The 72,089-nt window shown below is 43.9% G+C and overlaps 2 protein-coding genes across 4 annotated transcripts in view; both read right to left on the reverse strand.

The window, feature by feature from the left end:
• Window positions 1–1,369, reverse strand: part of cct5 (chaperonin containing TCP1, subunit 5 (epsilon)) — a 5,570-nt gene extending 4,201 nt beyond the window's left edge. The window contains exons 1-3 of the mRNA XM_072711100.1: window positions 1,001–1,369; window positions 267–327; window positions 19–183 (exon numbers count right to left, since the gene is read on the reverse strand). Coding sequence (XP_072567201.1) covers window positions 19–183; window positions 267–327; window positions 1,001–1,105 — 331 coding nt within the window. The 5' untranslated portion in view covers window positions 1,106–1,369. The remainder of the gene's footprint in view (window positions 1–18; window positions 184–266; window positions 328–1,000) is intronic.
• Window positions 1,370–6,203: 4,834 nt separating this feature from the next.
• LOC111845184 (protein NLRC3-like) lies at window positions 6,204–53,786 on the reverse strand. 3 transcript variants are annotated; one of them, XM_072711101.1, is made up of 16 exons: window positions 53,377–53,786; window positions 52,870–52,971; window positions 52,223–52,336; window positions 49,520–49,633; window positions 48,450–48,513; window positions 48,040–48,268; window positions 47,378–47,413; window positions 45,694–47,275; window positions 41,605–41,778; window positions 40,345–40,518; window positions 13,097–13,270; window positions 10,657–10,830; window positions 9,398–9,571; window positions 8,960–9,133; window positions 8,538–8,584; window positions 6,204–6,964 (listed from the first exon to the last, which is right to left on the reverse strand). In XM_072711101.1, exons 2-16 carry the CDS (start codon window positions 52,929–52,931, stop codon window positions 6,447–6,449), a joined length of 3,810 nt encoding a protein of 1,269 aa, XP_072567202.1. In that variant the 5' UTR covers window positions 52,932–52,971; window positions 53,377–53,786; the 3' UTR covers window positions 6,204–6,446. The 3 variants fall into 3 exon arrangements, with proteins under 3 accessions (XP_072567202.1, XP_072567203.1, XP_072567204.1); XM_072711102.1 differs by lacking the exons at window positions 40,345–40,518; window positions 41,605–41,778; window positions 45,694–47,275; ... (5 more) ...; window positions 52,870–52,971; window positions 53,377–53,786 and adding exons at window positions 15,268–16,987; window positions 18,605–18,833; window positions 19,013–19,076; ... (1 more) ...; window positions 22,606–22,707; window positions 25,012–25,170; XM_072711103.1 differs by lacking the exons at window positions 6,204–6,964; window positions 8,538–8,584; window positions 8,960–9,133; ... (1 more) ...; window positions 10,657–10,830; window positions 13,097–13,270 and adding exons at window positions 35,884–37,370; window positions 39,310–39,356; window positions 39,718–39,891 and having other exon boundaries at window positions 45,694–47,413; window positions 53,377–53,782.
• Window positions 53,787–72,089: the final 18,303 nt, after the last annotated feature.

Here is a 72,089-nt window from a genome sequence, read left to right on the forward strand (position 1 = left end):
GTCCCCCCAGTCTCTTACCCACTACACCGGTGGTTCCATCTCCAATTTCATCATCCTGTGACTTGGACAGCTCCACCATCAGCTTGGCGATCTGGTGATCCACGTCCATCATGCTGAGGATGGTGGCCCCGTCATTGGTGATCGTCACCTCGCCATCCTTGTCTACCATCATCTTGTCGAGACCTTGGGAAGCACAACGTGGGGTTATCAGTCACCTGCAAAGGCCAGGAAACGGAGGGCACGTGCAGAGGCCAGGAGACACTTACCGTTGGGACCCAAAGAAGTTTTCAGCGTATTTGCCACCGCCTTCGCCGCCATGATGTGAGACTAAAAAGTGCAAATATAGGAAAATAATTAACAAAACGCAGACAACATACAGCTTTTTACATAAGACAGATCGCAAACCTCGGTGGCTTCTGGGTTATGACACGAGGATTAATTTTATTCATTTGAATAATTATCGTTGAACTTCATGCTTATTGAAACGCCAACCCAACATACGGAACAGTTCTAAATATGTGCATTCACTGTGATACCGGTCACAGATAAATGCATCCAACATGAAACGGCTACAGACTAAACTCGCTTGTTAAAGTAACAGCAAGTCATGCTCGGCTCGCCGGTCAGACACACGGACCGCCATGCGCTTGTGGATGGATGGCAAACCGCTAAACGGCCGCGCCCCGCTGCATAATTACACCGCTATGTGAATATATGCAGCTGAAGTCCAGGAAAAACACTGTTGATGCATCATCGTTAATGCCCATCTACTCCTGCAGCATGCCTGACTTTCCTTTGTGTATCTTAACAGGACCCCCTTAAACATTATAGCGCAAAATTGCCGAATAGCCTTCGTTTATAGGAAAAACGCACAAAAAGGATTAACGGGCCCATTTTAATAGATTACTATGCACTATAGTCAGCTGAAGTATCTTCAGCAAATGATGCTAAAGAGACATAAGCAAGCATTGCTAAGCGAGCCGGCTAACCGGCGCGGTACCTTCAGAGCGTCCAGGCCCGTCAGGCGGGATTTTTTATCCTGGTCCTTGATAATGATGAATGGACGCCCATATTCATCGAAGGCGAGGGTTCCCAAAGTAGACATTTCAGGCGTCAGATACTGGTATCCGTGACACTGCTAAGGTATTGAGATATAGCAGCCTCACAAAGACACGGCACCATGTAGCATGGGGCCACGCGCCGTGACTTCTGGAACAGTCTTTGGCAGGGGAGGCGAGACCACGTACCAAACGCATAAATACAAAATACACCAGAAGCTGCTTCTCCTCTGTATTTCTTTACATATCAAAGCAGTATTTTTAGCTAGCAGTAGGTAACAACAAATACGGTGTGTAAGACTAAGCTTAAAAACTATATAAACCCAAATGTATCTTTTAGGTATATATGTAATAATGGTCTCTTCCATTCTCGCGTTGGTATCGTTGAGAGACGAGATCTTCTTCTTCTTCTGCCGATTGGGTGTGTGGCACGGAAGTAAGACAAGCATAATGTCGCCATCTAGTGGGGAGGGGGGCAATTTATAACAAGTATAATACTGTAAATAAGCAGCCCTGGAAAGCACTCAGAACGAAATATGTTGATCTCACCTCCCTATATAAAGTCTGGGTGCTACGAATTTTTCCAGTCATTTAAAAGAAAAAAAAATAAGTCGCATTATATCTGCGTTCGTTTTTTTTTTTTTTTAGTTATCATTGCATTAATGATCACAATCTTTAAGATGCAGTATGTTCATTGGTCGGCATGTTGGAATACCACCTTAAAGCAAAACAAAATAAACTAAAATGTATTTTAAAAGTTAGGTTTAGGGCCGGCACGGTGGTGCAGTGGTTAGCACCTCTGGGACCAGAGTTCGAGTCTCCACCGGGGTCCTTGTACGTGGAGTTCATATGTTCTCTTCGGGTCGTCGTGAGGTTTCCTCTGGGTACTCCAGTTTCCCCACAGTCCAAAAACACGGCGAAGCTAATTGGAGTTACCTACTGAGTGAATGATGTGTGACTGTGCTCTGCCATGTGTCGGCACTCCATCCTGGGTTGTTCCTCGCCTTGTACCCGTAGCCTCTGGACTCAAGGCATCATGCAGGGATATCTGATAAAACTCGAGAAATGAATTCCTGGTCAGAGCTCATAATGAACAATAATAAAAATCTGGTGAAAAGTGATTTTTGCGCAAAACTCGGCTTTTATTAAATCGTTCAATTGAATCTTTTTCGGACATTATCGTTAGTGTTTAGCAGTCAAGTATTTTGCATGTTTCGTTTACAATTCCGTATTAAACTACTTTTAAAAGCAACAGGGGATTAATTAATCTCAGTTCAAATTATTTAGTTTTACAATCTATACAGTATTTACGTAGGTCTATTTACTATTGAAAAATTTTCTTCCAATCTCAGTATTATATGATCAGTCTATTTTATTTTGTAAATGGACTTTGTATATCGAATGAAGTGACAAAAAGCTTCGTTTTTCCTTCCTTTAAGCCTCACTTTTGATTTACCACCTGGGGAGTGCGGGTACCATTTGTCTAACTCGCAGCCTTTAGCCCCTTAGAAAATGATCCACGAGTTTCTGTTCACTGATTAATTTATTGCAAAAAACATATTACAGAACGGAAATGCAAATCTTCCAAACGTCCTTAATCTAACAGCAGCGTCGTTGGTGCCTTTTAATTTCAGACGCTTCCCTGGGACAGCGAACAGACCGGGCCGAGGGCTGAGACCAATGACGGTATCTTGTCGGCCCGCTTCCTCCCTGCCATGTGTGACGTCATCTCCATTTCAGGGCAGCACCCTCACCGCCTGTAGAGGGCGCACTCGTACAAAATACAAAAGGATTAATATAAACTATATATATATATATAAACTTACATATGGCTCCTACATCGACTAACTGTTAAACCTAATTAATGAGATATAGACATGTTCAGTAAAGTCTGGTTTAAGCAATGATCTATGGGGCACAATTCACACCTCTTGATTTTCATATCATGCACATGATTTCACATTTTTATTCATCTTCATTAATAACCGCACTGTGTCCAATCACCACCAGCTATTGAACGTGAAGTGTACATGCGAACATTCAGCTATTAATTAATATTTACCCACGAAGTAATAAGGAAAACCAAACGGTGCGCAAGAGTCACCATAGACTCCAATTTCTGAACCGATGTCTTGTTACAGCAGAGATCGCCTCTTTTCTTAGATACCAAGACTTTGCACAGACAGCAAAAGGCTCGAAATGAAAAATGTTCGGTGTGCATCTCTGCCCACGGACATGAAAAGCCTGTGATTAAAAAGGGCTTACATGCTGAATGATACTACAGCCGGAAGACTGAATATCGAACATACAGCTAATGTTACCGCAGCCACAGGATTCTCATGGACAAGCCGTTTCGGGGCATTCTGCCAAATCCGTGCCATTTCTGTCCCCAGGACATTATAGGCATAAATATGCATGAAAAGTAGCTTTATAATGCATGTTATTTCAAGCAAAGTGTCCTCCACAATGTCCTCATTGCAAATGTAAGATACATAATGTGAAACATTAATAACAGCTACCTAGAACCCCTGCTCACTAATGCAAAAAAGATTTTTAATCATTACCTATATTTCACAGTGAAGTGTTTCAACAGTTCAATATACTGTTTACTTGTTTATTTGTCTTTTTTAATCAAATAATTGATTGATTGATCAATCCCTTTCTTTCTTTTTGAGATGTCAGACCACGAATGCACACACACACACACACACACAGTGCCCAGTTGGTGTGCACATACACACACATACTCATATACCGGTTAAGGTCGTTATGCTGGTTAGATTTTTCTCCATAGTAATGGATGGAAATGTAAGATACATAATGTAAAACATTAATAAAAGCTACCTAGAACCCCTGCTCACTAATACAAAAAAGATTTTTAAAGGTTTTTAATCATTACCTACATTTCAGGGTGAAGTGTTACTATGTACTGTTTATTTGTTTGTCTGTTCGTTAAGTGCAGTGACGAGGACACACACACACACACACACAGTGCCCTGTTAGACCACAGTCACCACACACACACACACACACACACACACACACAGAGCGCCCAGTTAGAGCACACACACACACACACACACACACACACACACATACAGTACAGTACCCAGTTAGAGGGCGCATATACACACACACATACCCATATACAGCGCCCAGTTAAGGTCGTTATGCTGATTAGATTTTTCCCCATAGTAATGAATGGAGAGTCCACACAAAGATATAATTACAAACTTGTGTGTTGTCACGATCCGGGATCAGGCGAACAGGTAAACAGGCTAGATGAGCCGGTCAGACAGGTAAATGGGGGTTTATTGATGACAGAATGGCTGACAGGCACAAACATTGAAACAATACAATGACGGATCTGGGGGATAGTGGGAGACGCGGACTAATATACACAGGACAGGTTGGAATTAACTAGACATAGGTGGGAACAATCAGGAGTCGACATGAGGTAATGAGGGGGCGTGGCACACACGAGGATCGTTTGGAGCTGAACGTGACATGTGTGTGATCTATCCAGGTGCTGTTTGTGTGTGTATGAATGAATGAATATATATATGTATATATACACTCACCTAAAGGATTATTAGGAACACCTGTTCAATTTCTCATTAATGCAAATATCTAATCAACCAATCACATGGCAGTTGCTTCAATGCATTTAGGGGTGTGGTCCTGGTCAAGACAATCTCCTGAACTCCAAACTGAATGTCAGAATGGGAAAGAAAGGTGATTTAAGCAATTTTGAGCGTGGCATGGTTGTTGGTGCCAGACGGGCCGGTCTGAGTATTTCACAATCTGCTCAGTTACTGGGATTTTCACGCACAACCATTTCTAGGGTTTACAAAGAATGGTGTGCAAAGGGAAAAACATCCAGTATGCGGCAGTCCTGTGGGCGAAAATGCCTTGTTGATGCTAGAGGTCAGAGGAGAATGGGCCGACTGATTCAAGCTGATAGAAGAGCAACTTTGACTGAAATAACCACTCATTACAACTGAGGTATGCAGCAAAGCATTTGTGAAGCCACAACACGCACAACCTTGAGGCGGATGGGCTACAAAAGCAGAAGACCCCACCGGGTACCACTCATCTCCACTACAAATAGGAAAAAGAGGCTACAATTTGCACGAGCTCACCAAAATTGGACAGTTGAAGACTGGAAAAATGTTGCCTGGTCTGATGAGTCTCGATTTCTGTTGAGACATTCAAATGGTAGAGTCAGAATTTGGCGTAAACAGAATGAGAACATGGATCCATCATGCCTTTTTACCACTGTGCAGGCTGGTGGTGGTGGTGTAATGGTGTGGGGGATGTTTTCTTGGCACACTTTAGGCCCCTTAGTGCCAATTGGGCATCGTTTAAATGCCACGGCCTACCTGAGCATTGTTTCTGACCATGTCCATCCCTTTATGACCACCATGTACCCATCCTCTGATGGCTACTTCCAGCAGGATAATGCACCATGTCACAAAGCTCGAATCATTTCAAATTGGTTTCTTGAACATGACAATGAGTTCACTGTACTACAATGGCCCCCACAGTCACCAGATCTCAACCCAATAGAGCATCTTTGGGATGTGTTGGAACGGGAGCTTCGTGCCCTGGATGTGCATCCCACAAATCTCCATCAACTGCAAGATGCTATCCTATCAATATGGGCCAACATTTCTAAACCTTGTTGAATCAATGTCACATAGAATTAAGGCAGTTCTGAAGGCGAAAGGGGGTCAAACACCATATTAGTATGGTGTTCCTAATAATCCTTTAGGTGAGTGTATATTGTGTGTGCATATACATGTATGAATACACACACACACAAACCACATATATATATAGTACCTAAATAGTACTCTTAATTATTAATTACTTTAAATAGTTATTTCATAAAACAAATTTAATTACTTAAAATAAATTAATAATTATTTTATTTACTTTAACCAGGGCAGTAACAAAATATAATTAAAAGTTTTTTGTTCCTGTTATGTCTCCAGTTAAATGGTTATTATATACATTGATTTAGTGTCATTGTGTTCGTTATGTTCAGCTGCAGCAGTAAAGTGAATTTAACTTAATCCACCAGACTGTGGTTTCATTATGTTACTCAGTTATGCTTTGGGTGACGCTGAAGCAGGACATTAATAGGACAGAACAGAGTCTTTATTGTCATTGTACAGGGAGGAAATACAGTAAATAGGCATAAATATATAAAATGTACATATACAGGGGAGGGGGAAAGCCCCCCCACTCATCAGGATTACATTTAGTTACATTTTAGTCAGAGAGAAAAACTTATTTCTGTCAAACATACATTTCAGAGTAAAAAGGATTATAAAGGTTAAAAAGCAGAGATTTTACCTTTTTGCCAGGAGAACCAGCAACACGTCACAGTGACACTGAGGAGTTTCTATAAACCAGAAACCCTGGATAGAGGAGCTCAGTGAATGAGGAGGTGAATCTGTACAGGAGGGTCAGTCCATCAGAGGAGACTCTGTAGAAGGACAGAGCACCAGCCCCCCAGTCCAGATACACTCCTACTCTGCGGGGGCCTGAGGGCTTTATGGGTATGAGAGTCTGTTTATTATTGTGCCGGACTGAGTAACTGTCAGGATCACAGTACAGACTCCATGACTTGTCATTGTATCCAAGCCGACAGTCCCTCCCTCCTTTCCTCCTGATCCCTTTATAAGTCACTCCTATCCGGGCTCCAACTCCATCCCACTCAGCCTCCCAGTAACAGCGGCCAGTCAGACTCTCTCTGCACAGAACTTGTTCCCAGAAGTCAAATCTCTCTGGATGATCAGGATATGGCTGCTCTGCCCCCCATGTCACCTTCCTGTTCCCCCCTGACAGAGACAGGAGTCTGTGTGCTGTGTTGGGGTCCAGCGTCAGCTGGCAGGAGTCTGTAGGCAGGAGGGAGAATTATTAATACCATCAGGCAGCCTGTACTTTATGTTTCTGTACGATATAAAAACAGCACAGCTTCCCCGAACGAAGCGGGAACTGAAGTTTATGAAATAGCTCAGGAAATGTCGGACGGCGCGCGACGCGGGCGAGAAGAGCCGCCAAAATTCTGCCCGAGCTAAACTAACAGCTTAATTACGGGTAAATAAAATAACAAAGCAGCGACATTCATCAGACATATTCACCACAAGATGGCACCTGAGATCAATACTAAAAGTCAGTGTTTTTACTTTAAAATATAACCTTCTTTCGAACCGCACGCCTCTTCACGGCAGCGCTGCCCGCAGACTGAGCAGAGAGTAGAGGTTTAGAAGAGAGAGGTAAGGAGCATGAACTGATTATATCTGGCTGCAGACTCGGCCAGGAGAGTCTCTACCGTGAGCTGGAAACTCCACTCCTGACCGGACACGCACTGTTGCCAACTCCTCAGCAAGGAATGTCGCTATTGGTTGTCCCAAAAGTCGCTAAATGACGCCATCGCCTAATTTGCATAATTAATGACGCTGTAGGAGAGAGGAATAAATGTCGTAGGAGAGACAAAAAGTGGTTCTAAATACGTTTAGAACTACAAATGAACTTTCTTCTGTCGATTCTTGTGTTTTTATATCATAATTCCAACCCTCTTCCTATATCCGGGCTTGGGACCGGCAAAAGTGACCCCAAAGAGACACTCTGGCGGAATTACTTATTCTTAAAATTCTATAATAATTATTAACAATAATAATAATATCTCTATCCTATACTCCGGCTCTATTTCTGAAGTTTACATAACATCATGTCCGGCCCAGGAGTGGAGATCATGTGATTTCTGGTCTCACAGTGGAGATAAAAGTAAACTCAACGCATGTACATGAAGAACAAATGCAAAGGATTTCTTTGTGAAATCAAAGATGCAGAACTATATCAGAACATATTTAACCCTGTTACACTCCCACACAAAGACGATATAAGCATCTATAAAGTATTTGTTTGTACAAAAAAAAGATTAATGAATTAAAAGTATTTTTGTGATTTTGTCTGTGGGCGGCACGGTGGTGCAGTGGTTAGTGCTGCTGCCTCACGGCAAGAAAGTTCTGGGTTTGATCCTGGGTCCTTTCCGTGTGGAGGTTACACACTCTGTGTTTGTGTGGGTTTCTGCAGGGGGCTCTGGTTTCCTTGCACAGTCAGGCTAGGCTGATTGGTGAGGCTAAATTGTGTGTGTGTGTGGGCACCTGCCCAGGGTTGGTTCCCACCTGCACCCCTTGTTCCCAGGATAGGCTCCAGGCCCCCCCCCCCCCCATTGACCCCAGTTGGGATTAGGCAGTTACGGTGATGGATGGATATTTTGTCTGTTTTGTTTTTCCCTGTTTGGATGCTGTCTAAACTGTCACACACAGAGAAACTCACCTAAACACAAACATGGAAATCCATCTACATACAGTGCAAAAAGCCACACTCATCACAACAACTGCATGAATACAATCATAAAATGGTATTAATGGTATTATTGATAAAATATGCAAACACACTTACATTTCTGTAAGCCTGGTCTGGTCCTGCACTCTCCACTGTGGTCCACACTATAGGAAAAACAGAATTTAGAATTTTAGAATTAGAATTTAATGATCAGTGGTTATTGTTGACACACCACAGCACACAGTGGACAACAACAAAATGTGTCCTCTGCATTTAACCCATATGTGACATCGTGACATAGCAGGGGGCAGCTAATTCAGCACCCAGGGAGCAGTGCTTGGGGGCGGTACCTTGCTCAGAGTACCTCAGTAGTGCTTTGCTGGTCGGGGATTCCATCCAGCAATCTTTCAATTACAAGTGCGCTTCCCTAACCATTAAGCCATAACATAGTACTGCTGTATCCATTTATTTATTGGTGCCTCTTCTTCACATACATGCATAAGTATCTGTAGCGTGTCAGACACACACTCTGTACTCACTTCAGCTTCTCCAGCTTACAGCTGGGATCCTCCAGTACAGCAGAGAGCAGCTTCACTCCTGAGTCTCCTGGGTGATTGTAGCTCAGATCCAGCTCTCTCAGGTGTGAGGGGTTTGACCTCAGGGCTGAAGCCAGGGAAGAACAGCCTTCTTCTGTGACTCTACAGCCTGACAGCCTGCAGAGAGACAGACAAAAACTCTCCAATGAATAATATCATCTCACCATTAAAAGTACTGTCTGGTCTAATAAATATTTCAATAATTGCAGTTTACAACATGGAAAACTGAGTAATACTGACCTCAGTATCTCCCATTTACAGTGTGGAATACTATCTCAGTTGTACTGTCAAATACCCGTGGCATGTGGTTTAACCTGTTTCCCAGTTGCAGTGTCATTGTGAAATACCAGTTTACTATTTGACTTGACAAATATGACTGACCTAAGTATCCCCAGTTTACAGTGTGAATCCTGCAGTCCAGCAGAGAGAAGCTTCACTCCTGAATCCTGCAGATCATTGTCACTCAGGTCCAGCTCTCTCAGGGGTGAGGAGTTTGATCTGAGAGCTGAAGCCAGCGCCTCACAGCATTTCTCTGTGAGTTCACACCAGCCCACCCTTAGGAAAATGAAACACTTATAAAACCACTTTTTGCATCGCTGTACTGTATATTACAGTAATGTGAGCCGTCACAGCATCACAGAAGAGATTATTGTAAAACAATGACTTAATTGTACAGTATATAAAAAACATATGAACAATCACCCCGGTATTGATTGGTGTCCATTATATTTTTATTAACTTTTGTTAAACCAAACACAGTTAAGTTCTAAATTGCAACATAACTGCCACTTTTCTTCATCTATTAGCTTTGCTAACCAACACAAATCGTGTGCTAAGAATTATTGGTTTCCAGCTTTACTGCTTGATTATTTCTAATATGGTCCGACTGCTGACACACGACTCGGGGTCTGGAACCAAACTCCTGGGGAGGGACTGGGCTCTATCCCACTCTGGAGCTGCCCATGGTGAGAGGCGGAGGGCAGGGGTGGGTCTGCTTATAGCCCCCCGGTTCGGTGCCAGTATGATGGAGTTCACCCCGATGGACGAGAAGGTCGCCTCCCTTCGACTTCGAGTCGGGGGACGGGCTCTGACTGTCGTCTGTGTTTATGCACCGAACACCAGCTCAGAGTCTGCGGCGTTCTTGGAGACCTTGGATGGGATGTTGGAAGGCGCCCTCCCCCCCCTCTGGGGACTCCATTGTCCTGCTGGGGGACTTTAACGCTCACGTGGGTAACGACAGTGACACCTGGAGGCTGTGATTGGGAGGAACGGCCTGGCCGACCAGAACCCGAGCTGCTCTCTTATTGGACTCCTGTGCCACCACAGTCTGTCCATAACGAACACCGTGTTCCAGCATGAGGGTGTTTATAAGGGCACCGGGCACCAGAGCCCCCAGGCCGCAGCTCCATGGTCGACTATGTGACAGTAACTGATGCCAATGGCACTTTGTCACTTCATATCTGTTCTTTAATGTCTCATGTTCTTTTATTTTTATTTTCATATTTATTCCCACACTTTTACTTTATGCATTTTATTTCTTATCTTTCCGGTAAAACACTTTGAATGAACTTGCTGTATGAACATGTGCTACATAAACAAACTTGACTTGAACTGACATAAAATGTTCACTCTCTACTCACTTCAGCTTCTCCAGTTTACAGCTGGGATCCTCCAGTACAGCAGAGAGCAGCTTCACTCCTGAGTCTCCTGGGTGATTGTAGCTCAGATCCAGCTCTCTCAGGTGTGAGGGGTTTGACCTCAGAGCTGAAGCCAGGGAAGAACAGCCTCCTTCTGTGACTCTACAGCCTGACAGCCTGCAGAAAGGAAATCACAAAATATCAGACAAATTACAGGTGGCAGCGACCCATCAAAATGCCAGTGTTGACGTGCCCAAAGTCACAGCCTGACTGGGACCAGTGACTGGCCTGGACCCCCCCCCCCCCAGACCAAACAGCCCTTCAGCTCCTCCCCCTTTTCCTCCATCACTGCTCTCCCTGTTCCTGATAAAAAGCTGCCATTTGGGGGCATTATTCTGCCCCCGGGTTTGCCTGTGTGCCTCTGTTCCTGCGGCCCCCACACACTGTACACTGAAGCTCACCTTTTAGCCTCACTGACTGTGTAGTAACAGACATGAATAAACAGCTCAGTTCAAAATAAAACCATCCAGTGACAGTGACCCACTGCATGAAACTTAGAGCTGGACTCCCTCATCCACAGTCCTGCCACAAGAAGAGCTCTGATGGCAGAGAGGATGAGGCCCTGCAGTGACGCCAAGAGCAAACAGTGTGACGCCACAGGGGCAGGAAAGTCGGCTAAATCCCAAAGAGGACGATCAGCACCACAGCGCCGGACAGAGACCACAAGATCCCCACGATCCACCGCAGAACCACCCATGAGGAAGTGAGGAATGTCAACAGGAGACGGCTGGCAGCTGATAACAGCCCCAGAAAGGGGGGGGGATCACCTCCTCCAGCACGGCTCAGAGCCTGCATCGTGGGTGGGGGGGGGAGGGTGACTGGTGAGCAGCCTGCTTGTCGTCTCTCTCTCTCTGAACACAGACACCTGGAGGATGACCACCCAGCAGGGACTGCCGCCCCCCCCCCCTTCCCCCCCCCCCCCCCCCCGCTCAGCCAGCGACCAAGGAGCCGGGCCCAGCCGCGTGAGGAAGGAGCTAGAATCCACACTCTGGCTGCCCTTCCTAAATGCCCCCCCCCCCCTTATCCCCCTAAAATAAAGACCGCCCCTTTGGGGGTGTCCATATGGAATATTACATGGTACTGTATAACACATAGAGAATGTAATCATTAGGACGCCATTAAGCAGATGTAACCAGAAGCTGATGTGAACCATACAGAGTGTGACCTTGTAACCTTTAGGGACTGTGGAGCAATTACTGCTGCTGCACCATGTGATTAAAAATAGGTATGAATGAGCAGCTTGTGTTAGCTTAGGAGTTTCTGTATCTGTCAGCTGTCTCATGTTAGCCTCCGTCGTGTGAATATGCACTTTCACATGGTTTCACAAGGCCGACCTACCTGATGCACAGCTTGTTCTATATTAAAATCGTACAAATTATGAAGTTAAAAGTTAATTGCAAAAAACATTATAGATGCAACAGTACTTTCAGGAATCCACTTTTGACAGACCTTAGCACATGAACATTTTAAACACTGTGGTCCACACAGATCTGTACAGTGCAGTGAGAGCTGATTACAGGAGTGATTCCTCTCTCATAGCTGACAGGCTGTTGATGTGACACAGGAAAGGGTCCATGCAGCAGGCACCCAAAATAAAGGAGGATTTTATTTGGTGTAATTCCACCTGAGGAAATGTGATTTAGGTTCCTCTGCTATGAAACTGTGAAAAGTCCAGCCCAGGTATTTACTCTAGTACACAGTGTAACAATATTAAGTCAGTATAACAATATTAAAACAAAACATCTGCATCATGTCCTCTTTTCTGAGAAATAAAAAGCTGAAATCTATACCTGCTTAGTGGGAATGAAATGGTGTGAGTGCAGCGTTTCGCTCGTCTGACTTGCCTTGCAAACGTCACAGAAACACTTTATAATATAAAGTACTGACATAGTTCATGCTTAGGCAGCTTGGATTCAGGATCAGCCGCATTACTGGCTGAGGCTCTTCAGACATGAGAGGCTCTTATAATGTTAGTCCTTCTGTTGTATCTAGAGGTCTAAACAGGAGCTTAAGTCAGAGTAAATGAACTGGCCATGTGGCTGATCCCTCAGCCCTTCCCAGGACACTCCTGTCTGTGTCTGCAGGGTGGAGGGTGTCTCAATTGTACTGTCAAATACCTGTGGCCTGTGGTTTGACATGTGTCCCAGTTGCAGTGTCTTCATGAAATACCAGTTTACTATTTGACCGGACAAATATGACTGACCTCCGTATCACCAGTTTACAGTGTGGAATACCCAGTAACACTGACCTCAGTGTCCCCAGTTTACAGTATGGAATACCCTGTAATACTGACCTCAGTATCCCCAGTTTACAGTATGGAATACCCAATAATACTGACCTAAGTATCCCCAGTTTACAGTGTGGAATACCCAGTAACACTGACCTCAGTATCCCCAGTTTACAGTGTGAATCCCCCAGTCCAGCAGAGAGCAGCTTCACTCCTGAATCCTGCAGGTCATTGTCACTCAGGTCCAGCTCTCTCAGGTGTGAGTAGTTTGATCTGAGAGCTGAAGCCAGCACCTCACAGCATTTCTCTGTGAGATTACAGCTGTTCAGCCTGCAAAAGGAGCCGTGTTATTATACACAGAGACCGGTATATATCCTACACATCAGTGATCACAGTGATACAAAATATCCAGACTTTTTTTCAGCATAATAAAAGGCACAGAATACAGTTCAAAGAAAATTAGTAGCTAAACACAACACTACATTAAATAGCCATAGTTAGAAAAGTGATTAAATATGGTACATTTTTTATGTTGGCCAATCCTCTGATAGTCATCATGTTCTTTGTCATGAGGAATACAGTCAAATATCCTGTAAAGTTTTGTGTGCAGAACATTCAGGAACTGGATCAATCTACTCAAATGAGCAGCTGTTGGCACAATACAGGATCTCCTGTGAGTTTACTGTGTATTTGGCCATTTTTTGCAGTCACGTCATCATTGACAGTGGGTAAGTCTATCATAGGTTAAAAGCATATAGTTTTATTCAAACTGTACATATTCCTAAGTCATAGAGACCATGTTCCCAATAATGTTCTGTATGTGTTATATTGCATTATCTTCCAGAGCCAGTTTAAATGAGGGCATGAGGGTGAATATGCTCTAAAATCCATTCAGTGACAGGTTCATTAAAATATATCAGATATTTTGTTGTTTCAATGTCCTTGAAACCCTGTAACCAACTGCAAACCACTTTTTAATGCACTGCTGTTTAATGATCTTAAAGGGCCAGTTACCCTGTGAGACTCTTTAATATCTGCATAAGTATTTTCATAAAGCTCTGAGCAGCGCTGTGGCTCAGTGATCATCACTACAGCCGACCATCTAAGACTTCGGGTTCAGTTCCTGCCTGTGATGTGTGTGTGTGTGTGTGTATGTTTATGTGTGTGTGTGTTTATGTGGGATTTGAATGATGTCCAGAGGAGTTTATGTTTTTTAAATGACACCTGAATTCCTGATCCTGTGAGTGAAACTGTTTTTTCTGTATTGCTCTACCTAGGAACTTATGAAATCACCAAAACCCTAATTGCAGGACTAACAATCCTGTCAGATATGCTTTTATAAGAAATATTAATTTAAAATAAAATATTTCTAAATAGTGATACTTCTTTCATCACCGTGGGGAAATTGTCTTTTCATTCATTCCATTCTGCTCCCTGAGACACACAGACACACACAGGTGAGAGGAAGTTTGGGGTCACAGCACAGGGTCGGCCAGCATCCAGCCCCCTGCACTGATTGGCATTAAGGGATTTGCTCAAGGGCCCAGCGATGACATCACTCTGCTGGCCAGGAGATCTGAACCAGCGACCTTCCACTCACGGGTACAGAGTCTGAACATTCTGTGAAATTCTGGCTCTTGGCTGTTTGTCACACAAAGGATGGTCATGGAAAACCTGTCACTTTATTACATCACTAACTTCAGTCAATATAAAATCTGGCTTCCAGATTGTCATGGTGAGAAAAAATCCAGCCTCATGATTAATCCACAGGGGAAATAAATGTTAGATTTTCATTATATACTTTATACAATGTTAGTATATAACTGCCCGACTGGAGGTGTTGTTATTGGTGGGAAAGCACACAGAGTTTCTTTGTACATGTACTGTGACTATAAAGATATTCTGTTCTATTCTATTCTCAGCCAGGAGCAACTGAGGCCAGCAGAGGGCGACAGCGAGCGGCCAGAGACAGCAGCCATACAGAAGCTCCCAGCTCTGGGCTCCATCACATGAACACACCTGCTGACAATAACACTCACATACCACTTATACACCCTGTGGATAAAGAGCCCTCACTGTTTCTATAGCAGGTTAGGATGCTGTGCCTGTGATCAGAAGGCAGACTGAATGGGAACAGAATTGTCACTTTTTTGTTTGTAACTACATCACTACCTTCAGTCATTATAAAGTCTGTGGTCCAGATTAGCTGCTGCTATAGAAACAGCTGTAGTCGAGATTATCAAAATAATAATATTCATCGGACATTTCAAACAACATTCATATATTACTGCCAGACCAGACATGATTTCCATCCCCACGTCACTTACAGAGCCGTCCTGGAGTTCTTGACCACAGGCAGCAGCCTCCACTGCTCTTTATCTGATCTGATGAATTTCTTCAGATCAAACACATCCAGCTCCTCATCTGACATCAGCATCACAAAGGCCAGAGCTGAGTACTGTGCAGGTGAGAGGTCTTCTGCTGAAAGACGTCCTGAATTCAGGTATCTTTGTACTTCCTCTACTAGAGAATTGTTACCCAGCTCAGTCAGACAGTGGAATAGGTTGATGGTCTTTTCTGGAGATAAATTTTCCTGTATTTTCTCCCTGATGTATTTGGCTGTTTTCCTAAGGTTATGTGAGCTGGTTCTTGTATCTCCCAGTAGCCTTTGTAACAGAGTCCTACTGGAGTCTGTTGAGAGGCCCAGGAGGAAGCGGAGGTAGAGGTCCAAGTGTCCATTCTTGCTCTTTAATGCCTGATCCACTGCAGTCTTCAGCAGGTCAGTTGATGAGTTTGTCAGAAACACATATAAAGCAGCGAGATACTCCTGGATGCTCAGATGCACAAAGCAGTACACCTTCTCCTGATACAACCCATACTCCTCTTTAAAGACTTCTGTGCACACTCCAGAGTGAACTGAAGCTTCAGTGACATCAATGTCATTCTCTGTCAGATCTTGCTCATAAAATATGAGATTCCCTTTCTCAAGGTTGTCAAAAGCCAGTTTACCAAGTTTCAAAAGGAATTCCTTGCTGTATTCATTAAGCTTGGTTTCATAGTTTTTCATATACTTGTCTTTTTTTAAACTTGTCTGAAAGATCAGGAAGTGTGTGTACATTTCAGTCAGAGTCCTTGGAATTTCTCCCCTGTCAGTCTCACTAAAAAGCCTCTTAATGGCAGTGGCTGAAATCCAGCAGAACACAGGTATGTGGCACATGATGAAGAGGCTCCTTGATGATTTCACATGTGTGATAATCCTGCTGGCCAGACTCTGATCACTGAATCTCCTCCTGAAATACTCCTCCTTCTGGGCATCACTGAACCCTCGTATCTCTGTCACCTGGTGGACACACTTAGGAGGTATCTGATTGGTTGCTGCCGGCCGGGAGGTTATCCAGAGGAGAGCAGATGGGAGCAGATTCCCCTTAATGAGGTTAGTCAACAGCACATCCAGTGATGTTTTCTTTGTTACATCAAACCAGCTCTCATTGTTCTGAAAATCTAGAGGAAGTCGACACTCATCCAGACCATCAAAGATGAACAAGACTTTGCACCTAAACAGCTCAGTGTATTCAAGTGATTTCAGTTCTGGGACAAAGCGGTGAAGCAGTTCAATCAGACTGTATTCATCCTTAATCAAATTCAGGTCCCGGAAAGGAAGAGCAAATATGAAGTGAACGTCCTGGTTTGCTTTTCCTTCTGCCCAGTCGAGAATAAATTTCTGCACAGAGACTGTTTTCCCGATACCTGCCACCCCTTTAGTGAGTACAGTTCTGATAGGTGTCTCACGCCCACATAAGGGGTTAAATATATCATTGCACTTGACTGTAGTATCTTCTGTTCGCCTTTTCTTGGATGCTGTTTCAATCTGTCTCACTTCATGTTCATCATTGACTCCTCCAGTCCCACCTTCAGTTATGTAGAGTTCTGTGTAAATCTCACTGAGAAGTGTTGGCTGTCCTTCCTTAGCTTTCCCTTCAAATACACACTCACATTTCTGCTTCAGGTTACTTTTGATTCCATGCTGATATTGCAGCATGAGCTGTCCTGAAAAGAAATGAGAGGAAAATGCATTAATTCTCACCGTGATCCTGCCCAGTATGAGAGGAAGAATATTTTCCAAAAACACACTTTTTTACACATACAAATCCAGATATGTCACTGTGACAAATGTGAAATGTAAAGTTTTATCATAAAAATTTTCCTGCAACACCACATACAGTATTGTGCATAAATCTTAGGCAGAAAGAGAAAATGTTTAAAGTGATGCTGTCAACATTAACACATTAATGCTTGCGATTAATCAGGAAACCTTAATGCTTTATTTTGTTTTTAATGTAAATTAATCATGTACGCTGATCCAGGGTCAGAGGTCTCGTATTGTGGATCTCGGCAGACCGAGCAGCGGCAGCGAAAGACGAGGAGGCTCTTCTGAAGGGGGGAACAATGTCCTGTTATTAAGGCCTTAGAAAGACTCACACAGGTACTGAACAAGCACCAAAGCACCATGAGACGGAAACACAGGGAGGTCAGATGGCGGACAGTAAGGCAGACAAACTGTGGGTAATTTATATAATGACTAAAGACACGTGAGGATCGGGCGGAATTCAGGCAAGACACAGGCAAGGACACACAGGACAATGGGGAACAGCAGAGGGATTTACAATAACAAACACAACAGGGCTATGTACATGGCCGGCGAGCAGGCTGGGATATGCAAATAGGCCCCCGCTATACGGAAGCCCTCCCACCGGCGCTACAGTGTTAACATTGGGGGAGGGCAGGTATATCGGGACCAGAGGTGTGACGTCACGTTGCATTATAGGGTTAGTATGGTGGGTTAGTGTGGCGTCTCTCTGCTTACGGGTCTGTGAGAGCGTCTGCCAGCAGGGGGCGTGTTTCCTAACTATGTAAGTCAGCAACTGTGCTTTTGGGAAATGCAGCCCAGAGCGGGAGACTGAACCATTTTACCGGAGGGTAGGGGGGTCTGGGTGAAAACTGTCAGATAAAAACTTACATTATGTGATTAGTTATATTTGTCGTATGTGTTTTATTTTTTGTAAACCAAGAATTCTAATTATAATTCATAAATCATCAAAACCAAGATGTTATATTAAAAAACGCGTGATTCCTCTGACCAGTTTGTATCTGCATTGATTTGTTCCAAGATCACACATGTATCTGTTTCATCTTCCAAAAAATACTAGCAAATAGCTGACCGCCATTTTAAATGTGTGATTAATCATAATTAATCACAGCCTATTATTGTGATTAACTGGATTATTTTTAATCGATTGACACCACGAGTTTAAAGCCATTTATCTGTGAAGTAAGTTGCTCTGGAAAAAACCCTAAATCATTGCTTCAGCTCCCAAACCTCCTCTGGGCACCACAGCCAGTCCATGTGATCCTTACATTTCACCGCCAGCTCACATCATTCACTAATTAAATTAGCTAAAAATGTCAATGAGATATTGATTAGCCACATGAGGTGTGTTAGTGGTCAAGTCAAAAAATACATGGATGTATGATTTCTGCAAATACTGGGGTGACTTTAGTTAAGTTTTTGGATTGGCTCACACACCAACATGAAGATCCTTCTCTCTGGCTGCCTAAGACTTTAGCACAGTACTGTACATGTACAGAATGTTATGAGGCTCTTACCTTTCTCCAGTAAGTCAGCGAGATCATTTTGCTTCATGGTCCTCAGCATGTACAGTGAGATCTTCAGAGCTACCTCTCTAACACAGGTCTTCTGCATCTGACCATCACTGTCCAGGTCATTGTCCTCCTCCAGCTGAGGCTCAGAGCATTCTGGGTAATTCTGATCTAGGTACCTCACAAACTTCTTCAGCTCATCTTTTAGGAACTTTACGGCTTTTTCCTCTAGTGGCTAAAATAAACAGTCACAGTTAATTATTGCTACTTGCACAAAACCTTTCAGTTTTCAGTTATGAATCATAGTTTTAAATATATTTCCTTTAACAGGATGAATTTCTTATTATATAGCTGTATAAAATATAAGCTAATTCACATAACAGCTAAGAAAACATTTCAGCAATAAATACAGACCTTCAATATGGATGATAAACCCGATTTATCATGTAGATCTGAACTGCATTCTTCCATTTGGTCTCTGTGAATAAGGCAGAAAAGTTAATCTAATTCAATCCAATTCAAATTTATTTATGTAGAGCATTTTCACAATATTATATTGTCCCAAAGCGCTTTACATCGTCCCTGGCAAATGCCCCCAGAGAGCCAGACAGAGGTGACAGTGGGTTTGTTTGAGGACGGGGGGGGCAGCATGTGGCTCAGCAGAGTAAGCCTCTGGGCCTGTGATCAGAAGGTCGCCGGTTTACAACCAGCCTCGGCAGAGTAAGCCTCCGGGCCCGTGATCAGAAGGTCGCCGGTTTACAACCAGCCTCGGCAGAGTAAGCCTCCGGGCCCGTGATCAGAAGGTCGCCGGTTTACAACCAGCCTCGGCAGAGTAAGCCTCCGGGCCCGTGATCAGAAGGTCGCCGGTTTACAACCAGCCTCGGCAGAGTAAGCCTCCGGGCCCGTGATCAGAAGGTCGCCGGTTTACAACCAGCCTCGGCAGAGTAAGCCTCCGGGCCCGTGATCAGAAGGTCGCCGGTTTACGCCCAGCCTCGGCAGAGTAAGCCTCCGGGCCCGTGATCAGAAGGTCGCCGGTTTACGCCCAGCCTCGGCAGAGTAAGCCTCCGGGCCCGTGATCAGAAGGTCGCCGGTTTACGGCCAGCCTCGGCAGAGTAAGCCTCCGGGCCCGTGATCAGAAGGTCGCCGGTTTACGCCCAGCCTCGGCAGAGTAAGCCTCCGGGCCCGTGATCAGAAGGTCGCCGGTTTACGCCCAGCCTCGGCAGAGTAAGCCTCCGGGCCCGTGATCAGAAGGTCGCCGGTTTACGCCCAGCCTCGGCAGAGTAAGCCTCCGGGCCCGTGATCAGAAGGTCGCCGGTTTACGCCCAGCCTCGGCAGAGTAAGCCTCCGGGCCCGTGATCAGAAGGTCGCCGGTTTACGCCCAGCCTCGGCAGAGTAAGCCTCCGGGCCCGTGATCAGAAGGTCGCCGGTTTACGCCCAGCCTCGGCAGAGTAAGCCTCCGGGCCCGTGATCAGAAGGTCGCCGGTTTACGCCCAGCCTCGGCAGAGTAAGCCTCCGGGCCCGTGATCAGAAGGTCGCCGGTTTACGCCCAGCCTCGGCAGAGTAAGCCTCCGGGCCCGTGATCAGAAGGTCGCCGGTTTACGCCCAGCCTCGGCAGAGTAAGCCTCCGGGCCCGTGATCAGAAGGTCGCCGGTTTACGCCCAGCCTCGGCAGAGTAAGCCTCTGGGCCCGTGATCAGAAGGTCGCCGTTTTTCGCCCAGCCTCGGCAGAGTAAGCCTCTGGGCCCGTGATCAGAAGGTCGCCGGTTTACGCCCAGCCTCGGCAGAGTAAGCCTCTGGGCCCGTGATCAGAAGGTCGCCGGTTTACGCCCAGCCTCTGCAGAGTAAGCCTCTGGGCCTGTGATCAGAAGGTCGCCGGTTTATGGCCAGCCTCGGCAGAGTAAGCCTCTGGGCCTGTGATCAGAAGGTCGCCGGTTTATGCCCAGCCTCGGCAGAGTAAGCCTCTGGGCCTGTGATCAGAAGGTCGCCGGTTTATGCCCAGCCTCGGCAGAGTAAGCCTCTGGGCCTGTGATCAGAAGGTCGCCGGTTTATGCCCAGCCTCGGCAGAGTAAGCCTCTGGGCCTGTGATCAGAAGGTCGCCGGTTTATGCCCAGCCTCGGCAGAGTAAGCCTCTGGGCCTGTGATCAGAAGGTCGCCGGTTTATGCCCAGCCTCGGCAGAGTAAGCCTCTGGGCCTGTGATCAGAAGGTCGCCGGTTTATGCCCAGCCTCGGCAGAGTAAGCCTCTGGGCCTGTGATCAGAAGGTCGCCGGTTTATGCCCAGCCTCGGCAGAGTAAGCCTCTGGGCCTGTGATCAGAAGGTCGCCGGTTTATGCCCAGCCTCGGCAGAGTAAGCCTCTGGGCCTGTGATCAGAAGGTCGCCGGTTTATTCCCAGCCTCGGCAGACTAAACCTCTGGGCCTGTGATCAGAAGGTTGCCGGTTTACGCCCAGCCTCAGCAGAGTAAGCCTCTGGGCCTGTGATCAGAAGGTTGCCGGTTGACGCCCAGTCTCAGCAGAGTAAGCCTCTGGGCCTGTGATCAGAAGGTCGCCGGTTCATGCCCAGCCTCAGCAGAGTAAGCCTCTGGGCCTGTGATCAGAAGATCGCCGGTTTATGCCCAGCCTCGGCAGAGTAAGCCTCTGGGCCTGTGATCAGAAGGTCGCCGGTTTATGGCCAGCCTCGGCAGAGTAAGCCTCTGGGCCTGTGATCAGAAAGTCGCCGGTTTATGGCCAGCCTCGGCAGAGTAAGCCTCTGGGCCTGTGATCAGAAGGTCGCCGGTTTACGCCCAGCCTCGGCAGAGTAAGCCTCTGGGCCTGTGATCAGAAGGTCGCCGGTTTATTCCCAGGCTCAGCAGAACAGTCACATGTCTTTGGGCCCTTGAGTAAAGCCCTTAACTCCCAGCTGGACAGGAAGCAGCATCAGGCTCATGCTGGCAGAGACACAGACATCATGCCTGGTGTCACTTTGCACCAGATGGTGAACAAGAGCCTTTATCTTAACTGGAACTGGACACATTATTTGTTAAACTAAGGTTTACTTTACTCATAAAAATGACAAAGTGACAAAGTGAGTGCAAAAATACTGCCTCAATTAATCAGTAAATCCTATAGGATGGTACTGTTAACGCAGGTAGACTTTAGCTTAATTTATTTAAAACAATTTATACTTTATACAATAAATTCTAATGGCAACTTTTTTTGGTCGAACAGTGTAGAACACAGACAGAATACAGACTTCTCAAAGACAACTGCATTTGACAAAGTTAAAATTTATGCATTCATTATAAAGTTTCTTTCGTCACAGCTTTTATCTGTCTCTGTGCCATTTGACTGAGAGTGAGTGTTTTAAACAGTGTTTGTTTAAATGCACATTTACCTTTGATCTGTAGGAAAAGGTCCCTCTCTGAAGTTGAGTGGAGCTCCCATTGACCTGTCACTCTTCATGGAAACACAGCTGGGTACAGGGGAGTCTGCTCTCTCCATCAGGACACTGTGGGCAGTGAGAGGAAACAAACCATCATGGTATAAATATAATTCATACAATGGGGACGACATCACACTGCTGTTTAGCTTCTGCTCTGCCTTCATGTACTTTGATATGCTGGGAAGCTCTTGATGTAAACAGGGTAGTTTACAGTTAACTTCAATGTGAAATAAATTGTCTTACCTAAAATTTACATTATTGTAGGAAAGGTTTAGTATCATTGTTAAAAGCTACATCATTAGACGGGTCTTTGGTAGTGTTTTTCCTGTTTATATAATTGTTTGCTTGTTTATTTTTTGTTATGTGGCCATTTTGTATAGGAGGGATGATCTGTTGGTTGCCTCTAGTATGAAATAACTGGCTGTGGAAGAAAAAGGCGCAGAAAGAAGATGTCGAGGTCTTTTTATTAAGCTACACATATTACAGTGCTGCCCACTCAGCCAGCCCTAGCTAGGAGCCCAGTTTACTTTATGTTATGGCCTGACTATAGACCCAGAGACACATGCATGCTAGTGGCTGTAACACTGTTACCTCTCAGTGCTCTTACTCTTACACTCCACAGGGGGGCGCATTTCAGAAGCAGCTTCCTCCATTTTTGTGCCGATCCAGACCAGATGATTCCTGCTGGGGCCTCTGTGAACATGAAGGGTAAATAGATACATACATAAACAATATCTAGTACTCAGCACTTTTACATTGAATCAGCGCACTGGGTCTCCATTCTGTTACTCTGACACATTTCATGTCCGGGCTGCAGACTGACTTTCTTCACTAGTAGCACTGGGGCTCCTTACTGAAAATTTTAGAAGCATCAACACAAAATTTAGGCTCATCACTTAGATAAGTGATTCCTAAACTTTCTCTGCAGGGCCCCCTTTTCTAGACAGGAACATTATTACTTTAAAAAACTACACAGGTTCAGATTCAAACTTTATTTGAAATACAAATCAATTAAAAAATAAAAGTCCAGCATAAGTTTGAAATTATGCAAATACAGATTTAACATTCCTGTTAATATTCATTGTCGTACACAAATTAAAGTTTGTTTTACGATTACCGCATTTTGTTTTTAATGATAACCGCAGGTTTCAGCCTATACTATATAGCACAGAACAACACTAAATCATACCCATTAATTGATAGTCTCCCTGCACTTCATGTAGAAAATTTTAAACTGGATATGTATTGCAGATATCCACAATGACATTCTCCCTATCCACAATTGCCATTTCAGATATCCACAATGTCATTCTTCCTAGGAGAATTTACGTCATTTTTGCCATTCATGTCTATTGGGCTTTCCATTTCAGATATCCACAATTCAATTTCGGATATCCAGAATTAACATTCTGGATATCCGAAATTGAATTCTTGATAGGGAAAATGACGCTTCCCAGTATGTTTCCCTGTCGTCGTCATTTCAGATATCTAGAATGGCTGTGCCACGTACATCCGGTAAAAATATATAAAAATATAAGCCAGCTAAGTTATTGATGCCATCCATACTGTTTCTATGACAGTTCTCTATAAATTCCTTATTACAAATAAATTAATAACTACATAGCCTACGTTTTAAGAGAAAGCTAATAACTTGCACGATAAAATATAAAACGTTCTTTGTTTCGCCTCACGTTGCTGAATATACAGTTTTTGCTGTTAATGCGGCAGAACAGAAAGTGATCAGCATGATACGTTTAGCTCATCGGCACTGTTCAGCACAAATACAGACTCCAGTGCAATTATAACAGTATTAGCCGGGTTTACTATAGTTTTGCTCCAGTTTCATTTTTGATTTGGTCACCCAGAGGGTCTGCTGACAGACAGACAGACAGCTAGCGCACGTGGCGTGTTGAGGGGCTGTCAGCTGTTCGCAGTCAGTGCATGAGACGGTCATTCATTCACAAAATGCATAATTTTGACCAGCACGTGTAAGTGGAGCTCATCGCTCACGGACTCCTGTCCAAAATGGCCACGGAAGTTGAACATTCGTAAATAGAAGAGCGTCTGTACACTGAAACAACTTAAATTGAAAATGATTTTTGACACTGTACTCCTGCCTCAGATTCCGCATTCACACACACCCCCCGTACAGAGCTAGCAGCTGCTGTTCCACTAAAAACCGGCTGCATGTTACTGTTCTGCGCATGCAGGTCATTGCAAGACTGTGGCCAGTTCACACTGGAATCTGATACTGGCTGCATTTTAGAAAATAATGTGAACAGGCAAAAAAATAGGATCTGAGCAGAAAATCTGAATTGAGCACCTGGGCTTGCTGTGTTAATGTTGCCTTCGTTGAGAAAATTTTATTTATATTTTTATCTCAAGTTCTTTATACTCAAAACATCTTTTTTGAGGTAGCCAGGTAACTCGTTTTTGTAAATTTAAATTTTAAGTAATTTTTTAAAGTGTATAAGTAAAAGTTTGGAGGCTTTTTCTCTCTTGTGTTAGGGAAATTCAAAACATATGATGTAAAGTTAATTTTAAAATTTTAATTTAGAGTTTAATTACTCATAAAATAAGAAAATGAATGGATACGTTTCCATTTTATACTCTGCGCTGAGGCTGGTCAGACAGGTCCAGCAAGGAACAGGAAGTAAGTCTGTGTAACACGTACATCAAGGAAAATGAGCCCGGAGTTTATTACTATTATCACATTGGTCTATTTAGTAACCAATGTAACAAAGTACTGTGTAAGTGAGAATTCCTGTACAGAACAGCTTACAGAGGAACACTGAGACGCGCAAAGATAGTTATGACTAATAGTATCATTCTTATGTGGCTAATGAAAGAGATTTAAAATAATTAATTCACAAGAGTTTTTTAAACATTATTTTTACTTTGGTCTTCAGCATGTCACACTTCTAGTCCCAGAATTAAAAATCATAAAGTACTACTAAAGTAATTAATAACATTTTGTTAAAATATTCTCCGTCTTACCTTGAGTCAGAACCGTATGGGAAGGCAGACAAGAGAAGGTGATACTGGCTCTGGAGACAGGAATTCCTGGTTATAAAGATGTAGCAACTTGCTTTTTTGTAGTTATGGGGCGTGACAGAGCACATGACAGCGTGAAAGGAGGGTGGAACAGTGCAGTGGATGGACAGAGGGACGGATAGATAGATACTGTAGATAGATAGATAGATAGATAGATAGATAGATAGATAGATAGACAGACAGATAGACAGACAGACAGACAGACAGACACCCACCCATCAGAGAAATTCTTCTCTGCATTACAGGGGCACCCCAGAGAGCCACAGTTCTTCCACTAGATGGGCAATTCATAATGCCCCCATTATCCATTGTTAGGTCACCTTATAGGGCATAACATTACATTTTCTTCACTAGGTGGGCTCTCATAAACACACTTCATATTTTCTTGCTCTATAGGGCACATGAAGGGGGCATTACGAAGCAAATCAAAATATGGACAGCAAAAGAAGCAGTACTGTGACTAGTAAGAAGGCATGTGATGCAGGACTGGAAAACTGAAAATGAAAGCTGTATGAGGCAGAGAAATGCCAAACGTTAAGGAGAGGTTACTGACAACAAAGTGCAGATGCAGACAAGCCGGTATAACAAGTCTGTCAGTCTCAGGTGTGCAGGAATTCGAACACAGAGCGTGAACAGACTGGACCTGACGGAATGGAGGCTTAACTGATAACAGTAAATTACTACTTACTATACTGCACTGCTATTACACTTCAGGACATCCGTGTAAATTCAAAGCAGCTGAATGCTGTAATTTGTCAGCATCTCATTTAATTATCAAGTTGACTGTGATATCAATGACTTTCCTGGGTTTGACATTAAACTTCATCCAAACCTATAAGCATTCCTCCCACTTGCAGGTAATAATCTGGGGGTTGGTGGTAGGATTGACCCTCTAGCCACCATAAAAGCTCCACACACCTCTGAGGACACCTTTCTGCTCTCTGCAGGAGCAGCTCTGCTGCAGCCGCCCATAAGAAGGTCGCATACATCATGAAGGGGATGGAGGAAAGTGCTTTGGAGCCTCATCCTGGAAGAGATGAAACCACAGGAGAGCCAATGGGGTTCAGGCCTGTTGGGGAGTGAAAGTGGTGCTGAGGCGTCACCCTCTGTATGGCAGCACTCGGGTCCTGATCTGAGGCGTCACCCTCTGTATGGCTCATGGCATGATGACCTTCCTCCTTCTCGTAAACTCTGCATGTTTGTGGCGGCACTTTCTGAGGTATGCAGACCAGGGAGTAGCCAGATCTCTGTAGGTGGATACACCTATTATTGGTCTGGTCGCCCTGATGGCTGACACACTCCGGGAGTAGCTGTTGTTGTGGTGGATCAGCTCCTCTCGATGGTGTCTGACGTCACTCCTTTCAACGGAGATATTACAAGGTTTAGACTAAGGCACTCTTTGGGTCTTTTCTGTTGTCTCAGCTCCTACCGCGGTGAGTGACGTCTTGATGAGGGAGACTCCGCGGGATTTGCTTCTCTCCACAATCCGGCCTCAACGCGACTGAAATTGAATAAAAGAATAATGCCAACATTAGCCTATATACTCTGTCTACGTTATGCATTTAAGATTCGATTAATATTTAGTTATAATTTGAAAAACCTTTACTCACCAAGATTAGGCTACATGTTTTTGTGGAGGAAAATTATTGACTCCACTGTAGATGGCTTCAGTGTGGTCCTGCGCTCACTAATGGTGCGTCCAGCACCACTGAACCACCATTTCACTGCTGCTGCTACTGGCTAATTCTGCAAGTTTTGGGTAGGATGGTTTGTTTATCTTCCACCAGCCAAGAACATCCATTTCATTTTCCATGACAGCCGTTTCAATGTAGCAAGTGACCTCGTCATCTTCCCAGTCAGCTTGCTGTATATTTTCCCACTCCGCAAAAATCCGCTCTTTTTGCCGGAGGAGTGGGTTCGACTCCGGAGAGCTCTGGGTCTCGACTCTACACATCTGGTGACCCTGTGGCCACGGCGTGCAGAAGAGTGCGGGCATGAGTGCGGGCATGAGTGCGGGCATGAGTGCGGGCATGAGTGCGGGCATGAGTGCGGGCATGAGTGCGGGCATGAGCACATACGGCATTCCTGTCTGAGTGTGACGACATTCTCAGCTGGTTACATTTTGGCCAGAGGAATGTTGCGATCCTGTGGAGGTCCTGTGTTATCACTTTACGCGTGAGCCAGTCTTCCTGCCGTTTACACACGACAGCTTGCTGAGGGGAGTCCAGGGCATCGAGCTGACTGGCGTTTCAGTTTCTCACACCAGAGACACACGATTAAGGGTTGGATACTTGGCTTCAGAAAGTCTATCAAGAAGCAACAGTGTGTCCGGTGCTATTATATAATGCACACACTCTCCCCTCGTTCCTCCAGCTTTTCATGGAGCTCATGATAAATGGCTTGTATAGAAGTCAGTGTGAGGTACACCGTACTGAACCGAGTGTCTCCCATTTGCAGCAAAGCTGTTGCCAGTTGCACAGCCGACCCCGACTGTTTACCGTACCTCACTAACGATTTAGCAGCAGAAATGCTGTCTCCTATGTCCGGAGCACCGTCGGCTTTGGATAACTCTGCAAGGTGGAGTCCATGGCGCAGTACCGTATTAATGACATGGTCAATGCAGTCCAGCCTCTGCTATGGCCGCAGAGCTAATTTAATGTTTGCCCCCTCATCGGTCACCCAGACAATTCTGCTGAGAGAGGAGGCCTCAAGGCCAAACTTTGTCATCAGTAGCTTCAGTATCTCCCGTCCGATATTTTCTCCTGTCTTTGTCTCTTCCAATGGGAACATTGTAGTTGTCAGGGTTTTATTCACCAGTTCTGTATCCTCACTTGTGAAATAACATGCGATTGTCAAATGGCTAACTTTCCCATAATCCTCTGTCCACATGTCTGTGGTCATTGTGACTGTTCATCCTTCAGCAAAGTCTTACGTTTCTGTATTAAAGCTGCCCTCTTTTCTTCTGCCATTATTCTCTCTTCGCAATTGTCACATGGCGGGGAATAATAGAGTTTACGGGAACCCTCCCAAACGCAGCCCCGACATTAAATAGTTCTTGAATTTAGTGATTAACTGTCATTGTCGACACACCACAGCACATAGTGCACAACAACAAAATGTGTCCTCTGCATTTAACCCATATGTGACATCGTGACATGGCAGGGGGCAGCTAATTCAGCGCCCAGGGAGCAGTGCTTGGGGGTGGTACCTTACTCAGGGTACCTCAGTGGTGCCTTGCTGGTCAACCTGCAATCTTTCAATTACAAGTGCGCGTCCCTAACCATTAAGCCACCACTGCCCACTTGTGCCAGCCCTTCAAACCCCCCGCCATTTACGATATTAAAAGGTCTAATGTCTTTTCAGCAAAAGCCGTTTGTTTCACCTTTTTGGGTTTTGATGCCGTAACAAAGATTTGATTGTAGGTTGATCCTGGACACTGGCAGGTGTTGAACAGCTTCGATCAACATGACGTATCAGTGACGAATTCCCCGTCGTGTTGCTGTCGTACTTTAACAGAATGTTAAACATAGCCCACTGGCTCATTATTCTCATCATGCACACGGCCAAAACTTTCACACCTCAGACTATGCTTTCGCTGCCGGTGCAACCAAAACGTAATCGCCAGAGGCTAGCCTCTGGTTCACCTCCTCAGCATCCATTTTCACATCTTTCTCGCGCTGATCGAAACGCATCACCTGACTGTTCATTTACCGCACAAGCCGGAGCGCAAGCCCGTGTAAAGTGATAGAAATTAAGTCCGAACCCAACCGAACCCCTCAGGTCCTGTCAGGTTCCGTCGGGTTCTGGCAAAGATCTTCAGCTCTACTGTCGCTGTCCTCACCATGCGGCTCACAGAGCCTCCCAGTCTGTAGTCTCCAAACAGTCCTGCAGGGCGGCTCTGGTCTCCTCTGTCCCTAATTGTCTCTCACTGTCCTGACCGTGGCCGGCTGCCTCCTCACTAGTGGTAGACATGTGGGTAGTAAATAAACCAGGTTGTGATCGGATCTGCCCAGGAGGGGGAAAGGCTGTACAGCTATATGCCTCTTTAACATTCACATACAGTCCAGTGTCTTGTTTTCCCTGGCTGGACGGTGCACAAACCGTGTGAATCTAATCTAATGTTTAGCTAATACATGACTGGGAAGCTTCTCTAGATCAGCTGTAGTAAAAATACCAAAATTAGGGCAGGAAGGAGAGAGAGTCTTGCCCGCTAGACAGGGTTTGTCCGCCTCTCAAATGACAAACACAAATTGGAGGAAATTGATTGTTGCTGAAACGAACGAAGCACCAGCCTGTTTAGTGTGTCTCTGTAAGGGTTTTACTCTACCGCTGGGGGGTCTAAGTATCTCATAGGCGTAGTGCGCCCCCATGTGGTCTAGTTGGGGTTCCAGCTTGTCTGTCCGGCGTCTGAATAGTGAGCTTTGAAATCAAAGTATCTCTGCTTGTGACGCTTTATCACAGAGCCACCTGACTTACATACGACACTTCAGGACAACTAACCCGACACACACATGAAATCGGTATAGGACCCCCATTCGTCTTTTTCTTGTTTTTCGCCCATCCCCTTTTCTCCCATTGGTGGCAATGTGTTATTGGCCCCATAGGAATACACTGGTCATCAGAAGCCAACATATCGCGCTCAGTCATGATCCACCCAACAGCCACCACACTTTAATAGCTCAGACCAACTCACCCAACACTAGGGTGACCGGATTTAAACTTGTGAAAAAGAGGACACTTAGGGGGGGGCATGTGGCACCATGGCCGTGTAAATGCATACAAGTGTGTCCACAGACTAGTCAAGGCTACTAAGCTATAGTATGGTAATTAACTTTAATGGCCTTTAACACGACTAAAATGCAGAAACATAAATACCAGTACCACCATAAGCAAGAGTGGTCAATAGGGTTAGGATTTGTAACTTTTCACTGAATCTTGCACTAAACAATAACTTGACATATTTCCTTTTATGGCCAAAGGTTAAAATAAAGTGTAAAAGTTGCAAAAAAACAACAGCAACAAAACTGTCATTTCCTTGGCATTCAGTCCTGTGCTTCAATGCCCTTCAGTCCATTCGATTTATGCCTTAGGGTTATAAAAAGTGAGTGAAAGTGAGCAGGGGGAGGGCGAAGTAGCTAGTTTGAGATCGTACCAGGAAAACGCAACGCAAATCTAAGAATGTTTGAGGCTGAAGTCGAATGAAATCTTTTTACAATTTTAGAATTATGCCCAGACGCATTTTTTAGGTCTTAAAAAATGTCCGGCTAAAAGAGGATGTCTGGTCACCCTACATTATCGTTACTGTTTAGCAGTCAAGTATTTTGCATGTTTCGTTTACAATTCGGTATTACTACTTTTAAAAGCAACAGGGGATGAATTAATCTCAGTTCAAATTATTTACTTTTACAATCCATACGATATTTACGTAGGCTTATTTACTATAGAAAACTTCTTCCCATCTCAATATTATATGATCAGTCATTTTTATTTTGTAAATGGACTTTGTATATCGACTGAAGTGACAAAAAGCTTCGTTTTTCCTTCCTTTAACCTTCACTTTGGTTTTGCCACCTGGGGAGTGCGGGTACCATTTGTCTAACTCTCAGCCTTTAGTCCCTTAGAAACGGATCCACGAGTTTCTGTTCATTGCTTAATTTATTGCAAAAAAACATATTACAAAACGGAAATGCAAATCTTCCAAACGTCCTTAATCTAACAACAGCGTCGCTGGTGCCTTTTAATTTCAGACGCTTCCCTGAGACAGCGAACAGACCGGGCCGAGGGCTGAGACCGATGACGGTATCTAACTGCCCGCTTCCTTTTTTTTTTTTTTTTTTTTTTTTTTTTTTTTTTAAGATTTTTTTTTTTTTTTTTTTTTTTTTTTTTTTATTGAAGATTTGCTCAGAAATACAAATGCAACAAAACATACAATAAGGCAAAGATCCAGGGGTTCAAGGGTAGCCAAACAGTATACAGCAATAAATAATCACATAACTAACAAACTTTCCTCACAACATAAATAATCAAATACAAATTATAGAAAAACATCAAAACGTGAGCATACATTTAAGGTTTTAATTGCCTTTTTGTTATAGGAGGTAGACAAAGATTTAATATAGATTTTAATATCTTCTTGAAAATAAGAAAAGTTCGGGGTAACTTTCATAACTTTACATTTGTGGATAAAAAATTTCGCAAGCAAAATAATTAAATTGCAGAGAAAGTAAATATCCCCATATTTCTTCTCAAAAGTGAAAATCCCAAACAGAACATCCTTAAAGAAAAGCTCAAAGTCATTGTGTATAAAATTTACAATGAACTGGCAAATTTCTTGCCAAAGTTTTCTTGCATAAACACAATGCCAGAAAAGATGCAAGACAGTCTCTGGTTGCGAGTCACAAAAAGTACAGTTCACATCTATGCTTAAATTGAATTTTGACATAATAAAGGTTTTAACAGGATAGTACTGATGAATAAGCTTAAAGGAGATCTCTTTAACCTTATTCACCAATAAATATCTGTTAGGAAGCGTCCAAACCTTTTCCCACGAAATATTTTCCACTGATCTGTTCCATTTTGAAATAGCTGAAGGAATGGACACCAAATCATTAAGAAAAAGACAGCGAATATTTCTGTTATTTTTCAAAGTAGATTTAAAACATATCCCACCTACGTATGTGTCAACTGGGTCTGGGAGAGGCATTTCAGAACTTATCAAAGCACTGTTATAGCCCTTAAATAACATAGTTACACCATTCGGAATAGCACCAAACACAGTGGCAAACTGTTTTGGAGTAACAGGAAAATTATAGTGAGAAAGAAATTCTTGATAAGTAAATAAGTAACCATTCCGATGAAATAACTGACTAACCCGATTGAGACCATTCTTAAACCAGTTCTCAAAAAATAGGGATTTATGTTTATAACATATATTCTTATTATTCCAAATGAAGTAACTGGTTGGAGAAAAATTGTGTTTGAAAATCATAGACCATGCTAAGAGTGCTTGTTTGTGGAAATTAGAAAGAGCAATAGGGATCTTCTCAATACTGTAATTACATAACAATAGAAAATTCAAGCCTCCCAATTGTGAAAAGACATATTCTGGTATAATATTCCACATACTGGATGGTTTTTTCAAGTAGTTCCTCAACCAGTTAATCTTAAAGGTATTGTTTAATGTTGCAAAATCAACAAAATTAAGACCGCCATTAATGTAGCTGTTGGATAAAACAGATTTCTTAACGTAATGAGTCTTATTTTTCCATACAAAGTTATATAATTGTTGATCAATCTTTTTACATATTGCTTTATCGGGTTCTAAAGAGATGGCTGCGTATGTTAGACGTGAAATGCCTTCTGCCTTTGAAAGGAGAATCCTTCCTTTTAGAGATAAATCTCTCTGAAGCCACTGCCCGCTTCCTCCCCGCTTCCTCCCCGCTATGTGTGACGTCATCTCCATTTCAGGGCAGCACCCTCACCGCCTGTAGAGGGTGCACTCGTACAAAATACAAAAGGATTACCTATCGTAAGGTTACAAATATAAACTTACATATGGCTCCATCTTCTTTTTGAGACGTCAGCAGCCACGCCACCTGCAGGTCAGACCAGGTAATGCATCTGAAGCAGCTTTGGGCCTGGCCAGTACTTGGATGGGAGACCAACTAGGAAAGCTGGGCTACTGCTGGAAGAGGTGTTGGTGTGGCCAACAGGTTAGTCCACCCTGTGGTCAGTGTGGATCCCAGTGCCCCAGTGCAGTGACGAGGACACACACATACACACACAGAGCGCCCAGTTAGAGCACACGCACACACACACACTCAAACACACAAAGCATCTAAATTTGGGCATATACTGTACACAGACACACACAGACACACAGCACCCAATTAGAGGGCACTCTATATGGGCATGTGTGTGTGCTCTCTAACCAGGCACTCTGTGTGTGTCTGTGTACATGCCTTAATTTGTATGCTTTGTGTGTTTGAGTGTGTGTGTGTGTGTGTGCGGTCCAACTGGGTGCTGTGTATGTGTGTTTTTTCACTTTAACCGGGTACTCTATATGGGTATGTGTGTGTGTGTGTGTGTGTGTGTGTGTATGTGCATGCGCGCTCTAACTGGGCACTGTCTGTGTGTGCATGGGTGTGTTTGGTAGGGCTGTGAATCTTTGGGTAGACAGCGAATCGATTCGATTCACGATTCAGAGGTTTTTGATTCGATTCAAAAACGATTTTTGCAAATCAGAACGATTCAATTCGATTCGATTAACAATGAAATTTGATTCGATTCGATTATTAACGATTCTATTCTGTAAATTTTAGTATACATCTGTATCTGAGCAAATAAAATCATTTTTTGGGAAATTCATTACCATTCAATAGATTTAATAACTTGATTCAGGACTTCAGTTCAATAGCTTAACTTCTTAGGACTCAAAATACATTAAGGCAAGTAAACCCAGAAAAATAATACTACTTCTACATATTCAATGCACCATGAGTGCTTTTATTGTAAACATTGCACACATTTCCTGAACATTTAGGAAATACAGCAAAGTGTGTACATACAGCAAAGAAAGTGTGTAAATACAGCAAAGAAAGTGTGTAAATACAGCAAAGTGCAGAAATGCAACAGGCCAAGTCCAACGGGCAGTAACACCACACAGAGTGCGATTAAAACATGGTGCATTTGCCAGTTCATGGAAATCAGATGTGCGGTAATAGTCACATAAGACTCTGTCGAACACGACGTCCAAGAATCAGTCGTGAGGGCAACACGGACAGATTGAGAAAGCTTGAGCTGTAGCTCCTCTTTCGTAGACCGATACAATTCCGGGATGCATTTTTCACTGAAAAACTGACGGCTGGGTATTTTGTATCTTGATTCTAAAGTGTTTATCATTTCTCGGAAACCAGTGTTTTCCACCACGCTATATGGGCGCATATCCTTGCAAATAAATCTTGCAATAGATGCAGTTATTGCTTTAGCACGATGGGTGTTATCGGGAAGACTCTGAAGTTGACCAAATAGGTTAGGAGTAGCACTTCTCACGTCTGACCCTGAAATACTAGCTGCTTTAGGTGCAGGTGTGTCTATATTAAAGGCATGACGTCTGCGGAGATGGTTGCTAAGGGTTCGTTGTATTTCCAAAGTATTTTAACTCAGATTTACAATGTCTGCAAACTGCAACGGACTTGTCAATCTTTCCATTTACTTTGTGAAAACCGAAGTAATCCCAAACCTTTGATCTCATGTTGGCTGGTGCCTTGCAAATTTCTTCTTCTTCGTTGCCCTCCATTGTGCACTGCTGCGTTTATTCAGATGACAACAAACAGGCGCGAATTAAAGATTAGCGACGTAATCCACTGCGCCACTGCAGTGAGGGCGCACTTTACGTCGCAGACGCAACTAATTTAAGATTTATATTTATTTTTTTTAATTATCCATCGTATATTCGTTATATAATCGCGATTCATTCGATTTTAAAATATTAAATCGATTATTGACTGAAACAAACGATTCACGATTCAAAAATCCATGTTTCAAGATCGATGCATATGCATCGGCAGGATTTGTAATCGATGCATCGAGAAAATGAATGAATCGTTACACCCCTAGTGTTTGGTATAACTGGGCACTGCATGTTTGTGTTCTCTAACCGGGCGCTGTGTGTGTGTTTCTGTGCAGATTAACTCTTGATTAGGTGTATATTACATTGTGGGGACCATTCCTTAGGTCCCCACAAAGATCTGTAAATGCAAACAAAAGAGTAAAAAATGCCAAAAGTCTCGTATTTTGTTTGGTTACCTATGGGTGAGGTTAGGGCTGAGTAGGGGTTAAAGTACACAAGCACACACATACAAAGCGCTCAGTTAACAGCCACACACACAGCGCCCAGTTACAACACACACACACTCACACGCACACACTCACAGCGACTTGTTAGAGCTTTTGCGCCCACACACACATACTGTACACACACACACACCACCCAGTCCCAGCATACACACAAACAGCGCCCAGTTACAGCACACACACATGCGCACACACACAATGAGTGCCCAGATACAGCAAAAACACACACTCACAGTGCAGCTGGATAGAGAACAAACAAAAACAAACAGCACCCAGATAGAGTGCATACACACAAACAGACACACAGTGCCTGGTTAGAGAACACACACACACAGCAACCAGTTAGAGCACACACACACATACACACACATACTCATATACAGCGGCCGGTTAAAGTACACACACATGCACACAGCACCGTTAGAGAATGCGTGCACATACACACACACACACCCATATTCAGCGCCCAGTTAAGGTCGTTATGCTGATTAGATTTTTCCGCATAGTAATGAAAGATATAATTACAAACTTGTGTGTGTGATCTATCCAGGTGCTGTTTGTCTGTGTATGAATGAATGAATATATATATGTATATATCAATTGTGTGTGCATATACATGTATGTATACACACACACACACAAACCACATATATATAGTACCTAAATAGTACTCTTAATTATTTATTACTTTAAATAGTTATTTCATAAAACAAATTTAATTACTTAAAATAAATTAATAATTATTTTATTTACTTTAACCAGGGCAGTAACAAAATATAATTTTAAGTTTTTTGTTTCTCTTATGTCTCCAGCTAAATGATTATTATATACATTGATTTAGTGTCATTGTGTTAGTTATGTTCAGCTGCAGCAGTAAAGTGAATTTAACTTAATCCACCAGACTGTGGTTTCATTATGTTACTCAGTTATGCTTTGGGTGACGCTGAAGCAGGACATTAATAGGACAGAACAGAGTCTTTATTGTCATTGTACAGGGAGGAAATACAGTAAATAGGCATAAATATATAAAATGTACATATACAGGGGAGGGGGAAAGCCCCCCCACTCATCAGGATTACATTTAGTTACATTTTAGTCAGAGAGAATAAATTATTTCTGTCAAACATACATTTCATAGTAAAAAGTAGGGGTGTTCGGTTCCGGTTTTTTTGGAGTCGACTCCGACTCCCGACTCCTAATTTTGGAGTCGATGGAATCGACTTTTACTTTGAATTAAAATAGGGTCAGGATTCAGAAGGTGCGTCTCAATATGCTTCCTCGTTTCCTCACTTCTCGCTCGTATGTCCTACGACCCTCTAACCGATCGAGCTCCGCTCTCATGTAGGACATCTAAATTCTTTAATTCCACCGGGAGGAGGGCGAGGAACGAGGAGGCTTCCTGAGGAGTCAAGAGCGAGGATACAAATGTTTCCTATACTAAAATGTTTAATCAACTAAACCTTATAAATCCCCCTCCTTTTCACATCGCAGCTTCTTCAAATCATATTGGTTCGTAAAACCTACTGCAGGGTTTTGTGCCAATCACAACCAATTGACTGTATTGAACCACATCATGATTGATTGAGCCGCAAAACAGACCCAACAGAAAAAAACTATCTATACATTATTGTTCTTTGTTTTCCTGGCATTACTTATTTTTTCCTCTCATTTCTTTATCTTTTTGTTTTAATTTCTGTATCTTTACATTCATTATAATCTTTTCGTTATAATGAACTGCTGCTGTGTTGAACTTGAAAAAAACACTCGACACTGGGAGTCGATTCCTGACCTGGAGTCGATTCCGACACTAGGGCTAGTGAGAGTCGAGGAATCGACTCTTTTGGAGTCGACTCCCCATCTCTAGTAAAAAGGATTATAAAGGTTAAAAAGCAGAGATTTTACCTTTTTGCCAGGAGAACCAGCAACACGTCACAGTGACACTGAGGAGTTTCTATAAACCCAAAACCCTGGATAGAGGAGCTCAGTGAATGAGGTGAATCTGTACAGGAGGGTCAGTCCATCAGAGGAGACTCTGTAGAAGGACAGAGCACCAGCCCCCCAGTCCAGATACACTCCTACTCTGCGGGAGCCTGAGGGCTTTATGGGTATGAGAGTCTGTTTATCATTGTGACAGACAGAGTATCTGTCAGGATCACAGCTCAGACCCCATGACTTGTCATTGTTTCCAAGCAGACAGTCACTCCATCCTTTCCTCCTGATCCCTTTATAAGTCACTCCTATCCGGGCATCATATCCATCCCACTCAGCCTCCCAGTAACAGCGGCCAGTCAGACTCTCTCTGCATAGAACTTGGGGGCAGTAGTCAAATCTCTCTGGATGATCAGGATATGGCTGCTCCTCTGCCCCCCATGTCACCTTCCTGTTCCCCCCTGACAGAGACAGGTGTCTGTTTGCTGTGTTGGGGTCCAGCGTCAGCTGGCAGGAGTCTGTAGGCAGGAGGGAGAATTATTAATACCATCAGGCAGCCTGTACTTTATGTTTCTGTACAATATAAAAACAGCACAGCTTCCCCGAACGAAGCGGGAACTGAAGTTTATGAAATAGCTCAGGAAATGTCGGACGGCGCGCGACGCGGCGGGAAGAGCCGCTAAAATGCTGCGCGAGCTAAACTGACAGCTTAATTACGGGTAAATAAAATTACACAGCAGCGACATTCATCAGACATATTCACCACAAGCATATTTACCACAAGACGGCACCTGAGATCAATACTAAAAGTCAGTGTCTTTACTTTAAAATATAACCTTCCTTCGAACAGCACGCCTCTTCACGGCAGCGCTGCCCGCAGACTGAGCAGAGAGTCCGGCATCAGCGCCGGTTTAGAAGAGAGAGAGATAATGAACATGAACTGATTACATCTGGCTGCAGACTCTGCCAGGAGCGTCTCTACTGTGGGCTGGAAACTCCACTCCTGACCCGGACACGACGCTACTAAAGAGAACTCAGCAGGCTGGATTATTAAAGCTAGTTCCCGATGTTGCACTGACGTCATCTCCACGCTATTGTGGAGGTCATGTGATTCCGCGCCCCCTAGTGGTGGTATATCCTACGTTATACAGAGTGATACGATATAGTCCTGGTGGAGATCATAATAATAATGATGATAATAATAATAATAATATCCTATGTTGTTATTATACATTATTATGATTTATTACAGCAATAATAATACGTTCATATGCTATAATTATATATAAAATATTGCAATAATGTTGAACATTATACAGACACACATACAGTATACATGTACATATATCCATTCATCCATCCATCCCTCCATTATCTCCCGCTTAATCCGAGGTCGGGTCGCGGGGGCAGCAGTCTCAGCAGGGAAACCCAGACTTCCCTCTCCCCGGCCACTTCATTCAGCTCCTCTTATACAAATTCTTATAATAATTCTATAATAATTATTAACAATAATAATAATATCTCTATCATATACTCCGGCTCTATTTCTGAAGTTTACATAACATCATGTCCGACCCAGGAGTGGAGATCATGTGATTTCTGGTCCCACAGTGGAGATCCTCCTAGCGGAGATGCCCAGTGTTCTGCAGCCAGACCATTCTCCCGGTTTGGGGGAGACTACGGGTGCCATCTTAGGACAATACTAACAAATCTCAAAAACATAAAAGTAAACTCACCACATGTGCATGAAGAACAAATGCAAAGGATTTCTTTGTGAAATCAAAGATGCAGAACTGTATCAGAACATATTTAACCCTGTTACACTCCCACACAAAGACGATATAAGCATCTATACAGTATTTGTTTGTACAAAAAAAAGATTAATGAATTAAAAGTATTTTTGTGATGCCTGTTTTGTCTGTGGGCGGCACGGTGGTGCAGTGGTTAGTGCTGCTGCCTCACGGCAAGAAAGTTCTGGGTTTGATCCTGGGTCCTTTCCGTGTGGAGGTGACACGCTCTGTGTATGTGTGGGTATCTGCAGGGGGCTCTGGTTTCCTCCCACGGTCCAAAAGCGTGCAGGCCAGGCTGATTGGCGAGGCTAAATTGTGTGTGTGTGTGTGTGTGTGTGTGTGTGTGTGTGTGTGTGTGTGTGTGTAGGCACCTGCCCAGGGTTGGTTCCTGCCTGCACCCCTTGTTCCCAGGATAGGCTCCAGGCCCCCCCCGTGACCCCAGTTGGGATTAGGCAGTTACGGTGATGGATGGATGTTTTGTCTGTTTTGTTCTTTCCCTGTTTGGATGCTGTCTAAACTGTCACACACAGAGAAACTCACCTAAACACAAACATGGAAATCCATCTACATACCGTGCAAAAAGCCACACTCATCACAACAACTGTGTGAATACAATCATAAAATGGTATTAATGGTATTATTAATAAAAACCTGCAAACACACTTACATTTCTGTAAGCCTGGTCTGGTCCTGCACTCTCCACTGTGGTCCACACTATAGGAAAAGCAGAATTTAGAATTTTAGAATTAAAATTTAATGATCGGTGGTTATTGTTGACACACCACAGCACACAGTGCACAACAATAAAATGTGTCCTCTGCATTTAACCCGTATGTGACATCGTGACATAGCAGGGGGCAGCTAATTCAGCACCCAGGGAGCAGTGCTTGGGGGCGGTACCTTGCTCAGGGTACCTCAGTGGCGCCTTGCTGGTCGGAGATTCCATCCAGCAATCTTTCAATTACAACCATTAAGCCATAACATAGTACTGCTGTATCCATTTATTTATTGGTGCCTCTTCTTCACATACATGCATAAGTATCTGTAGCGAGTCAGACACACACTCTGTACTCACTTCAGCTTCTCCAGTTTACAGCTGGGATCCTCCAGTACAGCAGAGAGCAGCTTCACTCCTGAGTCTCCTGGGTGATTGTAGCTCAGATCCAGCTCTCTCAGGTGTGAGGGGTTTGACCTCAGAGCTGAAGCCAGGGAAGAACAGCCTTCTTCTGTGACTCTACAGCCTGACAGCCTGCAGAGAGACAGACAAAAACTCTCCAATGAATAATACAGCGGGGAAAATAAGTATTGAACGCGTCAACATTTTTCTCAGTAAATATATTTCTAGATCCTTTAGAAATATATTTACTGAGAAAAATGTTGACGCGTTCAATACTTATTTTCCTCGCTGTATCATCTCACAATTAAAAGTACTACTTTTAAGCAAATACAGTATGTCTGGTCTAATAAATATTTCAATAATTGCAGTTTACAACATGGAAAACTGAGTAATACTGACCTCAGTATCTCCCATTTACAGTGTGGAATACTATCTCAGTTGTACTGTCAAATACCTGTGGCATGTGGTTTAACCTGTGTCCCAGTTGCAGTGTCATTGTGAAATACCAGTTTACTATTTGACTTGACAAATATGACTGAGCTCAGTATCTCCAGTTTACTGTGTGGGATACCCAGTAATACTGACCTCAGTATCCCCAGTTTACAGTGTGAATCCCCCAGTCCAGCAGAGAGAAGCTTCACTCCTGAATCCTGCAGGTCATTGTCACTCAGGTCCAGCTCTCTCAGGGGTGAGGAGTTTGATCTGAGAGCTGAAGCCAGCGCCTCACAGCATTTCTCTGTGAGTTCACACCAGCCCACCCTTAGGAAAATGAAACACTTATAAAACCACTTTTTGCATTGCTCTACTGTATATTATAGTAATTTGAGCCATCACAGCATCACAGAAGAGATTTTTCTAAAACAATGACTTAACTGTACAGTATATAAAAAGCATATGAACAATCACCCCGGTGTTGATTGGTGTCCATTATATTTTTATTAACTTTTGTTAAACCAAACACAGTTAAGTTCTAAATTGCAACATAACTGCGACTTTTCTTCATCTATTAGCTCTGCAACACAAATCGTGTGCTAAGAATGATTGTTTTCCAGCTTTACTGCTTGATTATTTCTAACATGGTTTGACTGCTGACACACGACTCGGGGTCTGGAACCAAACTCCTGGGGAGGGACTGGGCTCTATTACACTCTGGAGCTGCCCATGGTGAGAGGCGGAGGGCAGGGGTGGGTCTGCTTATAGCCCCCCGGTTCGGTGCCAGTATGATGGAGTTCACCCCGATGGACGAGAAGGTCGCCTCCCTTCGACTTCGAGTCGGGGGACGGGCTCTGACTGTCGTCTGTGTTTATGCACCAAACACCAGTTCAGAGTCTGCGGCGTTCTTGGAGACCTTGGATGGGATGTTGGAAGGCGCCCCCCCCCCCCCCCCTCTGGGGACTCCATTGTCCTGCTGGGGGACTTTAACGCTCACGTGGGTAACGACAGTGACACCTGGAGGGCTGTGATTGGGAGGAACGGCCTGGCCGACCTGAACCCGAGCTGCTCTCTTATTGGACTCCTGTGCTGACCACAGTCTGTCCATAACGAACACCGTGTTCCAGCATGAGGGTGTTTATAAGGGCACCGGGCACCAGAGCCCCCAGGCCGCAGCTCCATGGTCGACTATGTGACAGTGACTGATGCCAATGGCACTTTGTCACTTAATATCTGTTCTTTAATGTTTCATGTTCTTTTGTTTTTATTTTCATATTTATTCCCACACTTTTACTTTATGCATTTTATTTCTTATCTTTCCTGTAAAGCACTTTGAATGACCTTGCTGTATGAACATGTGCTACATAAACAAACTTGACTTGAACTGACATAAAATGTCCATTCTCTACTCACTTCAGCTTCTCCAGTTTACAGCTGGGATCCTCCAGTACAGCAGAGAGCAGCTTCACTCCTGAGTCTCCTGGGTGATTGTAGCTCAGGTCCAGCTCTCTCAGGTGTGAGGGGTTTGACCTCAGAGCTGAAGCCAGGGAAGAACAGCCTTCTTCTGTGACTCTACAGCCTGCCAGCCTGCAGAAAGGAAATCACAAAATATCAGACAAATTACAGGTGGCAGCAACCCATCAAAATGCCAGTGCTGATGTGCCCAAAGCCACAGCCTGACTGGGACCAGTGACTGGCCTGGACCCCCCAGACCAAACAGCCCTTCAGCTCCTCCCCCTTTTCCTCCATCCCTGCTCTCCCTGTTCCTGATAAAAAGCTGCCATTTGGGGGCATTATTCTGCCCCCGGGTTTGCCTGTGTGCCTCTGTTCCTGCGGCCCCCACACACTGTTCACTGAAGCTCACCTTTTAGCCTCACTGACTGTGTAGTAACAGACATGAATAATCAGCTCAGTTCAAAATAAAACCATCCGGTGACAGTGACCCACTGCATGAACCTTAGAACTGGACTCCCTCATCCACAGTCCAGCCACAAGAAGAGCTCTGATGGCAGAGAGGATGAGGCCCTGCAGTGACGCCAAGAGCAAACAGTGTGACGCCACAGGGGCAGGAAAGTCGGCTAAATCCCAAAGAGGACGATCAGCACCACAGCGCCGGACAGAAACCACAAGATCCCCACGATCGACCGCAGAACCACCCATGAGGAAGTGAGGAATGTCAACAGGACGCAGCTGACAGCTGATAACAGCCCCAGAGAGGGGGGGGGGGGGATCGCCTCCCCCAGCACGGCTCAGAGCCTGCATTGTGGGCGGGGGGGGGGAGGGTGACTGGTGAGCAGCCTGCTTGTCGTTTCTCTCTCTCTGAACACAGACGCCTGGAGGATGACCACCCAGCAGGGACTGCCGCCCCCCACCTGCTCAGCCAGCGACCAAGGAGCCGGGCCCAGCCGCGTGAGGAAGGATCTAGAATCCACACTCCGGCTGCCCTTCCTAAATGCCCCCCCTTATCCCCCTAAAATAAAGACCGCCCCTTTGGGGGTGTCCATATGGAATATTATATGTTACTGTATAACACATAGAGAATGTAATCATTAGGACGCCATTAAGCAGATGTAACCAGAAGCTGATGTGAACCATACAGAGTGTGACCTTGTAACCTTTAGGGACTGTGGACCAATTACTGCTGCTGCACCATGTGATTAAAAATCGGTATGAATGAGCACCTTGTGTTAGCTTAGGAGTTTCTGTATCTGTCAGCTGTCTCATGTTAGCCTCCGTCGTGTGAATATGCACTTTCACATGGTTTCACAAGGCCGACCTACCTGATGCACAGCTTGTTTTATATTAAAATCGTACAAATTATGAAGTTAAAAGTTAATTGCAAAAATCATTATAGATGCAACAGTACTTTCAGGAATCCTGTTTGAGATACCTTAGCACATGAACATTTTAAACACTGTGGTCCACACAGATCTGCACAGTGCAGTGAGAGCTGATTACAGGAGTGATTCCTCTCTCATAGCTGACAGGCGGCTGATGTGACACAGGAAGGTGTCCATGCAGCAGGCACCCAAAATAAAGGAGGATTTTATTTGGTGTAATTCCACCTGAGGAAATGTGATTTAGGTTCCTCTGCTATGAAACTGTGAAAAGTCCAGCCCAGGTATTTACTCTAGTACACAGTGTAACAATATTAAGTCAGTATAACAATATTAAAACAAAACATCCGCATCATGTCCTCTTTCCTGAGAAATAAAAAGCTGAAATCTCTACATGCTTAGTGGGAATGAAATGGTGTGAGTGCAGCGTTTCGCTCGTCTGACTTGCCTTGCAAACGTCACAGAAGCACTTTATAATATAAAGTACTGACATAGTTCATGCTTAGGCAGCTTGGATTCAGGATCAGCCGCATTACTGGCTGAGGCTCTTCAGACATGAGAGGCTCTTATAATATTAGTCCTTCTGCTGCATCTAGAGGCCTAAACAGGAGCTTAAGTCAGAGTAAATGAACTGGCCATGTGGCTGATCCCTCAGCCCTTCCCAGGACACTCCTGTCTGTGTCTGCAGGGTGGAGGGTGTCTCAATCGTACTGTCAAATATCTGTGGTCTGTAGTTTAATCTGTGTCTCCGTTGCAGTGTCATCGTGAAATATCAGTTTACTATTTGACCGGACAAATATGACTGACCTCCGTATCACCAGTTTACAGTGTGGAATACCCAGTAATACTGACCTCAGTATCCCCAGTTTACAGTGTGGAATACCCAGTAATACTGACCTCAGTGGCCCCAGTTTACAGTGTGGAATACCCAGTAACACTGACCTCAGTATCCCCAGTTTACAGTGGGGGGGATTTCTTGGTACAAAGAAATATGAGTCACTGGGTATCTTTTCCTAGTGCACTGCAAGGCTCCAGCTGGACCAAAAGTAAATGTACATTATGTCCATATCAGCAAGTGGCTTAGTTAGTAGCCCAAATAACTGGAATTCCTGGTCACAAAGAAGAATAATTGTAGCCAATGACCACTATATAAGGGCCAAGAGGATTTTAATTTCTTAATTGGCTAATGTTATCTGAAAACCCCTTAGAAACACCACTGTCAGGCGAGCACCACTCTAAAAAGGACACAAAACTCAAATTAATGGATTCGATGGAATCATCTGATCAGAACTATATGTAACCAGTCCAGGGTACCTGACCTTACAATTAACTCTTTTACTACCAGTGGTGGCTTTATGAACATTCTAGTATGTTGGCCAAAGTTTTAAAATCACCCTAACCCTATAGCTTGTCAGTATTCCTTAAAACAGTCAAATCAAGAGATTTCCAATGAATACTAGCATGTCATGGTTTGGGGATTTTTACAGATTTTATCCAGCTCTTTTTCAAACATGTATAGTAGACTGAGTAACCATGAAAATAAAGATTTTATTTTCAAAAAAGCAGAAACTTTCCAAAAAGGCATTGGGCCAATACTGAGTCACTAATTACTGTAATTACCAAGTTTAGACAACCTACACAATACGACCTTCGATTTGAGACAGAATATATATATATATATATATATATATATATATATATATATATATATATATTAATAGATATATATAGCTTTATTTCAAAAAACAAAATCCAACAATAAAGGAGCCGTCAATATTTTTGTATTTGTTTGCTCAGAACACCCGTATTCTTTTAGTGTACATGACAATTGACTTGACGTTCATTTTTTGCACACTGCACGCTACCAGTCCTATATCCTCCCAGCAGAGCTTGGTACTTCTCTGAGTCAAATCTGCTCTGCCTCGGCAAATGTTTTTTTACAACACCATCTGACACTTACCTGAACAAAGTAGATAATTTGCAACATTTTGCGGCAGTAGTCGCGAGTTCAGCTTGCTTTCTTTTACGTTCTCGATCTTTGCGAGGCATGGTGACAGCATAAGCAGCAGACGACAACTACACGATGATTACCGAAACCGTCGGATGGCTTTTCCAATCAAAAACGTAACCCCCGATGATGCACATTGCTGTGGCTCCATAGTAGGCTGGACGATACATACCGTACCAGCCAATCATGCGAGGAACACATGATCGTATTAGTCCAGAATTCATTGCGGTTCATTCAGTAGTTGGGAATTACGAGATGTGGGGGTCGACCTCGTTTCTCATATCGAAGGTTGGGTTTGGGTTCGGGTTCGGGTTCAGTACAGATGCATCGATTGTTGACGAGGTAAAGTGGACCGTGTCGTGCGCAAGTCTTTTGTGTAATGAACGTTACTTTCGGTAAAAAGGGGGCATACGGCCAGACAAACATTAAAGGCAGGCCAATCTTGGCCGTAAGGTACTTCAATTTTGAAGAGGCGTGCGGCCAATTTTGAAAGGCACGACGGCCATTGGCCGCGGTGCTGCTTATGTCTAGCCCTGCTACTGCTATAGAAACAGCTGTAGCCGAGATTATCAAAATAATAATATTCATCAGACATGTCAAACAATATCCATGTATTACTGCCAGACCAGACATGATCTCCATCCCCACGTCACTTACAGAGCCGTCCTGGAGTTCTTGACCACAGGCAGCAGCCTCCTGTGCTCTTCATCTGATCTGATGAATTTCTTCAGATCAAACACATGCAGCTCCTCATCTGACATCAGCATCACAAAGGCCAGAGCTGAGTACTGTGCAGATGAGAGGTCTTCTGCTGAAAGGCTTCTTGAATTCAGGTATCTTTGTACTTCCTCTACTAGAGAATTGTCACCCAGCTCAGACAGACAGTGGAATAGGTTGATGGTCCTTTCTGGAGATAAATTCTCCCGTATTTTCTCCCTGATGTATTGGGCTGTTTCCTTAATGTTATGTGAGCTGGTTCTGGTCTCTCCCAGTAGCCTTTGTAACAGAGTCTTACTGGAGTCTGTTGAGAGGCCCAGGAGGAAGCGGAGGTAGAGGTCCAAGTGTCCATTCTTGCTCTTTAATGCCTGATCCACTGCAGTCTTCAGCAGGTCAGCTGATGAGTTTGTCAGAAACACATATAAAGCAGCGAGATACTCCTGGATGCTCAGATGCACAAAGCAGTACACCTTCTCCTGATATAACCCATATTCCTCCTTAAAGACTTCTGTACACACTCCAGAGTGAACTGAAGCTTCACTGACATCAATGTCATTCTCTCTCAGATCTTGCTCATAAAATATGAGATTGCCTTTCTCAAGGTTGTCAAAAGCCAGTTTACCAAGTTTTAAAAGGAATTCCTTGCTGTGTTCATTAAGCTTGGTTTCATAGTTTTTCATATACTTGTCATTTTTTAAACCTGTCTGAAAGATCAGGAAGTGTGTGTACATTTCAGTCAGAGTCCTTGGAATTTCTCCCCTGTCAGTCTCACTAAAAAGCCTCTTAAGAACAGTGGCTGAAATCCAGCAGAACACAGGTATGTGGCACATGATGAAGAGGCTCCTTGATGATTTCACATGTGTGATAATCCTGCTGGCCAGGCTCTGATCACTGAATCTCCTCCTGAAATACTCCTCCTTCTGGGCATCACTGAACCCTCGTATCTCTGTCACCCGGTGGACACACTTAGCAGGTATCTGATTGGCTGCTGCTGGCCGGGAGGTTATCCAGAGGAGAGCGGATGGAAGCAGATTCCCCTTAATGAGGTTAGTCAACAGCACATCCAGTGACATTTTCATTGTTACATCAAACCAGCTCTCATTGTTCTGAAAATCGAGAGGAAGGCGACACTCATCCAGACCATCAAAGATGAACAAGACTTTGTACCTAAACAGCTCAGAGGATTCATGTGATTTCAGTTCTGGGACAAAGTGGTGAAGCAGTTCAATCAGACTGTATTCATCCTTAATCAAATTCAGGTCCCGGAAAGGAAGAGCAAATATGAAGTGAACATCCTGGTTTGCTTTTCCTTCTGCCCAGTCGAGAATAAATTTCTGCACAGAGACTGTTTTCCCGATACCTGCCACCCCTTTAGTGAGTACAGTTCTGATAGGTGTCTCACGCCCACATAAGGGGTTAAATATATCATTGCACTTGACTGTAGTATCTTCTGTTCGCCTTTTCTTGGATGCTGTTTCAATCTGTCTCACTTCATGTTCATCATTGACTCCTCCAGTCCCACCTTCAGTGATGTAGAGTTCTGTGTAAATCTCACTGAGAAGTGTTGGCTGTCCTTCCTTAGCTTTCCCTTCAAATACACACTCACATTTCTGCTTCAGCTTACTTTTGATTCCATGCTGATATTGTGGCATGAGCTGTCCTGAAAAGAAATGAGAGGAAAATGCACTAATTCTCACTCTGATCCTGACTGGTATGAGAGGAAGAATATTTTCCAAAAACACACGTTTTTTTACACATACAAATCCAGATATTTCACCGTGACAAATGTGAAATGTAAAGTTTTATCATACATATTTTACTGGAACACCACATACAGGACCGTGTATAAGCCTGAGGCAGCCAAAGGAAATGTTTAAAGACATTTATCTGGGCAGTAAGTTTATATTTGCTCAGAATAAAAAAAAAAACACGAAACCCCTTTTCAGCCCCCAAACCTCCTCTGGGCACCACAGCCAGTCCATGTGATCCTTACATTTCACCACCAGCTCACTTCATTAATTAATTAAATTAGTTTAAAAACTAATGAGATATTGATTAGCCACATGAGGTGTGTTAGTGGTCAAGTCAAATCATACATGGGTGTACTGCACGATTTCTGCAGATACTGGGGTGACTTTAGGAAAGTTTTCAAATGGCTAACACACTTTGACATACATATTATAATAGTTTTACACCAATATAAAGACCATTTAAACATCTATTCCTCTGGCTGCCTAAGACTTTAGCACAGTACTTTACATGTACAGAATGTTATGAGGCTCTTACCTTTCTCCAGTAAGTCAGCGAGATCATTTTGCTTCATGGTCCTCAGGATGTACAGTGTGATCTTCAGAGCTCCCTCTCTACCACAAGTCTTCTGCATCTGACCATCACTGTCCAGGTCATTGTCCTCCTCCAGCTGTGGCTCAGAGCATTCTGGGTAATTCTGATCTAGGTACCTCACAAACTTCTTCAGCTCATCTTTTAGGAACTTTACGGCTTTTTCCTCTAGTGACTAAAACAAACAGTCACAGTTAATTATTGCTACTTGCACCAAACCTTTTCAAAGTTTCACTTATGAATCATAGTTTTAAATATATTTCCTTTAACATGATGAATTTCTTATTATACAGCTGTATAAAATATAAGCTAATTCACATACCAGCTAAGAAAACATATCAGCAATAAATACAAACCTTCAATATGGATGATAAACCCGATTTATCATGTAGATCTGAACTGGATTCTTCCATTTGGTCTCTGTGAATAAGGCAGAAAAGTTAATCTAATTCAATCCAATTCAAATTTATTTATGTAGAGCATTTTCACAATATTATATTGTCCCAAAGCACTTTACATCGTCCCTGGCAAATGCCCCCAGAGAGCCAGACAGAGGTGACAGTGGGTTTGTTTGAGGAGGGGGGGGCAGCATGTGGCTCAGCAGAGTAAGCCTCTGGGCCTGTGATCAGAAGGTTGTCGGTTTACGCCCAGCCTCAGCAGACTAAGTGATCAGAAGGTCGCCGGTTTACGCCCAGCCTCAGCAGAGTAAGCCTCTGGGCCTGTGATCAGAAGGTCGCCGGTTCATGCCCAGCCTCGGCAGAGTAAGCCTCTGGGCCTGTGATCAGAAGGTCGCCGGTTTATTCCCAGCCTCAGCAGAACAGTCACATGTCTTTGGGCCCTTGAGCAAAGCCCTTAACTCCCAGCTGGACAGGAAGCTGCATCAGGCTCATGCTGGCAGAGACACAGACATCATGCCTGGTGCCACTTTGCACCAGATGCTGAACAAGAGCCTTTATCTTAATTGGCACTGGACATATTATTTAAAACATTTTATACTTCATTTCCAAAAAGTAGGCAGATTGAACTAAAAAAAACATCAGATTAAATAGTAAGACTTTACCTGACAAGGCACAAATAATACAGTTTTACTTATGTATTAATTAACCACAGACTAAATAAAAAGATAACACCCATTGATGTGATAATCTGGCCAGTCAGTAGATTCAGGCTCTCAGCTGACTTCACTTTATTGCTGCATAACGTTGCTGAGCTATAAAACTGATCCAGTCATTGGCTTTTAAGTATTTGCTGATTTAAATTCAAATGGCGAGTTTTTTGGTCAGACAGTGTAGAACAGACAGAATACAGAATAAAAAAATTATGCATTCATTATAAAGTTTCTTTCCTCACATCTTGTATGTCTCTCTGTGCCATTTGACAGAGAGTCTGAGTGTTTTAAACAGTGTTTGTTTAAATGCACATTTACCTTTGATCTGTAGGAAAAGGTCCCTCTCTGAAGTTGAGTGGATTCTGCATTGACCTGTCACTCTTCAGGGAAACACAGCTGGGTACAGGGGAGTCTGCTCTCTCCATCAGGACCCTGTGGGCAGCGAGAGGAAACAAACCCTCATGGTATAAATATAATTCATACAATGGGGACGGCATCACACTGCTGTTTCGCTTCTGCTCTGCCTTCATGTACTTTGATATGCTGTGAAGCTCTTAATGCAAACAGCCTAGTTTACAGTCAGTTATAATGTGAAATAAATTGTCTCACCTATAATATAAATTATTGTAGAAAAGATTTAGTATCAATGTTAAAAGCTACATTATTAGACAGGTCTTTGGTAGTGTTTTTCTTCTTTATATATTTGTTCGCTTGTTTATTTTTTGTTATGTGGAGATTTTGTATAGGAGGGATGATCTCTTGCTCGCCTCTAGTATGAAATAACTGGCTGTGGAAGAAAAAGGCGCAGAAAGAAGATGTCGAGGTCTTTTTATTAAGCTACACATATTACAGTGCTGCCCAGTGCTGTTTTTTGTTCTTAGCCAAAGTACACTTGCTACCCAGATAAACAGCTTTAAACATTTCTTTGGACTGCCTAAGTCTTTGGCACAGTACTGTGTGTGTATATATATATCCATCCATTTCTGAGACTCTACCATAAGGCTTATAGGGCTGGTGGGGGGGCTTTGGCAATTTGGACAGTCTAATCCAGGGATGGGCAAACTACAGCCCGGGGGCCGTATGTGGCCCGTTAAGCTTTTTAATCCGGCCCCCCGAATTAGAATCAATTATAATGGTAAACCTTGTTAATGTTTTATTTTCCCTGCAATTGTGGCGTTTCTCGATAGATGGGACACTCTGATACACTGACCTTTGTTGAGGTGCGCTGTCTTATGCTGCATTCAAGTGGTGTCGGAAGATCCGTCTTGCCGAGTTGTTTTCCCCAGTGGGAAAGTGATTTTTACGATCATTCCGACACCGTATGAACGCATCATTACTCAGCATTTTCCCTCTTTGACAGCTCAACCTGTCACGCCCGGCTCGTCCGATCCTCGTGTGTGCCACGCCCACCTCGTTACCGGCTTAATGATCTGAGGTGTGCTGCAACAGACCATAGGCGGCCACTCCGTGGTTGTGACAGCCGCGTCTGTCGGATACACCTCCGGGTACCAGGTCGGTAGGTGCTCCTCTGGAACAGCCGCGGGGCAAGCTGGAGGGAGGGAGGCAGCCCCCAAGAGAATCGTGGATGTCTCCGTTCTTCTCCGGCTTTTCCGCCTCTTCTTTTTTTTTCCGAAATTGGGATTCCCTCAGGCAGTTCAGTCGGCGGGTCTAAAGACAAACCGCTGTTTGCGGCTACCTGCCACCGGTTTGCCTCTGCCGCCATGCTTCTAAGCTGCTGCAGGTTTAAACGGACCTCCTCTGCCAGGAAGGCGTCCTTCGTCGTATGAGCAGCGAGTGCACATGCTGCGGGGTCCTCCCGAATCTCGGGCTGCTGGATACAGTACCCAGCCTCAGCAATTAAAGCGCTGTATTCAGCTTCGGTGAACTGAAGCGCCTTCTTCCGGAGGTCTGTCATTCTGTTGTGAACCCTGTCTGCCTGTCCCATGTTATTTTTTCGCTGCTCATACAGGGGAAATCCTGACGAGGATTTCCCCTGTATGAGCAGCGAGCGCACATGCTGCGGGGTCCTCCCGAATCTCGGGCTGCTGGATCCAGTACCCAGCCTCAGCAATTAAAGCGCTGTATTCAGCTTCGGTGAACTGAACCACCTTCTTCCGGAGGTCTGTCATTCTGTTGTGAACCCTGTCCGCCTGTCCCATGTTATTTTTTCTCTTATGAGGTGAATTACCAAAACACTCCATCCATCTGCTCCTGGTGTCCCCCTGGTCTAATCTGTATGTTGCCCATTTGTTGTATTTTCTTCCCCGTGTAATTCAAAAATGAAAAAGAATTTGTTACATAAAATATTCTGTTTTCAGGAATTTTTCTTCAATTTGTTTACCTATAGAAATTGTGTTGCGTTCTAAAAATATTTACTTATTTGCACTGTACGCAAGAGCATTTGTCCCTGGGATCAACAAATCATCTTATTTTATACTTAGGGGATGAGTGTCACATTTATTATGATCTGAATCATTAAGTATTTAAGTATCACCTTTGCCAAAGAAAGTAATATGTTTTTTTGTCTGTTGATACTGGTTCATTATTAAGCGGCACGGGTCCATTAAACATGTTAAAACTGAACCCCTAGTCTCAGCATGATGTAATGAGTCCATGAGAATGCATTTATTTGTTATTAACACAGAAGCGTCCGTCTCAAAAGACAACAATCTATTGTCGGGTCATTCTGTAATGGATAGATGGCAGTGAACAGGCAAGACTGCTTTTTCCAGCTCTATGCCAAGGACTGAAATTTAAAATGCACTTTTCAACTAAATAGCTTCCAACTCCATCTCACAGGAAGTCAGGTTTTACAGTAATCCTCATCCAGGTACCTCAGATCTTATTTATATAAAATACAGACAAAACTTGTGTTTAAATTCTCAAAGATGATGGAATTTGTAAAAGGAAAAAAATTATGCATTCATTATAAAGTTTCTTTCCTCACAGCTTGTCTGTGTCTCTGTGCCATTTGACTGAGTCTGAGTGTTTTAAACAGTGTTTGTTTAAATGCACATTTACCTTTGATCTGTAGGAAAATGTCCCTCTCTTAAGTTGATTGGAATTCCCATTGACGCATCACTCTTCATGGAAACACAGCTGGGTACAGGGGAGTCTGCTCTCTCCATCAGGACCCTGTAGGCAGCGAGAGGAAACAAACCCTCATGGTATAAATATAATTCATACAATGGGGACGGCATCACACTGCTGTTTAGCTTCTGCTCTGCCTTCATGTACTTTGATATGCTGGGAAGCTCTTAATGCAAACAGCCTAGTTTACAGACAGCTATTATGTGAAATAAATTGTCTCACCTATAATATAAATTATTGTAGGAAAGGTTTAGTATCATTGTTAAAAGCTACATTATTAGACAGGTCTTTGGTAGTGTTTTTCCTCTTTATATATTTGTTTGTTTGCTTGTTTATTTTTTGTTATGTGGCCATTTTGTACAAGAGGGATGATCTGTTACTCACCTCTAGTATAAAATAACTGGCTGATTGTGTAAGATAAAGGCGCATAAAGAAGATGTCGAGGTGTTTTTATTAAGCTACACATATTACAGTGCTGCCCACTCAGCCAGCCCTAGCTAGGAGCCCAGTTTACTTTATGTTATGGCCTGACTATAGACCCAGAGACACATGAATGCTAGTGGCTGTAACACTGTTACCTCTCAGTGCTCTTACTCTTACACTCCACAGGGGGGCGCATTTCAGAAGCAGCTTCCTCCATTTTTGTGCCGATCCAGACCAGATAATTCCTGCTGAGGCCTCTGTGAACATGAAGTATAAATAGATACTAGGGGTGTGCAAAGCAGCCGGTATGTGTATCTGTATTTGTATTTGTTGAGGGGGGAAAAGTATTTGTATTTGTATTCGTATTCGAGTAAAATTCAAAATAGGCGTAAAAATCCAGTTTTTTTGCGTTGCACTTCTAATTTACGTTATAGTGTAAGTATTCTTTAATTATATCCATTATAATAATTATGGATATGCAGTAGACAGAGTAACTTAAACGTACCATATAACTCCTACAAGTGCATCCAATTCGACACAACTACACAAGCATTGTTTTAACCTTTTTAACCAAACGTTAACGTTACTCTGTCAACAGCCTATTATCTAAATTACCGAGCTAACAGAGCTACGTACAGTAAACAGAGCGAACATGAGAGCACCTGACTGCAGACGTCAATAATGCAGCGTAATGGAATAATCTCCCGACCAAACTCCGCTTCCCGAAAGTTATAAACTGCCTCCGGAACCCAGTTAAGGTACAAAAATCTATTCAGCAAAAACAGTGATACAGTTAAGTCTTTTTTCGCTCAGCCGAGCCTTCTCTGTTGCTGTGTGGAGCAGCCTGTGTCAGTCACCTCTTTTACTCCCCCCCCCCGACTCCTGAACTCACTCACTCACTCACTCATCCGGGCATGCACTGCGGTCTCAAGAGGAAACGCAGCTTTTTGATATAAAGTTTTTCTTGTTCCCGAATACAAATATTTTTTAAAGTATTTGTTCGAAATAAGTATTCGTAAAAAACACATTATTTGTGCCTTTCCGAATACCGTATTCGGGTTCGGCTCCACCCCTAATAGATACATACATAAACAATATCTAGTACTCAGCACTTTTACATTGAATCAGCGCACTGGGTCTCCATTCTGTTACTCTGACACATTTCATGTCCGGGCTGTAGACTGACTTTGTCCACTAGTACTGAGAAAGTTACTGAAAATTTTAGTAACACCAGCATAAAATTCAGGCTCAACACTTAGATCGAGATGCAATGCAACACATCTTAACTGTATTACTGATAAATGCTTTGGAAATAAATATACAATTTACAGAAATAACAAAGTGACGTTTTACTATAAAGGAGAAAGACAAAAAAAGTCAAATAGCGCTTAAATCAATGGCACCGCCGCTCTATATAAGTGAGTTATACATGTTAATTTAATAATTAGTTGTGTATGTTAACTAAAATCTTACCTGCCAATAAAAAAAATATCTTATTTTTTTCCCAGAATCTTATTCGCGTGTCTTGACAAAATGGCGATTCCAGCTTTAAATCACTTTCATGTAGACAGGGAATGATCCGCTTCGTGTCAAACGCGGAAGCGGACTCAGTGGCACTGCGGACCGTTTTAGGGGATTTTATCCATGTGACTTAATAATAAACGATAAGCGAAAGGGGACAAGCTCCCGCGGCCACCTATTTCCGTCATAACGCATATTATATTTGTGCATATAAAACGCTGATGTTCCCGTTATTTTTTTTCCCTGTGCGCTGAATTACAGGGCGCCTTTTAAATTCTTAAAATCTCTATTACGAATTAGTGCAAAAGCATCATGGCACATTTTCCCTTTGCATAGTGAATCCCAGCTGTTTCTGGTCACGTTGTTCATCCAGGGACACGGTGATGTCACTTGGGACCTATGGCGTTATATTTGTGCCTCATTCCTGAGCTCATACACGGACTTTCACGAGCAGCATCTCCACTAGGGGTGGGCGGATCGATCCTAATATCGATAGTATCGATACCAACGTTGGTATTGATATCGGATCGATAGTAGCCTTCCGAGATCGATACTTTTATTTAAATTTACGCTAAAGTATACTGCTCCTGTTTCATAAAAGAGCGGACATGTCTCTAAATACCCCGCTCCTTTTATATCTCGTATGCACCGTTGCTCCTCCCTGCTCTGCTGTTATTAGTTGTCCTTTCATCACGTGACTCAGCAGCGCCAAAGCCCAAGCACTTTTGGCTGTTCTGAGATGACGGAAAGAAAGAGGAGCGCTGTTTGGAGTTATTTTACTGCAGTAAACGAAAATATTGCAAATATTGAAAATATGGCAACACCACAAATCTACACAAACACATAAAACAACACGAAAAAGAGAACGCCGAGCTGCAAAAAAGGAGAGAAGAGGAGGCAAATCCTCCAGACAGACCCCCAGCAGTGCCAGCTCTGAGACAGAGGCGTTTCGGAGAGGCAATGAATATCCAGGTAGCTAGCTACAGTGGTGAAATTAATATTTGAGTTATATAGGACATTCAGTATTAGTTAATGCCAATTTGAAAAAAAGAAAAACGAATACTTGGTCATAGTTGAACTTGTTACTTTCATCATCAGGCTGATTAAATACAGCCTATATAGTCAGCACATTAAAACCTGCTATTTATATGAATTATTTTGGAATTTAAAAATATACAGTGGTGGCCAAAATGATTAGAACAGTAGTTTTTTCACCAGCTAAAAAAATGGTTTTAAGTCAGTTATCTTTTGCTGTAGTGTGTTAGTAGGAAATAAAAAAAAAAAAACATTTAAAAACATTTTTTAGCTGGTGAGAATACAGGTGTTCTAATAATTCTGGCCACCACTGTATACCATAAACTTAAAATATGAAAATGTCTAAATATCCCTTTTGTGTTAACTGTGAAAGGGACACTATAGGATTTATATTTTGACTACATAGGTAAGATAGGCTTTAGTCTATACTTAATTATTTTTCTATTTTACCTAGGTGATTCCCCAAGAGCTATTGAAATTACAAAGAGCCTTGCTGAAATGATTGCAAAGGACCTGTTCTCTAGTAATAAGTTTGTGTTTGCAAATCCAGATCATTACAATAATAAAAATGTTTTTATTTGGCTTAAAAGTGTTAAATTTGTCCTGGGTTTTAACATATACATTTAATTATAGCTGCTTTGAGAGCATTCAACTCATAAATCTTGACACACTGTTCTCCCATACAGAAAAGTACATTTAGGTTCAAGTGCATGCTTTTTAAAGTAAAAGTATCAGTATAAATATCGGCGATATTGGCCCTGTATTTACTTGGTATCGGATCGATGCCAAATTTTGCAGTATCGCCCAGCCCTAATCTCCACAACATTCCCGCTCCGCGCGCACAGCTCAGCCTGCACGCTCGCTCACCTCAGCACAACGTCACATTTGTGCCACAATTATTAGCCTATCTGAGTCCCGAACTAGCTAATTTCTGATTGGTCGGTCTCCTCTCCAATCACTACACTTCTTGATAGATGGTGTCTGGAAGAGATAAGTTGTACCTGGAAATGAGATAATAATTTTACCTTCGGGATGTTAAATAGGGTGGCACGGTGGTGCAGTGGTTAGCACTGTTGTCTCACACCTCTGGGACCTGGGTTTTAATCCTTCCCTCTGTTCCATCAGTTCCATGCCGTTGTGGGGTTTCCTCCAGGTACTCCAGCTTCCCCACAGTCCAAAAACATGCTGAGTCACCTGGGCTCAGATACAGATTCAGCAGGTATAATAGTATATATAATAGATTTATGGTGTTATAGATGGTGCTGTGACTGTTTCCTCTGGATGCACTGATTTCTTATTACAATAGGGGGTCAGTGGGCACACTTGGCTACTTAACCTCACACCTGCCCAGATGTGAACCCTCACACGCTTTCGGGTGCAACCTAAGATATGTCCACACTGGCTGTGATTCCTCCTTTTGCTCTTCACTGGGCATCAGAAACTGAACATCCGGCGTTCCACTTTCAGGCAAACACACATTGAGAAGTCTTACTTTGATCAAGTAAGGGAGACATTTGACTTGTATACTGTGTAGACATCTTGCCAATGATAATGTTTCTCATCTGTGCACGTGTTTGGAGAATCACATCTGGACAGATTTGAAGTTTGAAAGGTGAATGATTAAGAGGTTGTTGTTAATAATTTGGCCAGTAGGGGTCCTCAGAAGTCCACGGCCGAGGTGGTGGAATCCTCAGACAGGCATATAAAGGACATTGATGACCAAACAAAGACATCACTACCTTTGTACTGGTTCTGTTTACTCAGTCATTCTCCTTTATTTGTTGTTGTGTCTGTACTGCATTATGGTGCATGGTTACTCTGGGACACCATCCTTTGTGGAATCTCTGGCATGTTCTGGGGTTATGGGGCATATCTGTCTTATTTCAATGTCTTATAACTGACAAACCAGCACAGAACATGCTCTGTATTAAAGCTTATCAGAGCATTAAAGCTTATCAGAGCATAGAGACTTCCAGCTCAAAGATTCAATACGTCAGAGATGACAGTCGTACAACTTCTGTTTTTGTAAATGACTGACTATAAACAGTTGATTTCTTTGATAAAGATGCTGCTGACAATATAAAAATACTAGCTGAGTAATTCAGAATTTAAGAAGATTAAAGTGCAAAAGTTGACTGCAGCAACCAAGCACTTAGAAAAATAAATATAATTTGAATATTTTGTCATTGAATGTTTTTAATCCACAATTTACGCTGCAGATCAGCTGTGAGAATTCTTTCAACTGTAGTAAACAAAAGATCAAATCGTCCAAGGTTTTCGCTTTAGTGTTGGGTGATTACATTTTTCTGCCTTTGGATTTTAATTGTTATTTACAGTTAATGAAGCTTCCAGCTCAGTTAATGACAAAAACCATTTATGCATTTTCTGTTACAGCTTCTCCGGTTGTAGATAAAAGGCAGGGTTCCATTTCACTGATTAAAGAACATATTTACAAACAACACTCCCCCTGAAATGTGGCAGCTGACAGGACACACAGCCAATAATGGTTTCACTGTAATTCATTTATGTGGTATTTTAAGGTGCTTATTATGTAAAATACACCACATTCCTTAGGTGTCCCTAACTAATCCTCCAGTCACTGAGTCACCCCTGTGTCACTAATCAAAACATCCCATTAGAGATGCTGCCCTATCAGGCATTAATTACCTGGATATATTTATGTCACAGCCAAACACTGTCAGTGCTGATACCTGAATACCGGCCTCTTATACTCTAGAGAGAATATTATAAAAACTTAAAGTCTTTGGTAGCTCTGAACACACAATAGAAGGTCAAATAAAATGATGACAGTGCATTGATGTTTAAGCTGGGTGTAGGAAAAATAAAAGGGCTCTATCAATATGTCATGAATAGAAATGAAGACCTGCTAGAGGAGGCGAGATGAATACGGCCTCGGCGTTATGGATCACACTGCAGCAAGCAGCCAGCCAGCCCTCCGTACTAAACGGGGCTCAGTTATAAAATATCACCACATAAAACATGCTGCTTAATGGAGTAAAATGTTACACTGTGCTTAGAAACAGATGTTCTCCCCTTTATGTACCTTTAATTTCAGTTTATTAAGAACCAAAAGAAAGTTAAGATGAACTGATAAGGATACACCATGAGGAAACAGCAGGAGGAAACAGGAGGAGGAAACACTGTAAGAAAATAGCAGGAGGAAACACCTGAAGAACACAGCAAGGGAAAACACCATGAGGAAACACCTGAAGAACACAGCAAGGGAAAACACCATGAGGAAACACCTGAAGAACACAGCAAGGGAAAACACCATGAGGAAACACCTGAAGAACACAGCAAGGGAAAACACCATGAGGAAACACCTGAAGAACACAGCAAGGGAAAACACCATGAGGAAACACCTGAAGAACACAGCAAGGGAAAACACCATGAGGAAACACCTGAAGAACACAGCAAGGGAAAACACCATGAGGAAACACCTGAAGAACACAGCAAGGGAAAACACCAGGATAAAACATGAGGAGAACAAGCAGACTGCAGACGCAGAGCCAGGGGAGGGAGTCGGGCTCCCAGAGCACAAAGGCGTGACCTTATGATCTTTCTACTAAACCAGCAAAATACACAAATATCCGGAGTAAAGTTTAGCGTGATGTTAATGTCTGGTCATGATCGAAATGCTGTAAACTACAACACACGAAAGGGGAGTTAGAGATCCGCGTGACCCTGCCAGAATGTCATTAGTAAAATTCATTAATTAGTAGGACATGTCCAGCGAAAGCTGCTTCTTATGATAACAGATGAAAAGCTGATTTTATTGCCATAATGACCAAACTTTATACAGACTAAAAATTATATGTTAAATATTCTACTCAAATTGAAAATGGCTTTGCTTCAGACACCTGATCGCTCATTACATGGGAATCCATTGTCCACGTCCGTCTGACGCTGGTGCGGATCCTATCATTAGCCACCGTGGCTAATGACACCACGGCCAGCATTCTTACAGAGGACTCAACCCAACACGCCAACAAGGGTGAACGAAACAGAAATATCAAGAATGTATGGATGTCGCGGGGCTCCGGATCCGAATCTCGGAAGCGATGAGGTTTGTCAGTCCAGAAAACTGCAAAGTTGTTTAACATGCCAAGGGGAGCAGTCTCAGAAATCATGACTGTGTATGTTAAAGCAGACAGACTGGTACAGTGGTCACACGTCAGAGCTCACTGGCGGGGGTCAATGGATACTCAATGGGCAATATCTGCTTAGACAGGCAACCATCTTGTAGGAGTCATTCAGTCCTGTGATGGACGTGGTGCAGAACCAGGAACACCCTACGGTGCTAACATTGTTCGCTCATGATGATTCCATATCCCAAGTTGATAATGTCCCTATACACACTATTAAACAAATTCGGGGGGGGTGGTTATAAACACTAGGATGAAGTCAAATGTCTCCTACAGCTCCTCAATCACAACATCTCACGATCTTTTAACCTTTACAGGGAGTTCAGGAGCAGGAGCCACGAAGCAGATTTTCATCACCTTCGTCTCACTGAAAACTGGAGGCTTTTCTTTGTTCTTGACAAATGGCCCAATATCTCACACACACAGCTCACTACTGCCTGACAGCATCTGAGAAGGATTGAAGCTGTTCTGAAGGCAATTTTGTCCCTGTGTGTGTGTGTGTGTGTGTGGACTGACCCCCCATATCCAGTTTCCCATGCCCTGTGACAGACTGCCCCCCCCCCCTTATCCAGTGTCCCATGCCCTGTGATGGACTGCCCCCCCCTATATCCAGTGTCCCATGCCCTGTGATGGGCTGCCTTTGATAATTTCTTATTGCAGTGCAAGAGGTGACCTGTGAGGGACAGTGACACAGGCGTATGTGTTGATATTGAACGTGCGACCCGGTTCTTTCACGCTCCTGCTCTTGGGAATTCCGACGGTAACTCGTCCTGATGTGTTGATATCCTTCATCAGAAAGCACTGAACACACACAGGCAGACACCGTGACCCTGTACCAGAGGCACAGCCTGAGAGCAATTTCCAAAATAAGACACACCTGTGAGGTCACCGCAGGCGAACCTCCTTAAATGCAATTTCGGCACTGGCGACCAAATCTCCAATAAAACAATCAGAACTTTCTTCGTATGTTACAGTAAAGTTTCTACAAAACACTCCCATGATTTTTCATAGTTTTGAGGCACTGAAGTGTTGATCTTTTCATAGAATTAATTTTTGCAATTTAGTTATCTGTAATCTATGGCCTTTATCGAAACCCCCCCCCACACCTAAAGGTTGTGGCACTAACCCCAGTTAGCCTGGCCGCTCGTCCTTGGAGGGAAACCCACAGTTCACAGGATAAACGTGTGAACATAATGTGCAGAGCAGGATCTGAACTCCCACACCATGAAGTCTGAGGCAGCACAGCTACCACTGGGGCTCCATTCCGCACAGTATGGTGTCAGGGTGGGTGCGTCCTGACCCTCCCTCTGTGACCTTCCTCCCTCTGTGACCTTCCTCCCTCTGTGACCTTCCTCCCTCTATGACCTTCCCCCTCTGTGACCTTCCTCCCTCTGTGACCTTCCTCCCTCTATGACCTTCCCCCTCTGTGACCTTCCCCCTCTCTGTCCTTCGCCCTTGTGTGCTTCCTCTGTTCTCTGTCCTGTTTGCTTCATAGTCCTGTTTGCTTCATAGTCCTGCTCCCTGTGTCACTTTGTTCCCTGGTGTTATTTTATGGTTCCCTAGTTGGTTCTTATTTCCCCCATTAGTTCCTGACCCCCTGTGGTCCCTCTAATTAGTTCCTTTCCTTACTGTGTTCTGTTTAATTCAATAAACCCTTGTTTGTCTTGGAACCGCAAGTGTCTCGTCACCTTTTCCCCGCCTGTGCCGTACAGCATTATGACAGTGCTGTTTACTCACTGAATATGTCTATGCTTCTCAGTTTGGTGGCAGGCCTGACTGCAATAAATTTATTCATACTGACATGAATAACTTCTGACGGTTTCGAGAGGAAAGTTAACCTTTAGGGTTTACAAGTTTAAATATTGTGACTGAAATGTCTGCTTATGTGCCCTTTTACACAAAATAGTATTTGGCAAAAAATATGGCATGTTCTGACTTCATACATGTTTCAGTTTTTTAAATGCATAATGCTGTATAACTGGGGTGCAGGAAGCATCACTTAAGGCTTCAAGAACCGGACAGGGAATTTCATTTATGATGAGTGGGCAAGATGTGCTTTCCATTCGCCTCTCAAGGTCCAAAGCTGGAGAATGGACACAGGTTCCTCAGCCGACACCAGCGCCTCAGCGGACAGAATTAAGCCAGACACTTAGAGCAAATGTCCCAGTGTTTGAAATCGCTTACCTGAGATTTAAATATCGCGTTGCAGGGCAGAATTGTCACCCAATGAAAAGTCAGACATCACCTAACAGAACTGTTTTTTTTTTAATTTTCAAATTTTTTTTTAAAATTACCCAGAATACTTTGCTGTGAAAATATCAGCCTGCCCTCAGTGTGTTTATGTCTTCTTGTGGTTTCTGCACAATCTCAGCACTTGGGGGGGGGGGGGGGGGGGGTGAGACCTGAATTTGAATGATCTTTTTTTTCATAGTGCAAAACAGTTGATAGAATTCGCCAAGAGACAAACTCTGATCTGAAGCTAAATAAATGGCCTGAAACTGGCTGGTATGTTTCCATGGTTTATTTCCCAACAGTTGTTAACTGGAAACACTGGGTTGATGAGGTGGGGAGAATCATCTGCAAAGTTCATGTCAGCAGATCACATGCGATAAACAAGCCGGTTACTGGGAAAGAAGAACACAAATAAGCTAAAAATAATAGTGTTATAATCTGTGAAACGTTTTTGTTATATAAATGTTTTTGTTATATAAATGTTCTATAGCTTTTCAGGAAATATGCAAACCAGGTACATAAGACCAGTGTGTGAAATACCTGTCAATATTCGGGGGGGTCCCCATCTCCCTATTGTTGCGCAATACCGATCTTGAGACCCCCTTAAAATTTTGCTTTTGATGCTTTCAGGGGGTCTCATGGGATAATCGGGGGTGTTGCTCCCCATACCCCCCCCCCCCCCGTATTCCACACACTGCATAAGACCCATGCTTGAACTCTTCCTCAGCTATTTCTTTCCAGAGGAATGTTCCCTGTATCTTCATCTTCAGTTTGATATAGTGCAATTTTAATAAACATGCCATTAATTTATGTTGAACATTTCAGGATTTCATTTTATGAACATTTCAGGATTTTACTTTAAAATCCACCCCAGGAATTCATTCAACAGTATTTCCTTGCAGCTAACATTCTTATCAATGCATATATTACAGCTTTATCAGGGATTATGTACAAACAAAGTGTTTTTATATATGATAGACTTTCTCATAACTGACCAGTGGACTCACCTTTCAAAATGCATATGAGCAAATACCCATCTATGGACGAACGGGCAGGAGTGAGGAGAGGGTGCTGCTTTAAGGCTAAGGAGGTTCTTAAATGCTTGACGGTGTCTTTCCTTCACTTATTTTTGCTCTGTGGAGCTCAGTAAATTGAGCCAATTTAACAGCACGGTTCAGAGTCAGTTTGCATACAGACCCCAAAAAGTGGTTTTCTGGCCCTTAAACAGCTCTTTTGATGCATGAATCAGCCTATCTGTCATGTACCTGCTGAGCTCACCATGCATCCATCCATCTGTGAGTTTTACCAAGGAGCAGGGAGCCTGCAGCCGCATCCCAGAAAGAATGAGGCGCTCGACAGGGTCTTTAGCTAAAGCTTTGTTTGCGAAAGCAGGGTCATACAGTCCCTGAAGCAATCGGGTGTTAAGGGCCTTGCTCAAGGACCCAGTGGTGTGATCACTATACTGACCCTGGGAATTGAACCAATGACCTACCGGTTACACCACACAGCACGCCCCATGTGCTAAGGGCACTTTAGTGACGTTAGCCCATACTAATACCCAATCTTTGGACTGAGATAAAAGAGTGCAGGAGCAGTAGAAATCCCGCCCAAGCACAGGGAGGACATGCAGATGTCGGGAAGGGATGGGGTTCGAGCAGTACTGGTGGCCGAGATGTTATCCTGAGCCTCCTTTTCCTGTAAGCGGATGGAGGACGGAGAACAGTGACGTTCACAAAAGCTGCTGCGGCTCATGATATAAGAAGCTATGGACTCAGCTCACAGTGAGGGTTTAATTATGAAGCTAATGAAAGCTGCATCTGTGAGATTTTTAATTATGATGTCATTTTATTGCATCGGCGCATCAATCAATGACAGGAAATGCTGGCAAATCTCTCTGATCGTCCATTTGGACGTGGAAGTGTCCTAATATCCATGCGACACACAGGTCCACTGTAGAATAACTGTATTGGAAGTATACAGGCAGCATGTAAGCAACGGAATTTCAAACTTCACATTTCCCCTCTTGCTGATGAAACGCACACGGGTGAGAGCACTGGGGCAGCTGCTTGTCTGGTATCCTGGAGCAGTTGGGGTTAGGGGTGTTGCTCAAGGCCCTAACAGTGATACCATTACTCTGCCTTCTGTGGGATTTAAACCGGTGATGTTCCGGAAGCAGGCCCTGACCCCTAACCTGCAGAGCCACACTCCACCCCTGTGTAATGGGGAGTCATTTAAATTGCTGTGAACTTTGAATCACCAAAACGAGTTAAGGGTGGTACAGAAAAGGGATGGAATAGGTACAGCATTAAAACACTGTGAACTTTAACATGATAAATGAGCGACAGCTGTAATCGCCCTTTTAAGACTGACAAAGGTTAATTAAATCCAGCCTCGTCGCTGGTGGAGAATCCCAAACTAAAAGCAGACCCTTGTCAGCGAGTCGCTGCCTGCAGGTTCCTGTTTACACAGAGCATTTTATCAACTTTCAAAAGGCCGCGTGAAGATAATGTCCCAGCTCCATCCTCAGAGTCCCAATTAAAAAAAAGCGGAAGGTTTTCTTCTCCTACAGAGGTGGAATCCACGTCTGATTCAGGCCAAGGGTGATGAACTTTCCTGGAGAAGGACCTAGTGAATCGTCGTTTGAGCTGAAGAACAAATCGGGTCTTTGTATACAACCATCATCGCAGAGCAACGTAGTCATTAAAGAAGCCAGCTTCAGTTTAATTGGTCATTATATATCCTACCTGGAGCTTAGAATGTTTAACGAGCATAATCATATCCCGTATAAGTAATCACACTGGAAATGGCTTAGTGACTGACACATTCAGAAGAGGCTGTCATGTCACCACATCCCTACTGATCAGAACCCCACATGACAACCAATAATATCACCACATCCCTACTGATCAGAACCCAACATGACAACCAATAATATCACCACATCCCTACTGATCAGAACCCCACATGACAACCAATAATATCACCACATCCCTACTGATCAGAACCCAACATGACAACCAATAATATCACCACATCCCTACTGATCAGAACCCCACATGACAACCAATATCACCACATCCCTACTGATCAGAACCCCACATGAAAACCAATAATATTAGTGGTTTGATTCTTACAAAAGATACTGTTGGAAGAGTAGAACTTCGGTAAATAGAATGGACCACTGAAGACCTCAATAGCCTATTATTGTAATAAAATGCCACAAGGCACTTTTCTATCTGCAAAAAAAAAATAGAGTGAGGTCGTTCTCTGTAACGTTTGGCCCTCACTGATAAACGCCGTCAGCCGGCTCATATCTCCATAAATCATGCTGAAGCCTCGTCCCCATTTACAGCTGTTAGCTCCTGGGATTAGAAAAGTTCATGTCATGTAAAACTACGGCAAGCCAGTGAAGTAGCGGAGCACGCAGTGATGGGACAGTGACGGTCACAGTCCGGCGGTCGTAAATAATGCTGTCAGCTCCGACCGTGTGCAGATTCCTTGAACTTGAAACATAACAGCATAAATCCCTACTTGCCCAAGTTGACTGTTCAATATTTATCAAGAATGCAACACACAAGGAAACTTACTTTGTCTTTCGAATCTGTGAGCATTGAGGTCAGAACAACCCGAGACCTGCCTTTGTGCTAAAAATCTGTGAGTTTCTTCTACATCTTCTACATGTCGCCTTGGGTCCAGCAAACTTGAACATTTCTGTTACTTCGGACACTTAAGGCAGATGGGTCTGCTGAGAGTATAAATGTGTATATGAGTGAATGAACAAATAACATTCTGTACATAAGCTTTAGAGTGCAGCCTTATTGGCTTTCATGGTGCCGACGATTCGACTGCTCGCGCAAACAGGCAGCTGGGCGTTTTGAATAGATAGGGAGCCGCAGTTTGGATTCTCGCAGCGGCACCAGAGAACAGAAAAGTGCAGACAACGAGAAACGGAGGAGGATCTCAGCTCGCTCAGGCCGCACAGAGCCGTGCTCAGGCCCCCTGGTCTCCGGCATCCTCCGCCGAACATGACAAGAATAGGAGAAAATCAATGCATCCTTAACAGTTCAAAACTGCCTCCGTCTTTAAGAGATGGAAGATATCACAAAATCAGAGAATAATGGACGTTCAGCACGGGTGAGGAAGACCGATGTGTTTGGGAATACACACGGCCTCCTCGCTTGCCTATATGGCTGTCATGTGCTCTGTTGTTCTCCTCAAACATCTTTAAAATGCGTTTTACCTTCATGCTCACACTCCTGCTAAGTGAAGCGAGGGAGCCCGTTCCTTCGGCAGGCAGGGAAAAAGGGGACGGCTTTCATTTTACTGCTCATCACAATAACCGAAACCTTACATTTTTGAAGGAAGAGCCCATTAAGTTTCACTTCGAAAAACATGGACAGACACAGTGGAGACTACAGCACATACATCAGACTCCTCACTTCCAGTAGCAGAGTGATCTGCGGCGATTTCGCCTCCCTGTTTGGTCTAAGCGGCGTCCCGATGTGCTTCCTGTCTGTCACCATGCAGCTTCTCAGGACGCTGAGAACCCGTCCGAGCCGCCCCCCCTCTGGCGCCCTCTCCAGGTGTCACCTTGTTAGTGCCACAGGCTGACGTGACAGGATGGTCCCCTAGAGGGCGCTGCTGGGTGGAGACATTTGCTTGTTTTCAGATGTCACCATGGCCTGTGCCGGGTGCAGGGGTCAAATGGGATAGGAGAGCATGCCAGCAGCGCCGTGTACCGATGCTAGAGGGGGCGGGACCTGGGCGCCGTGTACCCATGCTAGAGGGGGCGGGACCTCGGCGCCGTGTACCCATGCGAGAGGGGGCTGGACCTCAGCACCATGTACCCATGCGAGAGGGGACGGGACCTCGGCGCCGTGTACCCATGCTAGAGGGGGCGGGACCTCGGCGCCGTGTACCCATGCTAGAGGGGGCTGGACCTCAGCACCATGTACCCATGCGAGAGGGGGCTGGACCTCGGCGCCATGTACCCATGCTAGAGCGTGACCTCAGGACCACATGCCACGCATATGAATTAAAGGTCGACCACAGAGCCAGAGCTGAAATGGCAGAAGAGCACAGAGGTGCAACTCACTGGGTGGCAGAAGAGGTAAGAGCAACAGACATGAATCTGCTGCTACTTCTTAATATGCTGGTCACTTTCTATACTCTGTATATTATATAACTCTATAGTAGAAACAAATCAAAGATTCATATTTGTCAAAGGAAATGTCAAAATTCTAATAAAACCAATGTCATCCTCTTTTTTTTGTTTGTTTAATAAGGACTCACCCGACCCAGAGACTGAATTCTGCCTGCTGTTATCTTCGAACAGACGATCTAATATAAAACGTGCATGCAGGTAATGCCCAGGTCCTCCCACTGAGGGACGTGTCTAAACTGGGCTGATGGGTTCCAGCTCAGAGCCCCTGCTGCCGGAAACAGCCTGTCGGTTCCCCTTCATTTATGTATTCAATGTGTTTATAAAGGTCACGCTGAGGATAAGAAGTAGCAGCAGGCTCACAAGCAGTAATCCTTCGATGCAGATCGTGGGCCGGGCGTGTGAGGACATAGGGAGTGTGAAGGGTTTAAAGACATAGGCAGACAAAAGACATAGAGCAGACATAAGACAGGCATAAGGCATAAGGCAGACATAAGGCAGACATAAGGCAGACAAAAGACATAGAGCAGACATAAGACAGGCATAAGGCATAAGGCAGACATAAGGCAGACAAAAGACATAGAGCAGACATAAGACAGGCATAAGGCATAAGGCATAAGGCAGACATAAGGCAGACAAAAGACATAGAGCAGACATAAGGCAGGCATAAGACATAAGGCAGACATAAGGCAGACATAAGGCAGGCATAAGACATAAGGCAGACATAAGGCAAGCATAAGACAAAAGGCAGATAAAAGACATAGAGCAGACATAAGGCAGGCATAAAACATAAGGCAGACATAAGGCAAGCATAAGACATAAGGCAGATAAAAGACATAGAGCAGACATAAGGCAGGCATAAGGCAGGCATAAGACATAAGGCAGACATAAGGCAAGCATAAGACAAAAGGCAGATAAAAGACATAGAGCAGACATAAGGCAGACATAAGGCAGACATAAGGCAGGCATAAGACATAAGGCAGACATAAGGCAAGCATAAGACAAAAGGCAGATAAAAGACATAGAGCAGACATAAGGCAGGCATAAGACATAAGGCAGACATAAGGCAAGCATAAGACATAAGGCAGATAAAAGACATAGAGCAGACATAAGGCAGGCATAAGGCATAAGGCAGACATAAGACATAAGGCAGACATAAGGCAAGCATAAGACAAAAGGCAGATAAAAGACATAGAGCAGACATAAGGCAGGCATAAGACATAAGGCAGACATAAGGCAAGCATAAGACATAAGGCAGATAAAAGACATAGAGCAGACATAAGGCAGGCATAAGGCATAAGGCAGACATAAGGCAGGCATAAGACATAAGGCAGATAAAAGACATAGAGCAGACATAAGGCAGGCATAAAACATAAGGCAGACATAAGGCAGGCATGAGACATAAGGCAGGCATGAGACATAAGGCAGACATAAGGCAGGCATAAGGCAGACATGAGACATAAGGCAGACATGAGACATAAGGCAGGCATGAGACATAAGGCAGGCATAAGGCAGACATGAGACATAAGGCAGACATGAGACATAAGGCAGGCATAAGGCAGACATGAGACATAAGGCAGGCATAAGGCAGACATGAGACATAAGGCAGACATGAGACATAAGGCAGGCATAAGGCAGACATGAGACATAAGGCAGGCATAAGGCAGACATGATACATAAGGCAGGCATAAGGCAGGCATGAGACATAAGGCAGGCATAAGGCAGACATGAGACATAAAGCAGACATAAGGCAGACATAAGGCAGGCATGAGACATAAGGCAGGCATAAGGCAGACATGAGACATAAAGCAGACATAAGGCAGACATAAGGCAGGCATGAGACATAAGGCAGGCATAAGGCAGACATGAGACATAAGGCAGGCATGAGACATAAGGCAGGCATGAGACATAAGGCAGACATGATACATAAGGCAGGCATAAGGCAGCCCATTTACGGAGCCCATATGGAAAAGGCAAGAAACAGCAGATACTTGTGGAGTAAGATACTTTCAACAGGAGTTACTGAGGGGAAAAGTGTCTCTCATGCGCTTTTACTGGCTACAATAGCGCCCACATCAGGTGATGCCGCAACAATTATGAATCTGCTGTTTGACCTACGTGGTGGACATTAGCATCTCAATCTCACGGTGCTCCAAATAGCTGCTTATCCTAAGTATTTCACAAAAATCAGTGAAGAATAATCTAGAACTTGCTGGATATCTGGTGCAAACAGCTGGCATCATCAAAAAAGGTAAATATTACCCTGATGGTGGCAATGAGGCAGTAATGACCAGCGGCCCAGTGTGGACTCAGTCGGAGACCTTGAACGACCAAATTATTTTTCATGACCTTTTCATGACAGACAGGTCTTAGAATCGTACATGAAGCACAATGATTCCATGTATCAGTGTCACCAGAGCATGTAGATCCTGGTCTCTCTCTTCAGGGGGGCCGACGGTGACACTTACTCTCCATTTTGCTCTGCAGCCCCCTTCTGACTCAGCTTAGCTGCTACTTTATGGTCTGTTTCATTAGGGCCCAGAACGACCAAAAACGCGTAAACACCTTCACAGTTACGCAGCCGATAAAGACATAACTAGGCTTGGTTGGTAATATTGCAATACCATATACTGTGGCATTTTGAAATCTCTGAAGCTGAATTGTACTGTGGACGACCCGCCCCCTATCCCCCCCCAACCCCTTTGCCAAAGTTTCAAAATATCAGGATAGTGTTGGTTTTGTCAAAATACTGTATACTGCAGTATAATGTCTGGACAGTATGAAGCCCAGACGTAACTCAGATATACTGTAATCATTTTTATGAAGGAGCGTAGAGAGACACAGTGTACCGAGGCCAACACTGACAACCCTGAAAATTACCCAGATATTTTATGTTTCTCTGTTAGCACTGATCGATCCGTCAGTCTTCTGATTGTTTTTTTTTCTGGCTAGGGCCGCAGGATCACACATCACCCTTAGCAGAAATTAATTTAAAACCTTGTTCTTTAATTACATGGTGATTAGTAATTACTCTGTTCTTTAGTCTAAGTCCAGTACAGATATCTAGTAATGCTGTCGATATTTCAAAATGTTGCTGCATGCGAACTTCGCCTGCCGTTTATCTCCTAATAGAGTGATAGTTTTAGCTTTCATGTGGCTGTTATCAGTGCTAAAGTGGCTTTAATTAACTTTTCATCTTTTTAAAAGCAGAATAATGGGCTGCCTGTGGCTGTCAGTCCTGCCGCTGTTGGTCCGGTCGTGTAGCCGCGCACTATGTTAACAATTGGAGTTACCAAATTGCCTATAGATGTGTGTGTGTGTGTGTGTGTGTGTGTGTGTGAGTGTGCCCTGCGATGGGTTGGTGCCCCATCCTGGGTTGTTCCCTGCCTTGCGGCTGTTACCTCCAGCATAGGCTCTGGATTCCCTGTGACCCAAAACAGGACACGTGGTTACAGAAAATGGATGGATGAAGTACTGATTTCGTGTTTGTTCGCCATTAATGAATTGTAACATCTTTTATCTCAAGTAGCGACAATATATGTTAATGATTTGTACTTCAGTAGTAACTCAGTTATTACTAGGTATTTGTGCCAAATAAAATAAAGTGTAAGCAAATGTAGCAACATTTACCCGGTAGGAGAGGGCCATGCCGTCCACCACAGTAACCACGAGAACTTACGTAAAATCCCCCCTTTCTTGCGTGCGACACTTGACCAGGGGATAGATTTTTCTCTTTCATGAAATAATATACTTTCAAATTATTAATTCTCACCACAGCAGGGCGCCTGTGTGCTTTTGCGCTGCTAGTGATTTATATTTGTGGAGATTTCAGTCCACAGAACAGATTTTTGTGCATTTTTGTGCAGAGCTGACAAGCACACAGTAAGAGGCAAGATTTGAACAATTTTTTTAAACAATATGGAGTACCGTACATGATTAACATTCCGCCTCGATAAATATGCCGTAATGGGCCATTTGCTGTGGATCTATCATATATTATAGCAATAATCATCATTAATTTCCATGTCATATTTACCTGCTGCCATTGGATATAAACAATACTTGCATAATGTATTAATTCTGTCTGCAATAGACATATGTGTCTTTCTTTACAGGGAGACCAGCTTTAAGTTCGTGAGCATATAGTCACTGTAGATGTCAAGCGAGTGCTTAGATCTTGCGCAGGCTGTCAGAGTTTCTGCATACACAGATATAGGCCTATATCTGCGCTGAGAACATGTCACACCGCTCGAAGGACCCCTGACGTGCCCTGCACGCCCCACGCTGGCATCCACGCCATCACGAGCTCAGGCTGCTGCGCCTCACCCCGCCAGTCACATCGCGTTATACTCACCCGGGGACCTGTGTGTTCATTCGCTGGTTCCTCTGGGGGAACGTCCTCTGGAAGGTAATGTCAATGTTATAGTGTGGTTACGGCCGCGGGATCTCAGCCCTGGTCTAGGATACGAATAGACAAAATGGCTGCATCCCTCAGTCAAACTTAATTTAAACATAAACTAAATACGATACAAAAATGCATGTTCTGCTGTCGCGATCTGGCGACGCACTCGCTTTGTGTTTCTGCGCGTTCGTGCCGGTGGATACGGGTGCTACACGTGGAGGCGCCGACGGGATCTTCAATGGCCCGCTTTGACCGGAGTCTGGCACTTTCCGTCGGGCGGGCTGGCTGGCAGGTCCGAGCCGGAGCCGGCCGGACATGACGGGGGGCGGTGGGGGGGCAAAGAGAGCCTCCAGAGACAGAGCCAGCGGAAGGACGCAGCGCCAGCCCCGAGGGCACGCACCCCCCGGGGGCACCTGGACCCGCAGGTGCCGAAGCGCAGCGGGTCGCAGCTGGGGGGACCTGCCGCTCAGACCGAACCCTGCCAGAGCTGCCCCCACCCCGGGACCCGCCTGGCAGGCTTTCCACCGTCCGCGTGAAACCTCCATTCATCCCCAGCGAAAGCCGGCATTCACCCCCCAGGCTTCAGCTTCAGCCGTGAATCTGAGCAGCTCAGTGTAAAAGCAGCTGCTAATTAGGCGTCTGATCAGCATGTCACAGCAAAAACAAGATGCAGCACGAGGGCCTGGGGGCCATTGCAAGGTGCAGTCAGCCGGTGGGTTTGAACCAGCGATTCTCTGCCGGTTTCTGTGCTTGGCTTTTATTGATTGATATATATTTTTATTGAACTGTATGAGTTAGATGTGATTATGCAGAATGCTGAAAAAAATTCTAGATATTAGTCATATCGGCTCATAATAT

The sequence above is a fragment of the Paramormyrops kingsleyae genome, chromosome 4 (assembly GCF_048594095.1).
Source record: "Paramormyrops kingsleyae isolate MSU_618 chromosome 4, PKINGS_0.4, whole genome shotgun sequence".
In the NCBI taxonomy this organism is placed as follows: domain Eukaryota; kingdom Metazoa; phylum Chordata; class Actinopteri; order Osteoglossiformes; family Mormyridae; genus Paramormyrops; species Paramormyrops kingsleyae.

Bases quoted from the DNA above. Each gene is read 5' to 3' on its own strand.
- LOC111845184 (XM_072711101.1), bottom strand. From the start codon at position 52,931: ATGGAGGAAGCTGCTTCTGAAATGCGCCCCCCTGTGGAGTGTAAGAGT. The intron at 52,337-52,869 runs GTAACAGTGTTA...CGCTGCCTACAG, and splicing joins AAGAGTAAGAGCACTGAGAG to GGTCCTGATGGAGAGAGCAG. The intron at 10,831-13,096 runs GTCAGTGTTACT...TCCTTTCTGCAG, and splicing joins TGTAAACTGGGGATACTGAG to GCTGTCAGGCTGTAGAGTCA.